The following is a 72,089-nucleotide window of genomic DNA, read 5'->3' on the forward strand; positions in this document are numbered from 1 at the left end:
GTTATGCAAACATATTCTGATGCACAGGGTGGACAAGATAGTGAGAGGTGTATGTGATACCTGTGTCCGCATAGTACGCGATGTGTATGTTGCGGTGGTTGTGTATGGCAGGTGACAGGTGCGTATGTGACGTGGGTCGTGCACTGACATCATGCAGCAGACATACCATGTAGTGCAGGTGCAGCATTCATTGTTTTGTGTACACGGTATGCGTGGCGGTTACATGTGTAGCACCATGTTGGTTCAGTTAACCCGTATGCCAATTATGGTGTACTTGCATGTGCCTACTGGGAGCACTGTTATCAGTCCCCCACGTGTAGCTGTGGGGTACCCACAGGCACATCTGGCAATATCAGCATACCACAGGTACCCGCAACCTGCATGGACCCCTACATAGGTACATAGGCGCATGTACATACCAGGCTATGTGCCCTACGGCATGTGTAATCCTAGCCAGAGTGTGTGTGGCTGCTAACACCCCTTAGGATGAGGATACCACATCCATCGGTCTGCTGTCCCTCTGTCCAGCAGTGACACAGAGATGATGCCTGGCGCATACCTATGATCACACATCCACACGTCATGATTACTCTTGGACAAAGTCAGTCAGGGCCTCTGCTTCACATGGGCTGGCAATCCTCTCCATGTTGTAGGGGGTCTCTGGGCGTTGACCCTGTTCCCCCAGCACGTCCTATTCATGTTCGTGTTGAGGTTTCTGACAGTCGCTTCTGTGCCCGTGTTTGCCTGGAGCCTAGGAGGTGGAACATGTCCATGTCACCCAGGTCGGACATGGCCGTGTATGTCAGGCACAGATCACCACAGAGCAGACGTGCTGGGAAGGTATACAGCCGGAGTCCCCTTGGTCGGGCAGCGTGTGACACATGTCTCAGCACCTTTATCCCTGTGTTGTGGAACGTTTGTGGTCCTTCCGAGTGCTGCAGGTGTCAGGTTAGGTACAGCCCAGATGTGGCATTGTACGCAATCATTGGTCTGATGTGTGAAGTGTACAGGGGTACAATGAACTCCCCTGATGTGGATGTGATTCCTTCCTGACCAGGTGGCCACAGTGGAATGTCTTCCCAACCACATTGGCATTGTGTGTGTTGACAGAGGTTACCGACAGGTGTGGTACCCATGTCCCTGAACACGTCCACCATGTTGAATGGATTACCACCTACATGTTACGTCGGGGCGAACATGTCCTTCCCACTGGGTAGGTCTGCACCTTCCCTGGCATGTAGCAGCAGGCCATGGCTCTGGCACCAGTTATCCATGTCTATGAGGCCCCAGGTGGATGTCCGTGTCAGATGGGGTGTTGGGTATGGTGGCCGGTGTGCAGTCATCTGCATACCTTGTCTGCCACAATCCCCCTATGTTTGCATGCACATTGGAAGGTTGAATGCCGAACAGGAGGGTCCCAGGACTGAGCCCTGTGGGCCTCCACTCGAGACCAGCTTGGAGTCTGACATGGCACCAGGAACACAAACCCTGTGTGGTGTGACCTCCATCCATTTGGAAAACCATCGTGTGACATATGTCCCCACATGTACGCTGGCGAGCCTTTCCATGAGTCCCACGTGGAGTGTGGTTTGAACGCTCCCGCCAGGTCATGGTAGTCTGTGCAAACCGACGTACCCCCATCAATGGCCTTAGTGACCCCTCCAGACAGGCCGAGCAGGTTTGGGAGGCAGGATCTGCCCTTGACTAAGTCGTTGTGGGTATGTTCCGGTATTGGCTGTACACCACTGTCTGTATTCATGGGCCCCAGTATGGACCTCCCCGCAGCTTTGCAGACAAGGCTTGTCAAGCTGATAGGGCAGGAATGTCTACAGTCCATAAGAGCACTACCCTGGCGTAGTGGGACCACAGCTGCCGTATGCCATCCAGCGGGGACCTAGCCCGTAGTAAGGCTAAGATGACACAGCGGCCTTATGTGTGGGGCGAGGGCCTCAATGAGGTTGGGTAGCACACAGCCAGGGACACCATCTGGGCCCATTGGTGCTGTGTTCACCGCCTAACAGATATCAGATCACTCCTGGGCATACGAGATGTTTGGGAGGCTAGACTCTGGTGGGATGGATACGTCCCCTCTTGGGGGGGGGGGTGGATGTATGCATGGAACATGTCCGCTGGTTTGTTGACAATGTCTGTGGGTTCAGTGACCATTGTACCATTCTGGAGTAATTCCGGCATGACTGTGCGCTCCCACCCATGTCCCTACCACAGCTAAGGAAGGCCCTATGGTTGTCTCATGTGCCCTCTGCAGTACCACTCCCACAAGCGGCCTTGGATGATTGTATGTGTGACCGTATGTTAACGCCGGTATTAATGAGTGATGCCTTCCCTGGTACTGATATTGCTCTGTCATGTATTAGCTCCAACTGTTGTTGTACAGTTTGTCAGTGGCTGGGGTCCACCAGACCATGTGCCTGCCTTCGGTGGACAAGGTCCTGATGTTATCATGATCGCTTGGTGCAGACATCCCTGGGGGTGCTCAGAGAAGGCATTTGTAAGGGTTTCAGCAGTGTGGCCTGTGTTTACCACTGGCATGGAGGCCTTGTAGGGTACCACACCGGTCGTATGACGTGTGTGGTTTGCTGTGGAGAGGTCGTCACTTAGGTCTCCCATGCCGGTGTTGGGTGCAGGATGTGGATTACCAGTGGATCCACTATACGGTCTGACATCACCATTGAGGGATGTACATCCTGTGTGGAGCATATCCTCCCCATGTGTGATGATCAGAACTGGTATACGTCCCCTAGTGGGTATGGTGCATGGGTGTTCCACAGCAGTCAGGTGTATGAACACCTGGGACCTGTGGCGTAGGGTGTTGTGTCTTGGGTAATGTTCTCGGTCTATGTATGGGTGGTTGATGTCACCCAATACGGCGGTGTTGTGAGAGCATGCACACTCACCAGTGTCCTCAGGACGGCTGTGCAGGTATCCTGGGTTTGGGAGGGTGGTCTGTAGCATGCAACAAACTGTAGGGCAGTCCTAACCATGGTTAATTGCACCTGGATATTCCCCGCTGCTACGTGCATCTCTGCCAACATGGAGGTGTGTGTATCCGTCATAGAAATGGGGACTCCACCTCCTTCTGTGTTATGTCCGGGTTATGGTCCTGAACGCGTGATATAGGGTATGACCCTACAGTGCTGGGGTGCTCTCAGCAGCCCTGACCAATGTTCCAGTCACTGCACTGACATCGATGTCCTCCATACTGAGGAGGGCATTTGAGGGTGTGCAGCTTGGCTGTAGACCACTGGCAGTGAGCTGCATTATCCTGTGTGTTCTCCAGGCTTGTAGTGTGGGGTGGTAGGTGTATCATTCCAGCCGTGCCTGCGGTGAGCACTGTGGGGGTGGCAGGTGCCTTTGCCAAACCCTTGTAGACCAGGGGCGACAGCTGCCAGCCATACCATGCGAAGGGGCGTGGCGTGCCAAGCATGTCATCCCAGGTAAATGGAATCCGGATCCCCTCAGACTGACACCGGTAACCAGGACATTATCAAGGGTGACCACATTGAGCCAGTGTAGTGGCATCATACTTGATGAGGGTGGGATACTGCCCAGGGTCAGGGACATGCCGGCCTGGGCTACACAATCTGAGTGGCCCTCTATGTGTCCTGTAATGTATCCCAGGGTGGTATGCCACCAGACGTAGACACCAGCATGGGCAATGACCGCGTCATACCTGCACATGCTGCGGAGTGACCTGAGTGCGTGTGTTATGTGGCGTATTCCAGCGCCCGGCAGGCAGCCTACTGTGATCATTCCCTTGTTCAGTATGGTGGGTGGGACGTCGGTGTGTCTGGCAGTGGCGTCACCCATTACAGGTGTGTCTGGCAGTGTGTGCGTCGCCTTTGGGTCTCTGCCGGGTTAGTACACTGACGTTGAGAACTATGTGTTGCATGTCCTATGTCTTGTGGAGGCAGTAGCTTGTGTGTCTGCTTCAGAGGGCTCGTTAGGTTCGCGACATGTCCTACAGTGCCCCAGGTATGTCGTACTGTGTTCATGTGTTTGATTAGCATTTGCGATGGTCACATGTGACACTGGGTATGTGGTGTGCATTGTGTCCTTCCCCTCCCGCGTGGTCTTGCCGGTCATGGTTGGAGAGAGCACAGCACCCTGTCTGGCTATATAGTTGCGTCTGTCACATGTATTATGGTCATTGGGGGAGGTGCGGCTTGTCCGTGTCCATGAGGCACCTGTAACAGTGGCCAGGACGCCCAGATTCACCATCTGAACAGGAGAGGTCGCTAGCAATTGACCCGTCGACATGCCAGAGGATGTGAATGCATCTGCTGTGTAGCCGGGTCAGAAGGCACCTATAGGGAATTGGGCACACAAGGGGATTCTAGGACAGTGTAGTACTCCATTTAGTATACATGTACTTTATCTATGTGGGAATACTATGGGAGCAGGTGCAATGCTTTTGTGATGTACAGAACAGACAGTCGGGATTGCAAGAAGAGAGGTCATACACATAGACCTGCGGAGCACGGAGCGGGATACAGTGTAACGTTGCTTACACGGTACATGACGCACATGTCCACACATATACTGCACCTGACGCCTGTGGTCGGTGCCACAGGCTACGGTGGACAGAGACATCACATACATGGCATGACACAGTACAGGTATGGTGACATTCTGCAGGTGTCGTACGCAGTGTGCTGGCTACTGACCGAAGGTGTCACATGTCAGCTGTGGTGCACAGTGTTCGACAGTCGGATGCTGTACCGGTATAGGAATATACCCGCATTCGCAGGGCGTACACCTCTATGGCACACACACCATTGTGTGCAGATGGGGACACCTGTCTGTGTGGTCGGCACCCTCACAAGACAATGCAGCGATGCGCCATGTCACAGGGGTGGTCTTGCACAGGTGGCCAGTAAGGCTCACAGGTGTGGGAATGACAGGGCTGTACAATGCAGCACCACTACGGGATGGTCACCCTGTGTGGTCAGTGTCCGGGCACAACACGATATCTGCATACACCCTCTCAACAAGCAGCAGACATACACACATGTCGACACACTGACATGGTGGTGGCCACACATGTCTACACGGAGGGATGACGTGTTGCATGTACCACACCATCCACATCGGTGCACCCCACACTGAGGTAGGTACAGAGCTCTACCATGGTGTACAGTGATGTGTGGCACGTGGCACATAGTTCCCCTGATCTGTGGCATACATGGGCACACATTCCTGCACACATGTTGGTGCTAGGAATGCCACACCCGCTACATGTGTTTGTGCAGGCGTGCAGCGGTATGTGGTGCATCCTGCGTACTACCACTGTATCCGGCAGCTGTGCCAATATCTGCACTTGGGTGGTGGTAGGGGTTAGAGTGGCAATGTGACATATGGTCGAACCCGCATGGCCGATGGGTATGCATCATGGCAGCGCTGTCATGTAAAGGCGACATAGCGGACTGTATGCACATGTCAGGGTAGGACGGTGTGTGACACACCTGTGACCAGCACCTGCACACATGCATGTGGACAGGTGTTTAAACAATTGGTGTACACACAGACTGCCATGCGTGCTGTTACTATGCCACCAAATGACGGCCCCATGATGGGTATGCATGTGGGAGGGGGTTGTAACTGTCTTACGGACACCAGACACCGCCCTGCATGGCTGCACCGTGCACAGTACACGTGTCACATGTATCCCCTGTTGCCATGTGTGTATGCATTGCTACGTTGTGACATGTGTGTCAACATGCATGGAACATGGACTGTGGTTTGGTATCACAGCTGTCACAGGCAAACTGTACAAGGGTATGTGTCCCTGTGAACACCGCCACACCCTGTAGGGGGTGCATACCACAAACATGTGTCCGCCCTCCCTCCGTGTGTGTATTACCGCGTACGCCTGTGTCATGCATGTGGTCCATCACAGGCCTCGTATGTGTCCTGCGTGCAGTCCATGCACACAGCCTGGAAACCACATATGTGACATATCCGGACAGTGTTTCACTGTGGTACAGCTGCAGTCATGTGTCATACCTGTGTCAGGCCCGTGGCATGTGTGGATCACGCCTGTCCGTGTATACCGGTACGGGTGGACTACATCACACCTGTGGGATCATTGATAGTACATGTGTACTCTGCACGACGGACGTACACCGCCACATAGTCCTCTGGACATATGTCACATGCAGTTTCGGGACCGTGAGGCATACTGCTGCACCGATAACAAGGTGCTGGCATGGCAGCTACAGTGTTCACTTCGGTGTGTACATGTTCAGCCTGCACCCATGGCGCCTGTGCTGTCATCTGTGTGTGTACGTGTGACTGCATGTGTGTCCACCCTGCGCGTGTGTACGGGTTTGCCTGTCCGTGACTTGCGGTGTGTGCACTCCGTCTGCATGCCGGACGGCGCGTAGCACATACCACGTGTGTGAGCATGGCCAGTCGCTGTTGTGTGGCCGGACACACACGACGGTCCACAGTCTGCCACCCATGCCGTTGCACCATGTGTATGCATGTCTGCTCTGTGCCGAGTCTAAGTGTCTGAGCATGCCCAGTAAGCAGCTGTGTAGATGGACACACAGTACAGTGCACACCGCGCCCGACTGCATTGATACCCCGGTGCATGCCTGTTTCCCTTCGCAACTGCCACGTCTGTGGCATGGCCGGGTTGCTGTTGTGTGGCTGGACACACACGACGGTCCACAGTCTGCCACCCATGCCGTCGCACCATGTGTATGCATGTCTGCTCTGTGCCGAGTCTAAGTGTCTGAGCATGCCCAGTAAGCAGCTGTGTAGATGGACACACAGTACAGTGCACACCGCGCCCGACTGCATTGATACCCCGGGTGCATGCCTGTTTCCATTCGCAACTGCCACGTCTGTGGCATGGCCCGGTTGCTGTTGTGTGGCTGGACACACACGACGGTCCACAGTCTGCCACCCATGCCGTCGCACCATGTGTATGCATGTCTGCTCTGTGCCGAGTCTAAGTGTCTGAGCATGCCCAGTAAGCAGCTGTGTAGATGGACACACAGTACAGTGCACACCGCGCCCGACTGCATTGATACCCCGGGTGCATGCCTGTTTCCCCTTCGCAACTGCCACGTCTGTGGCATGGCCCGGTTGCTGTTGTGTGGCTGGACACACACGACGGTCCACAGTCTGCCACCCATGCCGCCGCACCATGTGTATGCATGTCTGCTCTGTGCCGAGTCTAAGTGTCTGAGCATGCCCAGTAAGCAGCTGTGTAGATGGACACACAGTACAGTGCACACCGCCCGACTGCGTTGATACCCGTGAGCATGTCTGTCTCCCTTTGCAACCGCTAGGTGTGAGAGGCATGGCCAGTACACCTGCCGGGGGTACACACGACAGTCGGCACCGATGTCTGCTACTAGGCGTGTAGCCATGGCCAATGACATCCTGCATAGCCATGGTGACCATCCAGGTGACTCATATGTGGCTGTCATGCCACATTGGCTGCCTACATCCTGCACGCCGGATGCCCTCTCATAGGGTATACTGTCATGTGGTGCATCCCGTATTCATGTCGTGATGTACTGCTCAGTAGTTATTTGGTATTCCCGACTGCAGCACTACCGTGTTACTGTACGGCCACCTTGGGATGGTAACAGGCTGTGTGACTGCGCACTCTGTCTTCATTCCCTATCGGACGCATTGCCTCTGCAGATGATACCACCCACCTAGGGGTATGCCTCCTGACAGTGCTGTGCTCAGTAATCCCGGTAGCGCGTTCTGTAAATGCTTCATGCTGTAGTGAGTTCATGTAGGTAGGCGTAGGTTCGACTCTCGGCCCTTCCCTGTGTGTGTGTGTGTGTGTGTGTGTGTGTGTGTGTGTGTTTCCAGCTGCCTCTGCAGATGAACATGCTTTTAGACGCTTCGCAACACATACCTTGGCTATTGCCAGCTATTCTCTTACGGGTGATGTCACCCGCCTAGAAGTATGCCTCTGACAGCGTTGTGCTCAGTAATCTCGGTAGCGCGTTCTGTAAATGCTTCATGCTGTAGTGAGTTCATGTAGGTAGGCGTAGGTTCGACTCTCGGCCCTTCCCTGTGTGTGTGTGTGTGTGTGTGTGTTTCCAGCTGCCTCTGCAGATGAACATGCTTTTAGACGCTTCACAACACATACCTTGGCTATTGCCAGCTATTCTCTTACGGGTGATGTCACCCGCCTAGAAGTATGCCTCTGACAGCGTTGTGCTCAGTAATCTCGGTAGCGCGTTCTGTAAATGCTTCATGCTGTAGTGAGTTCATGTAGGTAGGCGTAGGTTCGACTCTCGGCCCTTCCCTGTGTGTGTGTGTGTGTGTTTCCAGCTGCCTCTGCAGATGAACATGCTTTTAGACGCTTCGCAACACATACCTTGGCTATTGCCAGCTATTCTCTTACGGGTGATGTCACCCGCCTAGAAGTATGCCTCTGACAGCGTTGTGCTCAGTAATCTCGGTAGCGCATTCTGTAAATGCTTCATGCTGTAGTGAGTTCATGTAGGTAGGCGTAGGTTCGACTCTCGGCCCTTCCCTGTGTGTGTGTGTGTGTGTGTTTCCAGCTGCCTCTGCAGATGAACATGCTTTTAGACGCTTCGCAACACATACCTTGGCTATTGCCAGCTATTCTCTTACGGGTGATGTCACCCGCCTAGAAGTATGCCTCTGACAGCGTTGTGCTCAGTAATCTCGGTAGCGCGTTCTGTAAATGCTTCATGCTGTAGTGAGTTCATGTAGATAGGCGTAGGTTCGACTCTCGGCCCTTCCCTGTGTGTGTGTGTGTGTGTGTGTGTGTGTGTGTTTCCAGCTGCCTCTGCAGATGAACATGCTTTTAGACGCTTCGCAACACATACCTTGGCTATTGCCAGCTATTCTCTTACGGGTGATGTCACCCGCCTAGAAGTATGCCTCTGACAGCGCTGTGCTCAGTAATCTCGGTAGCGTTCTGTAAATGCTTCATGCTGTAGTGAGTTCATGTAGATAGGCGTAGGTTCGACTCTCGGCCCTTCCCTGTGTGTGTGTGTGTGTGTGTGTGTGTGTTTCCAGCTGCCTCTGCAGATGAACATGCTTTTAGACGCTTCGCAACACATACCTTGGCTATTGCCAGCTATTCTCTTACGGGTGATGTCACCCGCCTAGAAGTATGCCTCTGACAGCGCTGTGCTCAGTAATCTCGGTAGCGCATTCTGTAAATGCTTCATGCTGTAGTGAGTTCATGTAGGTAGGCGTAGGTTCGACTCTTGGCCCTTCCCTGTGTGTGTGTGTGTGTGTGTGTGTGTGTTTCCAGCTGCCTCTGCAGATGAACAAGCTTTTAGACGCTTCGCAACACATACCTTGGCTATCAGCGGCCATTCCTTTACGGATGTTGTCACCCACCTGTACATGTGCCTCTGATGGTGGTGTGTTCGGTGGTCCACGTAGCGCATTCCATACCTGTGTCATACGTTTGTGCGGTTGGGTATGTGGGGGTGTGGTCAATCACCATGCCTGCCACATGTGTGTGTGTGTCCATGCTCCCAGCTGCATGGGTTCATAGGGTATGGCTTTGAGGTTTACGCAGAACACTCATATCCTGCCGCCATCCCTGTGTTTGTGGATGGTGGGACGCAGCTCGTGTACTGCTTGTGTGCCTGTTGTGGTCGGCGACCTCCGTAGCGTGTTCTCCACGTGCACCCTGCTATGGTGTGGTGGGGTGGTGCTGTGTACATTACACTCACGGGCCTGCCACATGTGTCCGTCTGTATCTCTGTCATTGTATATCTACGCACCTATGTTGTGCCCGTACTGCTGCTCTAGCATGGACAGCTGTCTTTCCCATGTATCGCATATTTGCACGGCTGACACATATAACTGTGGTACGTTGCATATCCACTCATTGTCCATGCACCGTCCGTATTCCAGAACACCCTAATGACATCTGCTGGATATCGTGGCAGACAGCTATCCTTGCTGTCCTGACACTGTACCCGTACACGCCATACACCTTGTGTGTACTTGCCTATTTATGGTGTGTGTATGTCTACCTGTGCTGTATGCATGGCCGTGTGTGTGTCCCGCTATAGCCATCTGTGCAGGTGTCGCCACTATGGGTAATCCTTGTGGACCGCTGTTTCATGTGCACGTCTGCACATACCTGCAGACCGTACTACCCTCCCACGGCAGCGGCCTTAGATCGACTGCTGCCCTAGGCTGTAGGGCTCCATGGCGCCCACCACCACAGCACATGGTGCCCCCATCTTGGTATACCTACATGACACACCTACTAGACAGGTGGCCCTACTAGTGCGGCGCCTGGGCAGCCGCAGGATTGGCGTATGCCTACGGCCGGATATGGGCACATCACAAGGCATACGTCTACATTCGGTGTTTTACGACGTCTAGGTTATAATACCAGAGGGGGGACCTCATCAGCTATGCTATAGAATGCGGATTTAGATGGATTAGTAGGTGGAGGGTTGGCCACACACCAGGGCTGACCGATGGAACACTGATGAGGCCTCTTTTGAGAAGCAGGTGGAGCAAACCCCCGTAACGGGAATGTAGTTTAGGTACAGATGTAGAGTTAACACACATTTGTCCACTCTTTCAGTTCTGTACCGCTGTATTACAGTGATATGCTATGCATATCTTCCATATACATTGTTAAATCTTTGATTGATGAGTATTCGGCATAGTACAATATCATATAATACATGTGTTAATAGGATGCTTTCTGAGATGTTAACATATGTGTGTGTGGTTAACATTGCGTCTGTGCTTTCTATGCTGTGGTTACATGTTCATTGTTTGCATAGAAAGTAACAAATGGAAGTGTAGGGGGGATATTTAAAGCCTGGATGCTTCTATGTTATGTGTAAGTCTCACGGAGCCTACGGGTGATAGCTTACATGTCTATGAAGTAACCTTTGGATACCATATGTGACCTGTCGTGGACAAAATGTCTACGTTGACTGTTTCATCTACCTATGTGTGACTTGGTTTGTGTGCCATAAGGTGCCAGCAGGTCTTTGATGTTGATTAGGTGTATTCCATGGTCAATTGACATTAATCCTATTAATTCACTGAAGGATGTTCTTCATTGGTGGGAACGCCATAGTTTGACCATCGTATGGCTTTCCTAGCTGACGTTGATATTGTGCCATTGGTATGTGTTCCACAGGTCACCCATTTGTTCCGCGGTATGGAAGCGTGTGATCCCCATTTTGGTGCTGGCAGATTGAGTGCTGTGTACGCCGGTATTCGCACAGCGGTCTGGCTTTGTATGGGGAGTGTCTACTGTTGTCCCTATCTGTATTTCCTGTGTTATGCCTCACTGCAGCTGTGTGGTTACACCAGGTTCGCAGTTATGGGTGCCATCTTGGTCCTACGCTTGTCCATCCCTAGCGATTGTCTACTGGACACTGGTATGGAGCAGTACACATTTCACACCTGCATTTAGCATTAGCCGGTGGATGCTTTGCACTATCAGTGGGGAGTAAGGCACGCTACTCCCACATCCCTCCCACGGTGCGGGACAACGTATTATCTGCCAAACAACACCGAGCCCCATTTCTGCATACCCAGGATCCCATGGCTGCAACCCTCGACGGTACCCATTACACATCCGCATGTGTGCGGAATGGGATGTGGACGCACCTCTATGGACTCTACAATCTGGGAATATCTGTTCATATGTCCTGCATTCCGTGGACAGTTGTCATCAACCCTGAACACGCTGGGGGTGCATATGTCTGGCTGTACCGTAGTCACGGCTGTCAGTTCTTCTGGGTCTCTCGATCGTAGCTGGTTGACATTGCGTACGGATGAATCTCTGGGGTCCTACTATGAACACCATTGTGCATATGTACAGTGTAGACCTTGTTGGACTGTGTCCATCTGGCTAGTGGGTTTGACTGCTGCTGTATGTTCCCCAATCGCGGATGTCTGCTTGCTACCCATATTATGTAGTGCTACGTTAACCAGGGTATTCTAAACTGAAACCGGATGGTGTAAATCCAATGATGCAGGCTAGGAGATGCTTTAAGTAATCCTCAAATGTCCCATTAGGATATGTCCGCCACTGTATTGTCAAACTGACACAACCAAAACATGTAGATCCTATTAATTCATTGAAGGATGTTCTTTATAAGCGTGAACGCCATAGTTTAAGGATCCTATGACTTTCCTAGTTGACGTTGTTGGTGTGCCATTAGTATGTGTTCCGCAGGTCGCCCATTTGTTCCGCGGTATGGAAGCGAGTGATCCCCATTCTCTTTCTGGCAGATTGAGTGCTGTGTACGCCGGTATTCGCACGGCGGTCTGACTTTGTATGTGGAGTCTCTACTGTAGTCCCTATCTGTATTCCCTGTGTTTTGCCTTACTACAGCTGTGTGATTCCACCAGGTTTGCAGTTATGGGTGCCATCTTGGCCGTACGTTTGTCCATCCATGGGAACTGCCTAATGGACACTGGTATAGGGCTGTACACATTTCACAGCTGCATTTAGCATTCTCCGGTGGATGATTTGCATTATTAGTGCGGAGTAACGATATGCCATACCCACATCCCTCACACGGGGCGGGACAACGGATCATCTGCCAATCAACACCGAGACCCATTTCTGCATACCCACGATCCCATGGCTGCAACCCTCGACAGTACCCATTGCACATCCTCCATGTGTGGGAATGGGATGTGGACGCACTTCTATGGACTGGACAATCTGGGGATTTCTGTGCATATCACCTGCATTTCATGGACAGTTGTCATCAACCTTGAACACGCTGGTGGTGCATATATGTAGCTGTGCCGTAGTCACGGCTGTCACTTCATCTGGGTCTCCCGATCGCAGCAGGTTGACATTGCGCACGGATAAATTTTTGGGTCCTACAATGGACACCAATGTGCATATGTAAAGTGTAGAACTTATTGGACTGTGTCCATCTGGCCAGTGGGTTTGACTGCTGCTGTATGTTCAGCAATCACGGATGTCTGTTTGAGTACCCATATTATGTAGTGCTACGTAAACCGGGTTTTCCGCCACTGAACCCAAATGGTGTAATTCCAATGATGCAGGCTAACAATTGCTTTAACTAATCCGCAGATATCCCATTGGGACATTCCCGCCTCTGTATTGTCAAATTAACACGAACAAAACATGTAGATCCTATTAATTCATTGAAGGATGTTCTTTATATGTGTACGCCATAGCTTAACCATCCTATAACCTTCCTAGTTGACGTTGTTGGTGTGCCATTAGTATGTGTTCCGCAGGTCGCCCATTTGTTCCGCGGTATGGAAGCGAGTGATCACCATTCTCTTGCTGGCAGATTGAGTGCTGTGTACGCCGGTATTCACGGCGGTCTGACTTTGTATGTGGAGTCTCTACTGTAGTCCCTATCTGTATTCCCTGTGTTTTGCCTTACTACAGCTGTGTGATTCCACCAGGTTTGCAGTTATGGGTGCCATCTTGGCCGTACGTTTGTCCATCCTTGGGAAATGCCTACTGGACACTGGTGTAGGGCTGTACCCATTTCACAGCTGCATGTAGCATTCTCCGGTGGATGATTGTCATTATTGGTGGGGGGTAAGGCATGTTCTATACCCACATCCCTCCCACGGGCGGGACAACGGATTATCTGCCAAACAACACCGAGCCCCATTTCTGCATACCCACGATCCCATGGCTGCAGCCCTCGACGGTACCCATTATACATTCTTCATGTGTGCGGGACTGAGATGTGGACGCACATCTATGGACACGGCCATATGGGTATTTCTGCTCATATGTTCTGCATTTCATGGACACCTGTCATCAACCTTAAACACGCTGGTGGTGCATATGTCTAACAGTGCCGTAGTCATGGCTGTTACGCCTTCAGCGTCGCTTCCTCCATCACGTTTATCTTGCTTAGGGCTAAATTTTTGGGTCCTACAATGGACACCAATGTGCATATGTAAAGTGTAGAACCTGTTGGACTGTGTCCATCTGGCCAGTGGGTTTGACTGCTGCTGTATGTTCCCCAATCGCGGGTGTGTGTTTGACTACACATATTATGTAGTGCTACGACATCCAGGTCTTTCAAACCTGACACCGAATGGTGTACATCCAAAGATGCAGGTTAGCAACTGCTTTACATAATCCTCTGAAGTCACAATACGAAATATCCGCCACTGTATTGTCAAAATAACACCACCATGACATGTGGATCCTATTAATTCATTGAAGGATGTTCTTTATATGTGGGTACGCCATAGCTTGACCATCCTATAACCTTCCTAGTTGACGTTGGTGGTGTGCCATTACTATGTGTTCCTCAGATCGCCCATTTGTTCCGCAGTATGGAAGCGAGTGAACCCCATTTTCTTGCTGGCAGATTGAGTGCTGTCTACGCCGGTATTCGCACGCCGGTCTGGCTTTGTATGGGGGGTGTGTACTGTGGTCCCTATCTGTATTTTCTGTGTTATGCCTTACTGCAGCTGTGGAATTACACCAGGTTTGCAGTTATGGGTGACCATCTTGGTCGTACGTTTGTCCGTCCATGGGAAATGCCTACTGGACACTGGTATAGGGCTGTACACATTTCACAGCTGCATTTAGCATTCTCCAGTGGATGATTTGCATTATTAGTGGGGAGTAACGCATGTGCTATACCCACATACCTCCCACAGGGCGGTACGACGGATTATCTGCCAATCAACACCGAGCCCCATTTCTGCATACCCACGATCCCATGTCTGCAACCCTCGACGGTACCCATTGCACATCCTTCATGTGTGCGGGAATGGGATGTGGACGCACGCCTATGGACTCGGCAACCTGGGGAGTCCTATTCATATGTCCTGCATTTCATGGACACTTGTCATCAACCTTGAACACGCTGGTGGTGCACATATCTAGCTGTGCCGTAGTCACGGCTATCAGTTCTTCTGGGTCTCTAGATCGCTGCCTGTTCACATTGCATACGGATAAATTTTTGGTCCTACAATGGACACCAATGTGCATATGTAAAGTGTAGAACTTATTGGACTGTGTCCATCTGGCCAGTGGGTTTGACTGCTGCTGTATGTTCAGCAATCACGGATGTCTGTTTGAGTACCCATATTATGTAGTGCTACGTAAACCGGGTTTTCCGCCACTGAACCCAAATGTTGTAATTCCAATGATGCAGGCTAACAATTGCTTTAACTAATCCGCAGATATCCCATTGGGACATTCCCGCCTCTGTATTGTCAAATTAACACGAACGAAACATGTAGATCCTATTAATTCATTGAAGGATGTTCTTTATATGTGGGTACGCCATAGCTTAACCATCCTATAACCTTCCTAGTTGACGTTGTTGGTGTGCCATTAGTATGTGTTCCGCAGGTCGCCCATTTGTTCCGCGGTATGGAAGCGAGTGATCCCCATTCACTTGCTGGCAGATTGAGTGCTGTGTACGCCGGTATTCGCACGGCGGTCTGACTTTGTATGTGGAGTCTCTACTGTAGTCCCTATCTGTATTCCCTGTGTTTTGCCTTACTACAGCTGTGTGATTCCACCAGGTTTGCAGTTATGGGTGCCATCTTGGCCGCACGTTTGTCCATCCATGGGAACTGCCTAATGGACACTGGTATAGGGCTGTACACATTTCACAGCTGCATTTAGCATTCTCCGTGGATGATTTGCATTATTAGTGCGGAGTAACGCATATGCCATACCCACATCCCTCACACGGGCGGACAACGGATCATCTGCCAATCAACTCCGACACCCATTTCTGCATACCCACGATCCCATGGCTGCAACCCTCGACAGTACCCATTGCACATCCTCCATGTGTGCGGAGATGGGATGTGGACGCACATCTATGGACTCGACAATCTGGGGATTTCTGTGCATATGTCCTGCATTTCATGGACAGTTGTCATCAACCTTGAACACGCTGGTGGTGCATATATGTAGCTGTGCCGTAGTCACGGCTGTCACTTCATCTGGGTCTCCCGATCGCAGCCGGTTGACATTGCAAATGGATAAATTTTTGGGTCCTACAATGGACACCAATGTGCATATGTAAAGTGTAGAACATGTTGGACTGTGTCCATCTGGCCAGTGGTTGTGACCGCTGCTGTATGTTCCCCAATCGCGGATGTGTGTTTGACTACACATATTATGTTGTGCTACGAAACCCATGTTCTACTACGATTAACCCAAATGGTATTAATGTAATGCTGCAGGTTGGCAACTGCTTTAAGTAATCCTCAGAAGGCCCAGTAGGACATATACGCCACTGTATTGTCAATATAACACAGCCAGAACATGTAGACCCTATTGATTCATTGAAGGATGTTCTTTATAAGCGGGAACGCCAGTGTTTAAACATCCTATGACCTTCCTAGTTGACGTTGTTGGTGTGCCATTGGTATGTGTTCCACTGGTCGCCCATTTGTTCCGCAGTATGGCAGCGAGTAATCCCCATGTTGTTGCTGGCAGATTGAGTGCTGTGTACGCCGGTATTCGCACGGCGGTCTGGATTTCTATGGGGAGTGTCTACTGTAGTTGCCATCTGCATTTCCTGTGTTATGCCTTACTGCAGCTGTGTAATTCCACCGGGCTTGCAGGTATGGGTGCCATCCTGGTCGTAGGCTTGTCCATCCATGGGGATTGCCTACTGGACACTGTTATGGCCTGTACACATTCCACACCTGCATTTAGCATTATCCGGTGGATGCTTTGCATTATTAGTGGGGAGTAGGTCATGTGCTACACCCACATCCCTCCCACGGGCGGGACAACGGATTATCTGCCAAACAACACCGAGCCCCATTTCTGCATACCCAAGATCCCATGGCTGCAACCCTCGACAGTACCCATTACACATCCTTCATGTGTGCGGGACTGGGATGTGGACGCACATGTATGGACACGCCGATCTGGGGATTTCTGTTCATATGTCCTGCATTTCATGGACACCTGTCATCAACCTTAAACACGCTGGTGGTGCATATGTCTAACTGTGCCGTAGTCACGGCTATCGCATCATCTGGTGGTCGGAAACGGCTGGATGGAGTTCTGTTAGAAGGTATTTTTGGGTCCTACAATGGACACAAATGTGCATATGTAAAGTTAGATGTTGCTGGACTGTGTCCAACTGGCCAGTGGTTTTGACTGCTGCTGTATGTTCCCCAATCGCGGATGTCTGTTTGACTACCCATTCTACGTGGTGCTACGTAAACCAGGTGTTTTAGAACTGTGAACAAATGGTGTACATCCAGAGATGCAGGTTAGCAACTGCTTTAAATAAACCTCAGACGTCCCAATAGGACATATCCGTCACTGTATTTTCAACATAACACCACCGGAACATGTTGATCCCTATGTATTCATTGAAGCATGTTTTCTTTATAGGTGGGAACGCCATAGTTTACATATCCTAGTTGACGTTGTTGGTGTGCCATTAGTATGTGTTCCACAGGTCGCCCATCTGTTCCGCAGTATGGTAGCGAGTGCTCCCCATTTTGTTGCTGGCAGATTGAGTGCTGTGTACGCCGGTGTTCGCACGGCGGTCCAACTTTGTATGGGGAATGTCAACTGTAGTCCCTATGTGTATTTCCTGTGTTATGCCTTACTGCGGCAGTGTAATTCCACCGGGTTTGCAGTTATGGGTGCCATCTTGGTCGTACGCTTGTCCATCCATGAGAATTGCCTACTGGACACTGGTATAGGGCTGTACACATTTCACACCTGCATTTAGCATTCTCCGGTGGATGCTTTGCATTATTAGTGGGGAGTAAGGCAGGTGCTACGCCCACATCCCTCCCACGGGGCGGGACAACGGATTATCTGCCAAACAACACCGAGCCCCATTTCTGCATACCCAAGATCCCATGGCTGCAACCCTCGACAGTACCCATTACACATCCTTCATGTGACTGGGATGTGGACGCACATGTATGGACACGTCGATCTGGGGATTTCTGTTCATATGTCCTGCATTTCATGGACACCTGTCATCAACCTTAAACACGCTGGTGGTGCATATGTCTAACTGTGCCGTAGTCACGGCTATCGCATCATCTGTTGTTCGGAAACGGCTGGAGGGAGTTCTGTTAGAAGGTATTTTGGGTCCTACAATGGACACCAATGTGCATATGTAAAGTTAGATGTTGCTGGACTGTGTCCAACTGGCCAGTGGTTTTGACTGCTGCTGTATGTTCCCCAATCGCGGATGTCTGTTTGACTACCCATTCTACGTGGTGCTACGTAACCAGGTGTTTTAGAACTGTGAACAAATGGTGTACATCCAAAGATGCAGGTTAGCAACTGCTTTAAATAAACCTCAGACGTCCCAATAGGACATATCCGTCACTGTATTTTCAACATAACACCACCAGAACATGTTGATCCCCTATGTATTCATTGAAGCATGTTTTCTTTATAGGTGGGAACGCCATAGTTTACATATCCTAGTTGACGTTGTTGGTGTGCCATTAGTATGTGTTCCACAGGTCGCCCATCTGTTCCGCAGTATGGTAGCGAGTGCTCCCCATTTTGTTGCTGGCAGATTGAGTGCTGTGTACGCCGGTGTTCGCACGGCGGTCCAACTTTGTATGGGGAATGTCAACTGTAGTCCCTATGTGTATTTCCTGTGTTATGCCTTACTGCGGCTGTGTAATTCCACCGGGTTTGCAGTTATGGGTGCCATCTTGGTCGTACGCTTGTCCATCCATGAGAATTGCCTACTGGACACTGGTATAGGGCTGTACACATTTCACACCTGCATTTAGCATTCTCCGTGGATGCTTTGCATTATTAGTGGGGAGTAAGGCAGGTGCTACGCCCACATCCCTCCCACGGGGCGGGACAACGGATTATCTGCCAAACGACACCGAGCCCTGTTTCTACATACCCAGGATCCCTTGGCTGCAACAGTCGACAGTACCCATTACACATCCTTCATGTGTGCGGGACTGGGATGTGGACGCACTTCTATGGACTCAGAACTCTGGGGATTTCTGTGCATATGTGCTGCATTTCATGGACAGCTATCATCAACATTGAACACGCTTGCGGTGCATATGTCTAGCTGTGCCGTGGTCACGACTATCGGTTCTCATGGTTGGACGATGAAGGCTGGCACGCATTCCGTACGGGAAAATTTTTGGGTCCTACAATGGACACCAATGTGCATATGTAAAGTGTAGAGCTTGTCGGACTGTGTCCATGTGGCCAGTGGTTTTGACTGCTGCTGTGTGTTCACCAATCGCGGATGTCTGCTTGACTACCCATAGTGTGTAGTGCTACGGAAACCATGTTTTCCAAAACCGAACCAAATGGTGTACATCCAATGATGCAGGTTAACAACCGCTTTAATTAATCCCCAGAGGTCCCAGTAGGGAAGTATCGCCACTTTATTGTCGGAATGACACCTCCATACCAGGTAAATCACGGGCACTTTGGCCCGGTCTTACCGGCCATTTGCAAGTGTAATTAGCAGACACGTGTCAATACATGTATAATAATACATATTGTAATACCGACGTTAATCTATGTTATTTGGACAATGGCTTCTGCTATTGACATACGTTGCTGTGGGTGTTGCCGGTTACCATACACATGGCTTTCTCAAAGGCCGAATTCACAATTCTGAACACTACTGTGGTCTCCTTTAAGGACCCTGAGCCAGTGGTCAACAGTACTGCAGCCACTGCATCACTTACATATGCCTTCTACCGGTACCTACAGGACTGCATGGATCAGGCATTCCCTTACCCAACTGTGGTTCATTGTACCAATGCCAAGCATCCAGTGTGGTGTACCCCAGCCATACACAAGCTGTACAACGAGAGGAGGTGGCTACTACAAGGCAGAGCAGACACCTTGTGAGGTATGACACCCTTGCTCATTATATGTGTAGAGCTACAGGCTGTCATGACATGGTCCGGGCAGGTTCCACAGATATATCTCCATGGACCTGGCAGACAATCATACAGCCTTCATTTGCTATGCTGGACACCTGGGAGGTAACTCACACATATGCTCTGACTGGGTTCACAATGATGTGGAGTTTACTGAACATACACACATTGCCAACATACGGGCTGACAGGTTCGGTGAAGACATCTCCACCCCCCCCCACATGGAGAGATGTCTGTACCAGCGGTTTGTGGTCCCCGAATGTTCTGTGACGCACGGGTGGGACATGCTCTCTCCAGGGTAGTGAACATAGCATCCATGGGACCAGCTGGTGTCCCGACTGTGTACTCCGCGATCTCATTGAGGAATTAGACCCACAGTTAGGACAGCTGTTTATTCTTAGCCTCACCTCGGGTAACGCACTCCAAGTTGTGTCGCACGGCGACTGTAGTCCCACTTCACAGGGCCAGTGCCTCCACTGACCCTGGTTATTACTGTCCCATTACCATGAGGAGACCTATCTGCAAAGACATGGGGAGGGATCATACTGCGGCTCGTAGATGACGACATAGGGGACCTGCATACTTTGCATCCAACCCAGTTTGGCTTGGTCAGGGGCGGTTCATGCGTTTAAATCCTGGTTGACGTTTTAGGGACAGTCACCGAGGCCATTGATGGGGGCTTGCAGTCCATACAGCCTACCTCGACCTGGCAAAGGCCTTCAACACAATACCCCCCTCGGGTATCATTGATAAACCCATCGGCTTGGATGTGAACACGTACATCGCAGGATGGGTTGCAAACTGGCTAGGTGACACGACCCACGCGGTCATAGTTGCTGGCAGCATGTCGGACCTACTGCCTGTCACAGGCGGTGTCCCACGGGGCTCTGCCCTGGGTCCACTCTTTTTCTACATCTACATTTCCACAGTACAGGCACACACAGGGGTGTTATGGCTGACATTGTTTGTAGATGACTGCGAACCGGGTGCCATAGTGGGACGGACATCTGACACAGATATCCTTCAAAGGGGCCTCCCAGATATGTATATCTGCTGTCAGGGACATGGCCTACAGCTAAATGCCAGGTAATGCAAAGTCATACCCGTCGAGGAGAACGAGGTCACCCCTGTCCGGCATATGGGTGGCAGTCCACTGAGCACGGGGGTAATTACCAGGGATCTGGGGACCCAGGTTGTCGGTCACCATTCGTTCAACACACACGTTGCTATCGTGGTTCGGTAGAACTTCTACATTGCCCACCTGTTCGTGCAGGGATTCACATCTAGATCAGGGTAGGTCATTGTCTCCTTGTACTCATTACGTGTTACACCTATGATTGAGTACATTGCCCCATTCGGAGGGTATCTGACCCGACACCTACAGCAGCTGGGAAGGCCCCATAGGTTAATCGTCAGACAGATGCAGGGTGTCAGGGATTTGTGTTATGCTGCCCCACTGTTAGGACTCCTGCTCCATTCAGTCACATACCTCTTGTTCGGTGTTGACCTGTGCCTGACATACGAGGCCATGTCGACCCATATTTGATGACTATGCTTCACCTACTGGATCTACATCCCTCGGAACCACAAGGGCAGGTGACGTGAACCTTGACACGGTCATTAATAGGATGTGTTGGAGTGACACATACGTCACCCAGACACTCACTATGCTGTGGATCTACATCACAGTACATGTGAGGCAGAGATCCTTGCTAGCCTTGTTCGAGGGGGATCTTGTCCGTTGGATGGGGGATTGCAGATATACCCCAGGGATTACATCATTGTCACTGCTTGACAGAGGTACAGCAATATAATAGGCATTTTATCTCCGGACCGGAAGGTTGGCAAAGGAATCCTAACTATGGCCTAGGGTTATGGCTGACCTTGGGTAGATAGCCTACCCTGTACCTATGGACCTATGAACCTATGTTCATAGTTTGTCCCATTTACACTTGTCTATCCCCTATCCTCTTTCTCATGTGTATATTTCTGTGGCACGTGATTGACCTCTGTATTACCTGCAGGTATGCTGTCTACAGTGCACATACGTCACGGTTGATTACAGTGTATCTGTGTCCCTACCACTGTGATACTGAGGACTACCACACATCCTTCACAGCATTACATGCATATGTCCATTCTATTATTCTTTGGCCTATGGGGGTGTTAAGGCAACGGTTACACGTGTCCCTGTTTGTGCGCGTCATGGTGGTCTTTGACCAGCCTCCGCTATGGTCGTGGGATGGACGGTAGTGTTGGTGTGTGTTTGGCATGTGTTTTCACTGCCGGTACATCTGTGGGAGGTGGGGTTGGCACATGTTCCTCTTTGCAGGGGGCCCCATCCTGGAGTTTTGTGTCATGCATCTACACTTGGCACGTGCCATATGTCCTGTGCTATTCCCACAGTCGTGTATGCCTTCATGCATTACTACTGCGTGTTACTGGCTGTTTGTATGTGGTACACATGGCGATTGTGGTGGTTGGCTTGGCCTATTCCCATGCTATGACATACACATCTGTCAAATAAGTTGTTAAAATCAGACTGTAACACTCATTAGGCTTTTCAAAATGACAGTCAATAACACAGGAAGCTCAGTTTCAAAACGTTTTACTAGTGTACACCAGGAGGCAAATAACTATGCAGTACAAGTATAGAGTTTTGTCTGACTCTATACAGGAAGCAGCTTTGTTTATATTGTGTTTACAATCAGCTTTTGCCCACCTTAATGACGTGGTCAGTCACAGGGCATTTACATCACTATAGTCCACAATATTCTATTCATAAGAAGGTGCTGAGGTAATGCTTATTAAAAGTTTTCCCATGAGAATAACACAGCCTTGCAAGGCACCTGGTCAATTACAATGTCCTTCTGTAAATGTTGCTCTTTCAAGGTTCCAAGCCTGTTCGGATACAATAGTCAGTTCATTTCTTAATACGTTCCTTTGTCTCTCTGGTGAGCAGCTGTACTCTATCTTCGATAGAGCTCACAAGGCCATCCTCCTCAGTGGAAGGAAGAAAGATATACATGTACATACATTTATTATTCTCTAACCCAGCAGATAATTAATGCTGAATGACATAAGCCTGCTGAACTGGTTACTGCCAGGGTCAGAGTTCAATCACACTGCAGCTAAGCTTCAGGCAATTACATGCAAGATCATTTCTACTGCCATATTGTAAAATAGAATAAAATGCATTATATACTATTTGCTTCTAAACTAGCACTTCATATATGTTTAGATATATATTTTTCTAACATTCTCCCTCCTTTTAATGCTTTTTATTCTATCCAGAAACATAAACAACATTATTTCATTCCCTAGCCTCTTCCTTTCTGGAACTTTTAACTAGGCAAGTCATTTGTTTTACATTTCAGAAAGAATTTCATTTGGTATTAACAGATTCAAATCCAGGTCTTGATACCTAGTCTCGGTTACAGATACGTCAACAAAGTCCCTAACTAATCCTTTCATACAGGGTATCCCGCAACAGACACATGCTCCCAATATGAGCAAAACAACACAAATGGCAATCAAGATATTCATTAGGATTGAACCCCATCCACAAAATGGATTCTGGAAAAAGTTCGTCAGTGGGTTTGGGCCTGGTTCCGCCATGGCTGATACCTGCTGTATTACCTCTAGGTGGTCGTTGATCTCGTGCTTATTATCTGGTATTTACGCACAGCATTCTTCTTTGATAAGTGCGTGTACCACCTCTCGCCAGGGTGCAGTCAAGAGCCATTCGATTTTGTAGCACAACAGTTCTCATTGCATTCAGTTCATCAGTCACAAGTTCGAGAGCGGAAAGGTCGCATTGCTCATTACTTCGAGAGGTTTTGACAACTTCCTCAGTTCCCAGATTGATTTGACTGCTCCATAGGCTGTGATTATTCCAGCCCAGGATATAACACTGTCACTCAAGTCCATATGAGTCAATTTTCCTTTATCTCTTACGGATGAATGATCTTTCCAACCAGCTTCGATTTTACCCACTGGATTAGTAGGTTTCTCGACTGAGTTCCCAGTTCTTCGAGCTATATCTCTTACATTTCGTATCTTACCCAGAGGCAATTCTGCAGTATGTCTTATGGCTGGAACCAGATAACCCAAAAAACAACTGCCGGACCAATTCTCAGGTAACCATTGATATGCTTTTTTCCCACAAACAAAATAACAATTTTCTACTTTAGTACTGATGCGGGTTAACTCTGAATGAAACATTTTCCTGTCTATAACAGACAACTGTTTATACAATTCAGGATTTTTCTGCACATCTTTCAACGTTGTTCTCATTAAGCTTACATACGACTCATATATCGTGCTACAACTAGTACTCTGATCTTTGGCTTTTATATAACATTTGTAAGACACAGTTATGTTACAATCACTCCAACCAACTTGGAGTGTATCATTTTTATAGAAACAAACAATTCCTTTTTGTGTAACAGGTAAGTACAGTGCCACTTTGTCCTGTGATCTCACAGAACCTGTATCAAAAAGTAGATTTTCACAGGTCTCATTTATCCCCAAGGGGACAGCAGACATCAAATGTCCTCCATATGCTGTAGGTATGGCAGTACAAACCCAGCAATTTGAAATGTTCATAGTCTCTACATACACACGCTTCATGGCTAGGTATGTGTTAAAGTTGGGATGCCAATCTGTGGCCAGTTCATCACGTTTCATCATTTATATCTGTGTAGTTATATGCAGGAAAGATCCCAGCAAAAGAAAAGTCACCACAAACATGGTTAATAGGTGTATGATCAGTAGGACAGTAAACCAATGTCTTTGGGGTTGCTTTGTATTTTTATACACTCTGGCCCTGGTCATTCTGTCTCTGTGGTATATCGGCTACGAAATGTTTCTAAAACTGAATATTCTTCACCGGTTTGCAATGGGTCAGGTGAACCCAGGACGACCTCTCCGCAACCTTTACTGCAGTAGGCGTTGCCAACAGTACCTGGTACGGACCTTCCCACTTTGGACTCGTCCAGTTATTTCTTTGGATAACTTTCAACCACACCCAGGATCCTGGAGTCAGCACTGCGTCCGGCTTCGTTTGTTCTTTATCTGAAAAGAGTTTAACTGCAAAACAATCTTATTGGTTAACAATCCTTTCATATAACTGGCTAATGAGCCATCGACCTCCAGCTCTGCAGGCATGAGAGCTTTCCACTGTGGCACATAATATGCCCTTCCAAATACTACTTCAAAGGGGGTCAAACCCTTTACATTTGGAACTGTTCTCATGCTCAGCAATGCTAGAGGTAGACAGCAAATCCAATTCGTCTGAGTCTCACTCATCAACTTCCTCAACTTATTTTACAAAATCCCATTGTACCTCTCCACCAGTCCTGCTGACTGTGGGTGGTAAGCGCAATGAGTCTTCAAGGATATCCCAAAGAATCTCCCAGGTTGCTGGATTGTCTGGTTCACAAAATGCGTTCCATTATCACTATAGATTCTTTCCGGTATGCCAGATCTAGGAATTATTTCTTTTACTAGGGCCTTTGCCGCTGTTGCTGCATCCGGATTCCTGGTTGGGAAAGCTTCTACCCATTTTGAAAACATATCTATAATCACTAAACAGTATTTCTTCCCTTCACATTTATTCAGCTCTATAAAATCCATACAAATAGTATGGAACGGATATGGTGGTGTAGGGAAACCCCCTCGCTTCGGTTGGAATGCTCCCTGTGCATGATGTTTACTGCAAATATGACACGCTGCACAAAATGTTTGTGTGTAGTTCGTAATTCCGTATGGTGGGAATATTCTGTTAACTTACTGTACCATCCCCCCTGTTGAGACATGGCTCTGCCCATGGCTCAACAAAGCCGCATATCTAATTAAATTAGACGGTAATATTGGCTTTTTCTCTTTGGAGATGTACAGTCCGTCTTCAAGGATTGCTCCTCGACTTACCCACTTCTGTTTTTCTGCTTTTGTAGTTAATGTTTGCATTGTTTTAAACATTTCTAAATCTAACATCTCTGAGGGTTGTAATTCCTCATTCAAAAAGAAAGTTTCTGAGTGTGAGGCTGCTTGTTTTGCAGCTGCATCAGCTCGTGCATTACCTTTCGAAATCTTATCCTGTTGCTTTGTATGAGCTGCACATTTACAAATAGCTACTTTAGTAGGTAACTGAATGGAATCTAATAAATTCAAGATTAATTGCGCATGATTAATCGGTTTACCAGTGGATGTTATCATTTCCCTATTCTTCCACTGCTGCGCAAAAACATGCACTGTAGAGAAAGCATACTGACTATCAGTATATATGTCCACACATCTGTTTTTCGCTAGAGTGCAAGCACGTGTTAAAGCTATCAATTCTGCTGCTTGAGCAGACAAGTTATGCTGCAGGGGTTGGGCTTCTACAATCTCAATATCAGTAACTACTGCATAACCTACTAGATTCTTTCCTGTAGGACCCTTTCTACATGATCCGTCCACATAAAATGTCACCTCTGCATCATCTAAGGGTATATCAGTAAGATCCTGTCTGGGTAAAGTTATTTGCTCCATTTCCTGTAGGCAACTGTGTGGTGTGCCATCCACAGGAGTCGGAAGTAACGTTGATGGATTTAATGTTGTACAACGTTCAATCACCATATGAGGTTGACTCAGGAGTATGGTCATACAAGACAGATGTCTAGCACGGGACAGGAATGCTATTTTCTCTTGCAGCTAAATTATCGCAACTGCATGAGGCACTCTCAAAGTGAGAGGGTGGAATAATACCATTGATGCCGAAGCCTGTACTGCCATAGCAGCTGCAACAACTGCCTGTACACAATGTGGCAATGACCGTGCCACTGGGTCCAACTGCGATGAGTAGTAAGCTATGGGGCGTTGCTTACTTCCATGCTGTTGCGTCAAGACTGACGTCATATATCCCTGCTTACAATCTACAGTCTGAAAACATCTCTTATGATAATTCGGGAGCCCTAAAACTGATGATGAAGCTATCAATCGTTTTAGTCTGCAGAAAGCTGTTTCTGCTACTGGAGTCCAATGTAGTATATCATGTGCTGCCATAGGTGTATTAAAGATTAAAGCAGCCAATACAGCCGATTCCAAAGCATAGTTTGGTATCCAGCTTCGACAAAAGTTAGTCGTCCCCAGGAAGGACATCATTTCCTTCTTGGTAGTTGGCTTGGGTGCTTGTAAAATTGCTGCCTTCCTATCTTCATCTAATGTTCTACCCTCCTTGGATACCACATATCCCAGGTACTTGACCTGTATTCTCCAAAGTTGCAATTTATGCTTGTTTACTTTATGTCCCTGTTCTGCTAAATATTTCAATAATGCTATTGTAGCTTCCCTACATTGCTGCTGGGTAGGGGCCGCAAGCAGGATGTCATCCACATAAAGTAGAACTTGACTGCCCCCGGGTGGAGTAAACCCCGCCAGGTTGCTAGCCATCTCCTGTGCAAATATTGTTGGACTTTCACAGTATCCCTGCGGTAGCCGAGTATAGGTGTATCTGTTACCCTGAATGTAAAAGCAAACCAATACTGACTATCTGGATGTATAGGTATTGAAAAGAAAGCATTGCTTATATCTACCACGGTAAAATACTTCTGTTGCGGCTTCAAATCATTCAATATAGTGTGTGGGTCTGGCACCATCGGTGCCCTAGGTATTATTGCATGATTTACAGCTTGTAAATCCTGTACCATCCGCCATTCCCCGTTTGCTTTTCTAACAGGAGATAGAGGGGTATTGCATGGTGAATCTAAAGATTCTACCAGTATCCCTTTCTTGAGTTGTGCCGCTATGATAGGCTTGATTCCCTGCTCTGCATCCTTCCTCAAAGGGTATTGTTTCTTTTGCGGTCTAAATGCTGACTTCGGTGTAATGGTTACTGGACCTGCTGTCCGAATAAGCCCTACATCTGATTTCCCTGTTGACCAAAGAGTGCTTGGTATGTCACACAAGGCTCTCTCTTCTTCTTTTAACAGGAACACCAATCAGCTGTCCTCACTCTGCTGTAAGTGTACAGCTGGACGTGCTTGCATTAGCCAATTTAATTTTTGCTTCTGTATTCCCTGTTCTGACAATTCTAAGTCGATTTGCCTTTCCCATCTTGTCACTTTTTCACCCAGGTCCACCCATCTGACATTTTTATGTTTGGTTACACTGACATGCGGTGGCCTGTTGGACTTATATAATCCCATGAATTCCTGAGGTAATGAACAACTCAGCACACTATTACCCTCAGTATCCCAGTACAAGGTTCGTAACACTAGTCTATTGGCAGGATTTCTGCACAATGTTTGCTCATATTCCTTATCAGGCCCTGGTGTGCTACAATAGTACAGAGTACAATGTAACAAATGCTGCTGATCAATGTGAAGGGAGCGTACCTTACTGATGGCTACGTTCATCAGTTCCTCGGTTACTGCCCCTGGACCAGTCGTGACGAGGTCCTGGCTGTACCAATAATAGGATTCACCCTCCGATCGCACCACAAAAGTATCCATTTGCCTTTGTGCCTCCATACCCTTCATGGTAGGAACTACTGCTATGCCAAAGAGCTGCATAAGGTCTCTCCCCAGTAAATTTACTGGACATTTTGCAGAAAGTACTATTTTACTTCTCTGGGTCATACCTGAAACAGGGTCAGTTATTGCTATATCATGGGAAAGTGGTTCCCTGTATAGCTGCCCGTTTGCTGCTTTCACTAATATGTAGTCAGGTGATTCTGAGTGTTCCGGTAACTTTGAAGGGTGTATCAAAGTTCGTGATGCTCCTGAATCACACAGAAATCTCACTTCCTTCCCTCCACCAGAAGTGTAACTTCCGGTTTTGTGTCCGCCAAATAGAGCTCCAAGCTCAACAAGGCTAATTCTAAAACTTCGTTTTCCTCATTTTCTACATCTGTTTGCACTTCCTTTATTCCTTCTACTGCGTTTACATTTTCTCCCTGCCCATTAGTCTCTCCTGATGACTGTTGAACGTTATGACTGTCATATAGTCAATCCTCATCACTCCTATCCTTCCCTTCCGTAGACTTTTTTTATTCAACCTGCAATCCCTTGCTAAATGTCCCCTCTTCCCGCAGTTAAAGCACTCACCTTTTCTCTTTCTTTCCTCAAACACCTCCGAGTCTCTGTCAGAGCATTTATTGCCCTGAGTGTTTCTCTTACCCTTTTTACCTGACTGTACTACAAAGACTTCTGCTCCGTCTTCAGCTGTGAAGACCTGCGTCTTCTTTTTCTTCTTACTGTTAAGATGTCTTTCAGCATGCCTAGCATACTCCAGTAAGGCTTGTAGCCTACTGCTCGGTGATCTATCATATGCTTTGTAATAAAGCTACTGATAGGGCAATGCAACCTTTCAAAAATGCATTTTTCAACTGTTGTTCATATGAACTATCATTTTTCTGATTTTCAGGAATAGGCATACCACTATGGTTATTGAAACATTCTAATAATCTACCATAGTATCCATCTACAGTTTCATTATCTTGTTGTATGCACTGATTAATACAGGTCCAATCTGCTCTAGGTTTCCATTTTTCAGTAATTCGGTCCGTAAGACCCTTCAACGTGGTGTCTAATTCTGCGTCACTATGTGGGAGTGGTTTAAGTTGCGCGTCACGAGCATTCCAGACGCCACAAACCATGTGCCAGTCTGGACCTATAATTTGTCTAATCACCTTCTCTACTTCTTCCCCATTTAAGTGGTAACTCATTCGCATACCTTGTAAATGTTGTATAAACTTTTCATGATTACTTTGTGGATGGGGAATTCCCTCTGTAGCTTTCCGGATATCTTCCAGTGTCCACGGTCTATACACTAGGAGAGTTGGGTCCTGGCCTTCCTGTCCTGCCTGAGGGTTCGGTACTTCAATTAATTGACAGATTTCCTCACTCTCTTCTAGTGACTCTCTTCTTAGTTGAGTGTCCCTAGGTGTTTTACGTGTTCGGGATCTAGTTTCAATAGCTTCTCTTACAAATGGTTGTTGTAATACCTCTGTTGCCACAGGATAACGTGGGGGGGGGACCAGCCTGCCCTCCCGCTTCATATCCTGGATGAGGTATCGGAGGGGTGGAGGGGGAGGGGCCGCTACTACTGTATTATTATCTTCTTTGTCTAAGAATGATGCTTTCGCATTTTTAGTCTTCTGTTCCCTTCGGTTCACTTCCTCAATCCACCTATGTGCTTGAGGAATACCCAACTGTCGCTGTTTTTTCGCCTGACCATCTGCGTCAGATTTTAACTGTTTCAAAAGTTTCACTAACGATATTTTGTCTAATATACCATCAAAGTCATATTTATTAACCCATTTTGCAAAATATCTCACATTATCTGCTCTCTGCAATTGCATATACTTCGCATCATCCGTCAAGGGCGGATCTCGCGATCTCTTAGTGCACTGATTTCCCATGTCTTCAAAAAGACTGTTACGTAACCCTTCTCTCGTACCACGTGGTATCTCCTTCCCTGTATCCACTGTAGTGTCTAGAATGACTGTTTACTCTGCTCTGTGTTCCCCTGATCTATGACCAAATGTAACAGTACTTCAATTCGTTCTCGACCTGCTATCACAAATCTTAACAACAACACAATGTAACCTGGTCCCTGATCTAAAACAGAGACAAAGAGGGAAACTCTCCTTACCTGAGCCTCCCGTTTATGACTGCACGTTTTCTTCTTGGGATCCAGTTTTCCGCTTTTCAGCCACAGATCAGAAAGTGGACAGCCTCTTTACACACAACAATTCAGTCGGAGGTCTTTTCACTCAAGAAGAACCATTTAGGCAACTTCTCCTGCGCAGATTTATTACCACCCATGCACTCTGACCTGTAGCTTACCAAGGGAATTCCGCTAAGAAGGACCACAATGTCAAATAAGTTGTTAAAATCAGACTGTAAAAATCAGTAGGCTTTTCTAAATGACAGTCAATAACACAGGAAGCTCAGGTTCACAACGTTTTACTAGTGTACACCAGGAGGCAAAAAACTATACAGTACAAGTATAAGAGTTTTGTCTGACTCTATACAGGAAGCAATTTGTTTATATAGTGTTTACAATCAGCTTTTGCCCACCTTACTGACGTGGTCAGTCACAGGGCATTTCCATCACTATAGTCCACAATATTCTATTCATACGAAGGTGCTGAGGTAATGCTTTTAAAATGTTTTCCCATGAGAATAACACAGCCTTGCAAGGCACCTGGTCAATTACAGTGTCCTTCTGTAAATGTTGCTCTTTCAAGGTTCCTGGCCTGTTCGAATACAATAGTCAGTTCATTTCTTAATACGTTCCTTTGTCTCTCTGGTAAGGAGTTGTACTCTATCTTCGATAGAGCTCACAAGGCCATCCTCCTCAGTGGAAGGAAGAAAGATATACATGTACATACATTTATTTTTCTCTAACCCAGCAGATAATTAATGCTGAAAGACATAAGCCTGCTGAACTGGTTACTGCCAGGGTCAGAGTTCAATCACACTGCAGCTAAGCTTCAGGCAATTACATGCAAGATCATTTCTACTGCCATATTGTAAAATAGAATAAAATGCATTATATACTATTTGCTTCTAAACTGGCACTTCATATGTGTTTATATATATATTTTTCTAACAACATCCATCCGGGCATATGCATGTTATTCCGTCCTTTGCGTTGGCCGTGGGTGTTTGGCCATCCGGCAACGCTACTCTCAACATGTGATGTCCCACCTTCCCCTTCTGTGCCTGTGGCACCCTGTTAGGGCGTCCTGTTTGGTAGGCAGATGTTCCGCTATATGTGTTGTGTTTGACATGTCTGCATAGCTAATCATCGGTACGGTGGTTGAACATCCCGCCTTGTCCAGATGTGTACAGTTATGTGCACCGTGGCGTGCACGCCTATGGGGTTTGGACGGGTCCATACCACATGCGGATGTACACATTCTGCCGACACATTCACATGCAGCCATTTGCATATCTGTACCTGAGGTGGGTTGTTAACATGTGGGGTACATATTTGCCCGCGTGGCACTGCCTAAGACAATACTTCTTACCACATTTCAGGTATGCCCATTGTGTGTAGGTGTGTAGCTGCAAGGCTGCTAGCTGGGTTGGGTGCACGGTCGTACATGGGTGCGGGATACATGCTATGATGGGGCTATTGTGTATTACATTTGCATGCATGAGTTCTGCTTCTGGATATTACGCTTAGACATACGCCGTCCTGTGTATGCGAGCACGTTGTTGGGTGTGGTACATGTTGCTATGCACATGTTTGCCTGTGTTTAGGTACCTTGTTTCCTTCTTGTTGTTATATCGACACGGCTACCCGGCTGTGTACTCTCACTACTGCTGGTGACCATTAGGGTTGCCACCTTTTCCAATGCCCAAAGTGGGACATCTTTTGTAGAAACATCGGATTTTGCAGGACAAAACATACCCACAGCAAGTAGAGATGAAAGAACTTCACTTTTTTGCCAAAATAAACGCTTATTCTTATAGCATTTGAGTTGCTTATTCTGTTTCTTATAACATGTATGTGTTTCAAATACAAAATAATTGTTTTATGCTACTATTAAGGTATATAGAGGAAATATTTTTGTCCTAAAATCTCAGGACATTTGCCATTTTTCGATTTTTTTTGCGGGACACAACTGTCAAAAGAGGGACTGTCCCTAGCAAAGTGGGACAGTTGGTAACCCTGGTGACCATGCCCATGTCGCTACTTCTATGTCGGTGCGGCGCGCTGACATGCTGCGGTACACCTTCACTGGGTATGCCCACTGACAGTGCATTGCGGGACGGACACGGTATTACGCGTATCCTTTGTTCCTTGGACGGGTACACTTAGGGCTTCGTGGGTTGTGTTTGGTTCTCCGTTTTGTTGGGACGGGTACTATGTTGCATACTCTGCGTACGTTTCATTCTCCACGGGCCCTGGCTGGTGCGGTTACTATTACGGGCGGCCTGTGGAAGTCAGCACTTTAGGTTGCTCATCGCCTGCCGGCTTAGCCACGCCTCCGGACGCATCCTACTTGGGCTCGCTCACGTGCCCTACGCACGTGTCTGTGGTTGCGGCGCGCACTCATTACTATGCATATGGTGCTGCTATGCCGACTATTCACTGCACCGCCGGCGCAAGCCTTACACCGGCCTTGCGCCAAGCTTCATGAATCCCGGGGATGGTGTGGAAGCAGTACGTAAATTTTTGAATGAGGAAATAAAAATGGGTGGAAGGGAAATAGAAAATATCTGTATACTTCTTGAGATAGTGTTATCACACAATGTATTTATATTTGATGGAGAACCATATTTGCAGCTAACAGGGGTAGCGATGGGTACCCCAGTTGCTAACACATATGCAAACCTAGTTTTGTATGAATGGGAGAAGGAGGCAATATTAAATAAAGATTTTCAATTAAATGAGAAAATACTTCTCTATAAAAGGTTTGTAGATGATTGTTTTTTGTTGTGGGGTGGCTCACAATCAGAGTTAAATGAATATTTACAATATTTAAATACATCAACAAATTTTCTGAAATTTAAAATGGAGGCATCAAATACTAATATAAATTATTTGGATGTATGTTTATTTAAAAATGAAGGTATATTAGAATCTACAGTACATAGGAAGGAAGTAGACGCCTCAAGGTATATATATAGAAGTAGTATGCATGCCCCCCACACTTTTAAGGGAATAATTAAGGTGCAATTTATAAGAATAAGCAAATTGAATATGGTAGAGAGTTACTTTAGAGAACAGGTAAATAGTATGAAGCAGGAATTTTATAATAATGGATATTCTGAACGAATTATAAATATGGTACATGAAGAGGTGTTAAAAGAAAGGGCTGATAGATATAGGCCAATATTAAGAGGGGGACTTATAAAAAATCAGGACAATATAAACAAGGGTAATAACGTGGTTAGATACCTTACCACTTTTAATCTGAATACTCATAATGTTTGTAAAATAATAGAAAGACATTGGCCTATATTGATGGCTATGCCAGAAATAGTTAGAATAGTGGGAGAAAGGCCAAGATATGCATACAGGAATTCACAAACATTAAAACAAAAATTATGTTACAAAGATTTTAAATTAAATACAGTTAAATTAGAGACAACAGCAGGAACAAGAAAATGTTATAATTGCTCCTGTTGTAATGACTTATATGAAGGTACAGATTATTTTAAACATCCCACCACGGGAGAAGTATTTACAGTGAAAGCACTGACAAATTGCAATATGGTACAAGTGGTATATTTGGCAACCTGCACAGTATGTTCATCGTTCTATGTTGGTAAGACAACTAGGAAGCTTAAGGAAATGATTATAGAACATAAATCTGACATAAGAAGATGTGTTATAGCAAATGCATTAAGTAAACATGTTCAAGATAAGGGAGAGCAGCATACTTTTAAATTTAGAATATTGGATATAGTACAAACAGGTCTGAGAAAAGGGGATATGAATAATTTTCTAGAACTTAAAGAGTTTGAATGGATAGTTAGATTGCAGGCAGACTGTTTTCCTGGTTTGAATAATGCCATTAGTTTAAAGCCAGTTTTGATTAAAAGATGTAGAGAGAAGTTATGAATTGTTATAGAATATAAATACAATATTTATTTGATCTGCTGTAAAAGTGAACTGATATTAGAAATGTTTAATAAGTGATTATTTCATTTTTGTATTTTTAAATGTGTTTTAAAAGTTTTTTATGTATGTCTTTTTAAGAATTGATTGCTGAATGAGTAAAGGGGTGGGCTGAAGCATGTGACTTGATTTTAATCTCCTATTTAAATGCTGAATGTGCTCATTTTATTTGTGCTGATGAAGGGTGTGAGACCCGAAAGCTTTATAATAAACTTTTTGGTGTGTTTATAATCAGTTTGGAATATTTTGACAGTGACACCATTATTGTCTATCTATACCTTGCATTAAATGCCATAATACCCCTAGGAATCAATGACTGAATTTCAGTTATAAGTCTGTTGAAATCAAGATAATAGCACCAGTGTTTGCCCTGACTTATTGGCTGTTTAAGATGACAGTACACTAATGAGCAGTTTAAATCACAGACATATTTTAATGTTCTGAATAAGTCTTGTGTTCTTATAAATTACACAGTGCAACATTCAACAGTTTTGAATAAAAAAGAGTTCCATAAGGTTAATTATCAGTGGAGTATGTTGTTTCATGGCAGAGCAGCATTGATACTTTTAGAAAGGTTTGATTTAAATAAAGTAAAACCCAAGCACAGTTTAAGCATTTATACCAACCTAGACATAATATGAAAACATTAGTTAGAATATATACAAGTTATATGACAATGATTTAATAGCCAGAGACATTTTAGCCAATTTATAGAGAAATTAAAGGTTAGTTAGTATAAAACAAACAAGAATTGCAATATGAAGTGAGAGAAAATCAGGCTTATGGTATATTTAGAGAGAAAGCCAGGCAAAAGAAAATGGTAGAAGTAAGGAAGTGAGTAAAGAATGAAGAGTAATGAAATGTAAGGTATGACTAGGTATTTGTTCACATTTAAGGATATAGTTTATATAGTTTATTTTTATGTATGTATTTATTTATTTATGCTCTGTTCATCAGGTTAGGCCCTCTAGACTTATGGCCTATTTTCTGTGGAGACCAGAAATGGTATTCATACTAACTATTGGAATGCCGGCTTGGAATTTGACAAATTCTACTATTCTTTGTTCAAGTGAAGTATTAAAAAAATAAGTTTTGATAATGGTAAAAATATCTGGGTGAATAAAAAAATAAAGTTTTGTTTTTGATGATGTAAGCATGTATATATATATATATATATATATATATATATATATATATATATATAGATATAGATATACACAAATGTGTTTTCATTTGATTTTATTGTTTTTATTCTATTCACTTGATTTTTGTGAATATGTAAAGTACTCCTATTCTTTATTCAGTAAATGTTATGAGATATTTTACATCCTCTTGAGCTGTTAACGACCCAAGCAGATGGGATCTTGATTTAACATGTTATCCAAAGGAAGACATAACAGGAGTGTGGCACTCTCTAATTATTGCATTGTAGTGTCAGTGCAATACAGACTGCATTTAACACCTGCTGTGGAAAAGAACCTTACAATGTTCTGGTCTTCCAGCATGAAACCAGAGTGTGCTACCTTTTGAACGTTTAAAGTACTTTAAAACAAATCACATGAACTCTAAATTTAAAGTCATGTAAAAAACATGGGTCTGAAAAATGTTTATGCAGTGCATTTTGGATATTGCCCTTTTTCAGATCTATCAAATATTCTAGAATTCTAGAATGTGAAATGCTCACCATTTTCCCTAAAAAGAAAGCATTATTATTTATTTATTACATTTGTTAACTGGGTAGTGTCCAACTAGGCAAGTAGCCCATTTTCATTGGAGACCCAGGGAGAAAAGCTCCCGTACAGTAACAATTAGTTAAGAGACTAAGTAGTCATGAACACAAATATTAGCAAAAAATGCAATAACAGTTACATAAGCAACAAATGGACATTAAAGCGTGTAGTACTGTATCATAAAGAGATAAATTATATATTTTTTTCTTTAAATATTGTTATATACTTCTCAAGTATCAGAGTGCTATGACTGTTTGGTATCTGTCCTATAGTTTAATATAGTCCTCTAGTATAATATTTGTAATTTTCCAGCACATTATAAGTTCTCTGAAGACTAGCAATGGGCCTTGTGAAGGCTTCCTGCATTTTCCAAGCCAGTCTATTGGTGCATTTTTGTTACTTACTCCATCTTGGCTACTGGAGCATTAAACAATAGAAGATGTGATGTAGGGAAATATTGCCAGCCCAGCTATCTGGAATTTTGTAAATAATTCTATGTCATTTATAAATATTGATTATATAGAACTGCATGTTATGTACTGAGCTAAAATGTAACAACAGCATGCTCTGTTGACTTAGAAAATAAATATATATATATATATATATATAAACTATATACCTGTGCAAATGTATATTTTAACAGTAGAAACTAGATCATAAATGGGTTAACTTGCAAAATTTCAAGAAAATAAGTTGAAATAAAATTGCTTTACGATTGTGCTATAAAAGTTCTCTCTCGGTTTCAGTGTAGCAGACACAATGTCTAGAGCTAGAAGTTTTTGCATTGTCTAGAGAGAGAAGTAATTACTAGGTTTAAAATGTAAAAGTATTTTATTGTTTTATGACTTCCAAGATCTGCAAACAGTGGAGAGATATGTATTTTTCAAACAGAGATGTTAAATTCTGTTAGTTCTGTTTAGCCTGGGAACTGAAGTCAGGTGACAAAAAATGATGTCATCCAAGCTAACCCAACAGTAATATTCAATATTAATTTCAGAACTCTCTCAGAGATAGATTGGGCATTTTGTATTTTTGTATTTGACCTGGAAACATGCAGTCATCATCAACATCTGCACTTGCCTGTTTGTAAGTAAGTTTTTTAGGGTATAGTAACTCTTTTAGATATAGTAGGGATATAGTAAATACTAGTTTAGATGTTTTCTGTATTTATTTGAGACTGTCACGCATTGTTGTTTTAAATACTTCCTGTGATTTTGAACTCTGAAGTGATTGTGTTGATTTACTGAGTATTGTCTTGTTTTTTTTATTATTTATATTAAATTTATATTAAACTATCTTTATGGTTGATATTTGTCAGACATATTTAAACTCTTAGAGTACTTGCATATCTGTTTGGTGACACTGTACAGGCCACTCCAATAGCCTTGCTTGGTCAGACTACCATTTAGATTAATAGTAACATTATGCAGTAGGATTGGACACCCTTTGTAAGAGCCTTATAGCAGCTGATAAGTAGGGGCTGTGGTGGCAGTGATAACTGCCTTATTGTCTGGGCAGAAGAGGGCATAGCTAGTAAACTTGTGCCAGCCTTCCCAGGTGTGTGTGTGTGTGTGCGTGTGTGTGTGTGTGTGTGTGTGTGTGTGTGTGTGTGTGTGTGTGTGTGTGTGTGTGTGTGTAAGACAAACCTCAAAGTGTGTGTGTCAGCTACTTTGGCAGGGACACAAAGCACTGATTGGGCAGAGAGAGAGTGCTATGAGGACTTGGCTTGGAACCCTGGCTAAGGTCTCAACTCTATAGCTGTGACAGTGGGGAACTGTCTTCAGAGAAGAGTGGAGTGTTTTTCGGTTACTGTAGGGGGTGATTATAGTTTTGAGTATATACGTGCTTTCTGGCTGGTAGAGGACTTTGTGAGCAACTATTAATTGGTTATACTGAAGTTGACTGTGTCTACTATTCTTAATCATACATCTTCTTTAAAATAATGTTTTGAAAGCAGGAGGCAAAATGCTGACATATTTTAAGTCACCAGCATCCTTTCACTAAAGTTCCCATAAGATGGTCTACATTGCCAGTTTCTGCCCCAAATATAACTCAATCAGTTTTTAACATCTAAGAAGCCAGATTTAAATACCTTGCCACAAATAGTTGTTTATTTTCATTAAATTCTTATATAATTTCTTTGCTGCCAAGTGGTTCTTTATACCTCTTTTTAAATTACCTCTTGAGTACAGTCTGATGATGAGCTTAAGACGACATCTATTGGTTTCTGCTATCACCTTCATGTAGATTTTACAAGTTGATTATTCCATTATAAATAAAAGAATCCTAAACTAGTTATTGATACTGACTTCAGAATTTAGCAGGTAACAGCAAGCTTTTGGCACTTCCAAAAAAGGTAAGATGCCCATACTTCCATTCTAACACTTGATATTTAAAAACATATTTATTACAGCTAGAAAATGTAATGGTTTGAGATTTGTTACCAAACACAATCCAGTGTGTGAATCGCTTAAATGATTTTAGGATTCAAATTTTGAAGTAAAATATCTTTAGGGAGATATTTCAGTAGCAGGCTGTTTGAAATAGAAACAAGTCTATTTCATAGTCTGGAGACTCCAAGCATGATCCGAATTTTGCAATGTTTTCTGCTGAAGGTTGTTAGTCACTCAAAACTTGGACTGGTTTACATAATACAGAAAGCTCACTGTGCCTTTTGTCATATGTCACCATGCCATTTCAGTGTGAATCAAGGTTTTAAATTAACTTAAGAAAATGGGCATTCTTCAAGATAAATTCATTATTTTTTTATTTTATTTTATTTTTATTTATCTTACATTTGTTAACCTGGAAAGTCCGACTGGATACAGGTCCATTTTCATTGGAGGCCTGGGGAGGAAAGCTCCACATATACATAGATACAGAATACTTACCAGTTATAGTTTTTTTATACAATTATATATAGATGCATAGGTTCATAGGTTCATACTAGGCTATCTGCCCTAGGGCATTTATAATCCTAGCCAGAGTGTGTGTGGCTTTTGCCACCCCTTGGAATTAAAATACTATGCCCATTTAGGGTTTAGTTTACTGTGCCTCTGTCTAGTAGTGACACAGAGATAACCCCCGGGGTAAACCTACGATCTCTCATCCACTCGTCAAGATTTCTCTTGAAGAGAGTCAGTGAGGGGCTCTGCCTAACATGGACTGGGATTCTGTTCCAGATTGTAGGGAGCCTCTGAGTTATGAATCTGTCCCTCCAGCACGTCCTATTTATTTCTGTGTTGAGGTTCAAATCTCTCACTCTCGTGGCTCTGGTGGATTTGGATTTTCTGAGGTGGAGCATGTCCGTTAATTCCGAATTGGACATGGCCTTGTACGTTAGGCATAGAACGCCTCTGAGTAGGCGGTATGCGACTGAATAGAGCTGGAGTTTCTTCAGCCGGGCAGCATATGACATATGTTTGAGACCCTTGATCCTCTTGATGAGGTACTTTTGGGGTCTTTCTAACTGCTGCAGGTGTCGTGTAAGGTACATCCCAAATGGGGCATTGTACTCAATTATGGGCCTGATAAGGGAAGAGTATAGGGGCACAATGACCTCTCTTGATCTAGATGTGAATCCTTTCATGATAAGGTGGGTAATATAGAAGGTCTTCCTAACCACCTTGGCAATGTGAGTGTCAAATGAGAGGTTGCTGTCAACTTGGGTCCCTAGGTCCCCGATTACGTCTTCCGTACTTAATGGATCACCAACTATGTGATAATTTGTGGGTACGTTGTTTTTCCCAAAGGGTATGACTATACATTTTTTGGCATTCAGTTTAAGGCCATGGTTCGGGCACCAGTTATCTGTTTCTATGAGGCCTTTCTGAAGGATGCTTGTGTCCGCTGGAGTATCAATTATGGCTCCCAGTTTACAGTCATCTGCAAACTTTGTCAGCCACAATCCTCCTATGTTTGCTTGCACCTCGGAAAAATAAATGCCGAACAAGAGGGGTCCCAGTACCGAACACTGTGGGACACCGCTTGTGACTGGCTTAGAGTCTGACATGGCTTCAGCAATTCTGACCTTGTAGGTTCTGTCCTTGAGCCAGTTTGCAACCCATCTTATGACATATGGGTTTACATTTAAGCTGGCGAGCTTGTCTATGATGTCCAAGTGGGGTATTGTGTCGAAGGCTTTTGCAACATCAAGGTAGGCTGTGTGAACTGCCTTACCCTCATCAATGGCCTTAGTGACTGTTTCAAAAAAGTCAACCAGGTTCAAAAGGCAGGATCTGCCCTTGACAAAGCCGAATTGGGTAGGATCCAGTGTCTGTAGGTCCCCAATGTCTTTGTTTATGAGTTCCATAATGATCCTCTCCATAACTTTGCAGACCAGGCTTATCAAGCTTATGGGGTGGTAATTTCCAGGGTCCGTAGAAGCACCTCCTTTGTGGAGTGGGACCACTGCTGCTGTATGCCATTCTTTGGGTATGTATCCTGTAGTAAGGCTAAGATTAAACAGCAGCCTTATGTGCGGGTTTAGTTCCTCTTGGAGTTCATGTAGCACACAACCCGGGACACCGTCTGGTCCCATCGATGCTGTGTTTTTAGCTTTGGAGAGGGCGGCTCTCACCTGGGCGTCTGAGATGTCAGGGAGGCTACACTATGCTGGGATAGATATTTCTCCTTTTGGGGGGGGGGTGGAATTTGCACTGAACCTGTCTGCCAGTATGTTGGCAATGTCTGTGAGTTCAGTGTATTTTTTGTCATTTTGGACTAACTCTGAGCATATCTGGGAGTTTCCACCCAGGTTTCTAACATAACTAAAGAAGGCCTTGTGATTGTTTTTTGTGTCTTTTGCGATTTTTCTCTCAAAGTTGGCCTTGGATGATTTTATGAGTGATCGTAGTTTTTTGCTAGTACTGATCAGGGATGCCTTCCCTTTTGAGGATTTTGCTCTGTCATGTAGTAGCTTCCTCCTCCTGTTGAAAAGCTTGTTAATGGCTGGGATCCACCAGACAGGATGCCTCCCTTTGGGGGAATGGGTCTTGGTTTTATTTGGGATTGCATGATCCATGCATTCTTGAAGGTGTCCATAGAAAGCGTTTATAAAGGATTCAGCGGTGTGGGCTGTGGTTTCCACTGGCCCAGGGGCCTTGAAGGATACCACTTCAGTCTTAAGAAGTGTGAAGTCAGCTTTTGAGAAATTCTTCACTGTGGTCTTTTGTGCTGGGGGTGGGGGCGGAATGTGGATTTCCAGTGAGATTAATTTATGGTCTGATCTCATCAATGAGGTGTATACTTCCGGTGTGGAGCATTGTGTCCCCATGTTTGTGATGATCAGGTCTAGTATATTATCTCCTCTTGTGGGAGTGGTGACTAGTTGTTCCATCGCATTTGAGTTTAGGAACCTTTGGGCTAGGGTGTTGGGGCTTGAGTAATGCTCCCAGTCTATGTTTGGGTAGTTGAAGTCTCCCAATATGATGGTATTTGGAGAGACATTCATACTCTCCAGTGTCTTCAGGAAGGCTGAGTGGGGTTCCTGAGTTTGATAGGGTGGTCTGTAGCATGCTACAAACTGTAGGGCAGTTTTGCCTATGGTTAGTTGCACCTGGATGGTCTCTGATGCTTCGTGCGTTGCCACTAACCTGGAGGTGTGGGTATCTTTGATGAATATGGATACTCCCCCTCCTTTTGTGGTTCGGTCCAAGTTTTGAGGCCAAAAAGCAAGATATGAGGTATAATCTTGTAGTGCTGGGGTGCTCTCAGGAGCCGTGAACCAGGTTTCAGTCACTGCACAGACATCGATGTTCTCCATACTGAGGAGGGCTTCGAGAGCGTGCATCTTGAGGTTTAGACTTCTGGCGTTGAGCAGCATTACCCTTAGTTTTTTTCCACGTGTTTTCTAGGGAGGTGGGTTTGTCTTTTTAGCCTTGCCTAAAAAAGGCACTATGGGGGTGGCGAGAGCCTTGGCCAATATCCGGAAGCCCAGGGGTGACAGGTGCAAGCCGTCCCTTGTGAAGCAGCGTGGCTTGTCAAGCATGTCATCCCAAGCAGACAGACATTGGATCCCCTTAGAATGACACCAGTAATTGAGCCAATTGTTAAAGCTGATCATTTTGTCTTTGTACTGTGGCATCATTCTTGGTGAGGGTAAGATGCTGCTCAGGGTCAGGGTCATACCGGCCTGGGCTACATAATCAGAGAGCTCCTTTATGTCTCTTTTCATGTAGTCCAGGGAGGTACATCTCAGGTCATTCACACCAGCATGGACAATGACTGAGTCATATTTGTACTTGCTTTGGAGTGACCTGAGGGCTTGTGTTATGTGGTGGATTCTAGCGCCCGACAGACAGCTTACTGTAACCTTTTCCTGGTTCAATCTGGTGATCGGGACGTCAGTGTGTCTGACTATGGAGTCACCTATTACAAGTGTATCAGGCATGTTGTTTGGCCTTAAGGGCTGTGACTGCTTGCCACACTGACTTTGTGAACTATGTGTTGCATGTGCTATGTTTTGAGGTAGTGGTTGCTTGGATGTCTGCTTTGGAGGCCTCTGTTGTTTTGGTAGATTTTTAATTAGAGCCTCCAAGTATGTTTTTGTGTGTTTATGTGTTTGGTTTGTAGTTGTGATAGGTCTATGTGAGACTGGGTTTGTGGTGTGTGTGGTTACCTTCTCCTCCTGACTGATTTTGCCAGTATTGAGTCGAGGGAGCTTAGCCTCCAGTTTGGCTATATAGTTGCATCTCTCACATATATTTGTATTTGTTGGGAGGAGGAGAGGGTTGTCTGTGTACATGAGGCAGTTGTAACATTGCCTCAAGATTCCCAGATTCACCAGCTGAACTGGAGAGGACGCCAGTAATTGACTCTTCGACATGCTAGAATAGTGTAAGGGATTGCTGTGTAACTGAGTCAGAAAGGACCTATAGGGAAATGGGTACTCAAGGGGATTGTAGGTGGATGTAGTGCTTTCTTTTTGTTTAAGAGTGCTTTACCTGTGTAAAAATGCTTTAGGAGCAAGTGCTGGGCTTTTCAGATAGAGAATAGACTGTTTAGATTGAAAGTAGAGCAGTTCTAGATTGAAAGTAGAGCAGCATGTTCCAGATTTGTTGGAATACATACATAAAAACTTTGCAATTATTAATTCTCATACTAGAACACATACATTTTTAGTAGTACAAAGTTGAGAAAAGTAGCATATCATTCAGTAGTACAATACATTAGAAGTGAGACAACTGATGTTTCAGACTTATAATGACAGTTTCTACAAGTAGCCAGGGAATATAATAATACAAAGTGAATAGTGAGTAGGTTAGTCTGGATTTGTACAGAGGCACAACCAGTGAATTTTTAGGTGTGTTATGAGAGACGTTTTAAATTGGGTTATGGAGTGGACTGCTGTAAGTTCAGTGGGGAGTAGGTTCTAGATTTTGCCAAAAGAGTTGGAAAATAATGACTCACCAGCTAAATTATTAGATTAAACAGGTTGTACTAGCATTTTATTAGAAGAGCGGAGTGTTTTTCGGTTACTGTAGGGGGTGATTATATGTTTGAGTATATACGTGCTTTCTGGCTGGTAGAGGACTTTGTGAGCAACTATTAACTGGTTATACTGAAGTTGAGAGGTTAACGCTAGCCAGCCTAAGGATTATAGGTTAAGACAGTGGTGTGTTCTATATGCTGAACCTATGGCAAATCTGGCAATATTATTATAGCAGCTGTTGAGTTTATTGAGGTTATTGAGGTCAGATTTACATAGGTTTGTATAAATCGGGGAGACATAAAAAAGGGTTGATAGTAAATGTGTACGAGCAATCACTGTTTTAGCAGTTGGAGTTAGGAATGGCTTCATCCTATATAAAGAGATGAGTTTTTTATTGACTGGTTTAATGGTTTGATCAATGTGGGCATCAAACTTAAGGTTATTGTCGACTATTACACCTAATAGTTTAGTTGTAGGTTCTAGGGAAATTATGGTGCCATTGTTAGATGTTATGGTAAATGATGGCAAAGGAAATTTCTGAGTGAAGGTGAAAAGTAACAGTTTTGTTTTATTTGGATTTAATAGAAGACACTGATCAGTGAGCCAGATTTCAACTTTGTTAAAGGTATTTTGGGATAGAGTCTGTAAGTCTATCGGGGAGGTGACAGAACAGATTAGGGTAGAGTCATCTGCATATTGAATGCAGGTTGCTTTGGTGATGACTGTGTAGAGATCATTAATGAAGATGGAAAATAGGAGAGGTCCTAGTATAGACCTTTGAGGCACTCCAAGGGTGATTGGCAATAGGGAGGATAGGCTATCTTTCCATAGTACGGCTTGCTGTCTGCCACTTAAATAAGAATGAAACCAGTGAATTGCCAGGTTATCTATGGCGAGAGTTTTTAGTGTCCATAGGAGTGGCTGATAATTTACCATGTCAGATGCCTTGGATAGGTCAAGAAAGAGGGCAGAAGAGAGCTTGTTATTATTATGATTTTGATTAATTGTATGAGAGAAGGAAATAAGGGCTGAGGTTGTACTATGGTGGGGTCTAACTCCATGCTGAGAGGGGGCTGGGAGATTGTTCAGAATGAGGTAGTGCAAAAGTTGCTTATGGATACATTTTTCCATAATTTTAGCCAGAGGTGACAGAATAGCAATATGCCAGTAATTTGATAGTTCAGTGGAATTACCCCCTTTATGGAGAGGAATAACATGGGAAATTTTCCAAATGGAGGGGATATATGCTTCCAAGATGGTTCTGTTGATTAATATTGAAATGGGATATCTAATATGTCTGCAGCTTTTTGAATATATTCAGCTGAGAGTAGGTCTGCTGATAGTGTGGTGGGTTTCAGTTTCATGATTTATGATCTGATAAGTGATGTTGGTACTAGTTGAAAGTTAAAGGAGGGGTGAGTATTGGATGTGGGGTCAATTAGGTTTGGGTTATTGGAAGCTAGTTGTTTGGCAAAAGATTGAATAATTTCTGCAAAGAAAGTGTTAAAGGTGTTGGCAATATTTTCTGGAGGTTTTTAGAGGGAAGTTGAGGGGGTAGGGGTAGTAGAATGTCCTGGGTGGAGAAGATTGTTTATACTAGACCAAAATTTTTCTGGTCGATTTTGGTGTTTTTGTTGCAGGTTACAGTAATATTTTTTTTATTTGTCTATGACAATAGACTTTTTTGTATCATTCCTTAGCTGTTTATATATAAGTTGGTCCATTGGGGATTTAGTGGTTCTCCAAGAGGTCCAGGCTTTATTTCTACTTATGATTTGTTTTTGTCTGGTTTCTTTAGACAGCCACGGTGCTACTTTTTTATTGGTTCTGATGGTCCGAGTAGGTGCATGTTTATCAAGAATAGTAAGAAATGTAGAGATAAAGTACAAAACTGCTTTGTATAGTGGGAGTAGTTTTAGACAAGACCAGTTACATGACTGAAGTTCTTTTCGGAATTCAGTTTTATGAAAGTTCTTATTGCTCCTAATAGTTCTGAAGCTAGGCATTTGAGGGATATCATTTTTTTGCCTGAGTGTATAAGTGAGGAAGTGATCACTTATTTCCTCAGGTTGGGTGCCTGTGTTATACATTTGGGGGTGGTTATTTATGAGAATCCAGTCTATTATACTTTTTTTGATGTTGGGCTTACTAATTCTAGTGGTAGAGGATATGACCTGGGTGAAGCCATATAAATGTATGTGGGTGGTAGGGAAGTCTGAGGAACAGATGTTCTAGTCAATATTAAAATCTACGAAAACAATGGTTTCTTGTGGGCAGTTTATGGACAGCCATTGTAGGATGTCCTCAAGGGTATTTGCATTGTTACTTGGTAGAATATAAATGCAGCCAATGTGTATAGATTTGTGTTTGCTGATTTGTAGCTTCATAATAAGTATTTCTGCATTTTCATTTCGAGGAGCTTGTGGAGAACTGGAAATAGTTACATTAAGTGCAGATTTATATAAAACAGCTACCCCCCCCCTCCCTTCCTAGAGGTGTGATCCAGTCTTAAAATATTGTAACCTGGAGATATAACTTCATTGTCAGTGGTGGACAGCTTAAGCCAGTTTTCAGTAAGGCATAGTATATCTGGGGAATGTACAGCCAAGAGTCCATGCAAGTAATTGATTTTATTATTTAGGCTTCTAATATTTAAGTGACAGATCAGGAGAGAGTTGGAGGTTTTGTTTAAGTTTTGCAGGCTAGTGGTGGTATTATTTATAGGGCCGGTTGCATCATGTGGAGTTGGACCTGGGTTGGGGTGAATGTCCCCATCAACTATGAGGCTAGTTTGTGAATTGATTATGAGTTTCTGGAGTTTGAATAAGAGTTTGTAATAGTATTTAGTTCTAGGGTTAACATAGCTAGCTCGAATGGGATGTTGTGTTTTGTAGTAAGGAATCTAGATGAGAGGGGGAGAAGTGGGTGATTAAAGTTGTTTGATAGATCAGGTGTATTGGTCTGGGATCTGGGGTAGTGAGAGCCTGCGAGGGTAAGATATTCATAGGCTGTGAGAAGATAGGTAATTATCAGCAGGGGTATAAGCCAATAGGAAGGCTTTCATTTGAAAGGTGAGGTTAAGGTTTGTAGAGGTATTGTAGAGGCATTTAACAATTGTTTAAAAATGGTGATGGGAGGGCAATAGACAAGGGTATAGTAAAGAAATAGGGAGGGTTTTGTATTTAGGGCTAGGTCCTATGACTAACTAAGGAAATGCTGATTGGTTCTATGGATAGGGGTGTGGCAGAATAGCTATAAATTTAGCAGCACCAGGGGCTGGTGAGATTTGGGGGTAGGGTGGAGCACTGAGTGAGCCCAAGCACAGAAAGGGTGAGCACAGTGGGGCTAATCCAGACCACAGGATTCTTAAGGTCTGTAAGTATACAGAATGCTTTAACCTTTAATTCTAGGCTTATGCTGTAATTTAACCTTTAATTCTATGTTTTTATGCTGTAAGCTCTATTTTGATGTTTGATAAAAATAGACAGGCAGTCAATAAAAATAGAGCTAAACTGGTAAAATGAAGCTAATGGTATACATAGTTTTGTTTCTGTAGCCTAGTCATCTTAATAATTGGTGTTTGTCCAAATTAAAGAGCTGTTTATGTTTGTGGGCTTCTAGGCTATAGAAACATGCTGTAGACCCAGTTCAGCTATAAGGTATTAACTTTTTAAAAGAATGGGCAGGATTCATGAAGGCTTGCACGGAGTGTAAGAGACGTGCAACACTCCATGCAAGCCTCGCGATCCAAGAACAGCCCTAAGCTCCGTGTAAGAGACCAGCTAAAATGTCTCTTACACGGACTGGGCGTGGACATGCTAAATACCTCACTTGCATCTGAAAGGTATGCAAATGAGGTATATTAGCGATCCACGAAGCAGAAACCAGTCCGTGTAGGAGACATGAGTTGCAGAAATGTACTCAGTTGACAACTGAGTACATTTCTGCAAATTCCACAACGGAGCCATGTCAGCTCCAAAAAAAGGTTGCATATGACACAGGCAGCATGCCAATGGCCAAATATGTGGCCATTGGCAATATAACCCGATGCCAAAATAATAAAATTATAATTACCCCGCGCAGCCCGACGCAAACGGGCTGCGCTGTATAAAAACATAAAAAAGAAGGTTATAAACCCACAAATGTGGGTTTCATGCAATACATGGAATGACAATGCAGGGACCAGCAGACCAAAAACAACATGGCCACCGTGTAGGGGTTGCTAAGGGGGGAAGCTGAGTCTAAGACATGTAACTAAGCATTAGTAGGCAATCTCATGTAAATGAGGGTACAGATACTGAATCTCACAGTCACATAGCAAATGAGCACAGTCTGAGTAGTGTAAGAGATACATAAGGGGGAGGAATAGAGTAGGAGATAGGTGACATCACAGGGGGGAATGGTAGAAAGAAATGCAGTTCATTGGAGGCCAGTGTAACATGACAGATGACAGGCACAGATCATGGAAAGAGGTGTGCCACTAGATAAGTCATGGAAAGTCAAGAAATGGAAGGTGTACACTGTTACTTACACCAAAGTTTCTTGCTGGGCGTGCATGCGCACGTGTGCGTGTCATCAAGTGCGAGTAGGACAGTGTGCGCTCGTATAAGGCAGTCTGAGCATGTGGGAGTGTGTTGGGAGATGTTTAACACTGTTTGCGCAGGTGTGCACGCGTTTTAACCCAAGTAAGTAGATTCTGAACCGTGTAAGCACGTGTGCGCATGTGTAAGCCACTGTGAGCATGTTTCTGATGGTATGCACGTTGCTCCCCCCAGAGGAAACAGAGAGGAAAAAGGAAGCAACAGAATTAATAGGAAGCTAGCAGGAATAACTGCTGAAGCTAGCAGGTGAAAACAATTAGAAGCAGGCAATTACACAGGCAGAATAGTAGCCCGGCCCAGCACTTAAAACTCTGCAAACAGTAGTGCAGGATGTTTCCCTTAAGAGACACTTGCAAGACAGGAGTAAGCTAATAGAAGTGAAAACTGAAAAAGCTTCACTCAGAGCAGAAATGTTAGGGGCTGCCATAGCTGTCATAATGAGACATAGGCGACTTGCTGAGGGTGGTGACAATGCAGATGGTGCCAGACAACCCACAGTGAGGAGACAGAGAAGAGTATACAGGCCCAGGGTCACATACCAAGGGTTACATGAGCTGGAGATAGTAGAGCGCTATAGAGTGGACAGAGAGCTCCTGCAGCAAATTGTTGAGCTGTGCAGGCCACGCCTCACACACAGAACCAACAGAGGGGAACTCATCCCAGTGGAAACCAAGGTATGTGTTGGCCTAAGAATACTAGCAACAGGTACATTCCAGAGACCAACTGGCAATATGATGGGGATATCACAGGCATCAGCCTCCAGGGTACTGCACCAGTTCCTGGATGCCATGTCAGCACATGTCGGTGATCATGTATATTTCCCCAATGCCAGTGAGGTATTGGCCAGCAATATGCATCTCTTCCATCAAATAGTGGAATAACCTGAGGTACTGGGTGCAATAGACTGCACGCACATACGCATCAAAGGACCAGCCGGTGAGCGGGGTAGGGCCTACATTAACCGCAAGGGCTTCCCCTCCATCAACTGCCAGGTCATATGTGATGCCCAGGGCATAATAATGAATGTGTGTGCTGGCTGCCCTGGGAGTTACCACGATTCCCACATCTGGCATTTGACGCAGCTGTACCAGACATTTGCCAATGAGGACATCCCACATGGACACCTAGTGGGGGATGCAGGTTATGCACTGGAGCCATGGCTGATGACACCCATCAGAAATGCACACACACCTGAACAGGAACACCATAATGAGGCACACGCACAAACACGTAATGTAATAGAGCGTGTGTTTGGGCTGCTCAAGTCACGGTTCCGGTGTCTGGACACATCTGGTGGAGCCTTGCAGTACACACCAACTACATGTACCCAAATTGTCATGTTATGTGCTATGCTACATAATATGATCTTGTAAAAACAGCTGCAGCAGGACCAGCATAGGGCCGGGCCAAACAGCCCCCCACCATTGCCAAGGCCATCACAGGCAGAGCGTGACTCCAAGGAGGAACAACCTGAGCCTGCCCCAGTAGGCAGAAGGAGGCGTGCCCAGTATGCCCTGGCCTTGGCAAAGAGGCAACGCATAGCACATACACTGGCTCAGTAGGAACCCTGGGAATGATACCCCCTCTGACTCACTCAAATAATAACATGGATGCCTAAAATGACATGACCTGCTCATAAACATGTACAGGGAAGTGTAATATGCGCATCCGACAGAGGCAGCCCTGCAGCACCACCTGAGGCATGAATGCTATGTGTTAAGTAATGTAACACCATGTACTATATGCACACCTGAGCATCCTGACTAACATCCACCCTCACCAAGCATGAAGCCACAAAATGACGATGGGATGATCAAGTGCAATAACTGGCTGAAGTAATGCAGTCAGTCAAAGGGGAGCCAATGTGTTTCAGGCTGGGAAGACATGCGGAGCTTGACATGATGCACCACCTGCTAGGGGTGGCGTGCACCTATCATGCCATGCCCCATGGATACCGGCAAAGGCTGTCAGTACCCACAGCATGCCCTGAATAGGTAAGTCTCAAAACACAAACCCACCTTCATAGGTTCTACAAGGGATAGGAACCTAGATGTAATGCTACCCAATGACAGATGTATAAACAGCAAGATGTGTGCAGTGTAAATGCACACAATATGGAGAATGTAGATACCAGTCCTGTAATAGAGAACTGGGCAAGGCTCACATCAGCACCCTAACACTACCAGGTCACACCTCATACTGTGCTGTACAGTCACAAAACATGGAACAAGCTACAAAAGGAGGGTGACTAGCAAGAAATGGCAAGGATAACCACACCCCCATGTTGGTACCACAACAAGAAGCAGCATGGAATAGCCATGGTCAAATACCAATGGCTATAACTGCCTCGCAGTATATAGCCTGCTGCAGACTACTGTCCTAATACCAGGAACAGCACCTGGCTTATGTCGGAATACATGAATATATCAAGCCCCCCAAACCACATTATATTGCTTGACTGAAAATACCCAGACATACACCGGTAGCATTGTACTAGCACCAACACAGTAGGAGAAAATTACCCAGATTCCATAAACCAAAATGCCCAGGAACAATGTACCACTCCCACAAGAGGGGTAAGCATACTGGATGTGATAATCAGCAACATGTGTACTGGATGGCAAGATGAGAAGTGTACCCCTCACTGGTAAGACCAGACCATTGAGTAATCACACTGGATATACACATCCTGACCCGTCTCTGGCCAGAATACCACAGTGAAAAACATGTGTAAAGTATAGGTTGCAGCCCTCAAAACCGAAGTTGAATCCACAAAAGGCCCTGTGCAAGTGCAGAATATGGGACACACCACAGAACATGTTATACAGGCATTCCATGAACACAGCCAGGAATGCTTGGAGTATGCAATCACAAATAACAACAACACACAATGCTATACACGCAGGCATCTGGCATGCTGGCCTCCAGCCATTACCAAACCATGCAAGAGAATGAGGAAGCTACCACATGATAGAGCAAACATAAAAAGGGAAGTAATCACTGACCAGTAGTATGGCAACAACATATGTCCACACATACAATCCACTAAGTCCAGCCACAACAAGTAGAATCTGTGAATCCAGAGGCAATGTGATGCCAGTACCAAGTACACAGACAACCACAACACCCCCCCAATAAATACAAATATATGTGATAGATGCATCCATGTATCCAAACCAGAGGTTGAGCTTCAACAACTCAGTAATGTCAAAACTAGTCAGGAGGAGAAGGTAACCACATACAACACAAACCCAGTCCCACATAGACCTACCACAACTGTAAACCAAACACATAAACACAGACAAATATTCCCGGAGGCCTTAATTACAAACACACCACACCAACAGAAGCCTCCAAAGTAGATCACAAGCAACCACAACCTTCAAACATAGCACGTGCAACGAATAGTATGCAAAGCGGGTGTGCCAAACAGTCACAGGCCAGAAGGAGAAACAACATGCCTGATACAGTCGTAATAGGTGTCTGTATAAGCAGACACACTGCTGTCCCACTCACCAGACTGAACAAGGGAAAGGGTAGAGTAAACTGCTTGTAGGCTGCCACAAAATGCCACATAACACAAGTACGCAGGTCACCCCAAAGCAAGCAGAAATATGATGCACTCAATGTCCATGCTGGTGTGAATTACCTGAGATGTACCTCCCTGGTCATCATCAAAAGAGACATGGATGGTCCCTCTGAGTATGTACCCCAGGGCGGGATGACACTGGCTGTGTGCAGTATCCAACCCTCACCAAGAATGATGCCACAGTACAAACACAGAATGCTCATGTTTAACAGCTGGCACAGTTACAGCTGTCAGTCCAAGAGGGTCTAATGTGTGTCTGCTTGAGATGTCAAGCATGACAAGCCATGCTACTGTTCCAGGGATGGCTGTCAGCTGTTACCCATGTGCATCTGGATACTGGATAAGGCCTTTGCCGCCTCCATAGTGCCGTATGTAGGCAAGGCCAAAAAGACTACCCACCACCCTAGAAAACATAAGTGGTAGGAAACATAAGGGTAATGCTGACCAATGCCAGATGTGTAAACTGCAATATGCATGCCCCTGAGGCACTTCCCATTATGGAGAACATTGATGTCTGTGCAGTGACAGAAGCCTGCTGCAAGCTTAGTGATAGCACACCAGCACTACTAGGTTATACCACATATCATGTGTTATGGCCCCAACACCTGCAGCAAAACATCAAAGGAGGGGGAGTATCTGTATGCAGCACAGACACCCATATTGCCAGGTAACTGACAATGCACAAAGTAGCGGACACCACCCATGTGCACATAACTGTAGTCAAAACTGCTGTACAGTCTGTAGCATGTGACAGACCACACTCTCACACACAAGAACTCCACCCAGACATCCGAAGACACTGGACAGTATGAATGTCCCACCAAATACCAGACAAGGTACACACAAATTACCACATAGGTGTCAAACCATTATGTATGCAAGGAGTAATCAGGGACCTAGGGACACAGGTCGACATTAATCTGTCATGTGACACCCACAATGCCAATGTGGCTATGAAGACTGTTGATACTGGACACCGTATCATGAAAGGATTCACATCAACATCAACAGAGGTCACTGTGCTGCTGTACTGTTCCCTTATCAGTCCCATAATCTAGTACAATGACTCATATGGGATGTACCGTACGTGACACCTGCAGTGGTTCGGAAGACCACATAGTTACCCCACCAACAGGATAAAGTGTGTGAAATATATGTCATATGCTGCCTGGCTGTAGACACCCCAGCTGACTGCAGTCACACACTGCCTACACAGAGGCATTGTATGTCTGTTGTACAAGGCCATGTCCAACACAGGAATAATGGACATGCTACACCACAGGAAATCAAAGCCATTGGAGCTGTGAGAGTCACAGATGTCAGCCTCAACACATAATGAAATAAGATGTGCTGGAGGGACAGATACATAACCCATAGGCTCGCCACACCCAGAAACAGGATCCCAATCCATGGTAGGCAGAGCCCCTCACTGACACCCCTCAACAGGAATATTGCCAAGTGGATGGATGACCGTACATATACTGGGGTCCCCACTGTGTCACAACCAGACAGAGGCACAGTGAAGAACCTCATAAATGGCCATAATTGAACATAGCAAGGGGTGGCGAAAGACACACACACTCTAGCTAGGCTTACTAATGGCCTAGGGTGTCTAGCCTAGTATGAACCCATGAACCTATGAAGATACAAAACGTACAGGACACTAAGGATAATCACAAGGCTTACCCAACTGATGGTAGGAACCATGTTGGGCATCCACAGATATGCTCCGAATCACACAGATATTACAAACAACATACCAAACACACACACATATTGCTAACATGCAACCTGTCAGGTGTAGTGCAAACACCCCCCCCCGAGTGCAAAATACCTATCCCAGCAGACTGATGGTCCCCTGACATTGCAGATGCTGAGGTAACAGCCATCATCTGCAAAGCAGAACACACAGCAGCAAAGGTATGTGATGGTGTCCTGTGCTGAGGCCAACATGGACTCCAAGAATAATGGAATGCCAAATCACACTACTGCCCAATGTCAGCCTTACCACAGGATATGTACCCAAAGAGCAGTGTACAACAACAGTGGACCATCACAACAAAGGTGTTGCCTGAATGGATACTCCAAACTACCACCCCAGGATCTTGACAAGCTTGTTCTGCACAGCTATGGAAAGGATCAGTATGTACAGCAGACAGAAGGCTATTGTGGACCTACTGATACTGGACCCTACACACTGTGGCTGTTGTAACTGCAGAACCGGCCCCTAAACATGTCTGACCCATTTGAAGCAGTCATTAAGGTCATTGATGAGGGCAATGTGGTCCACACAGCGTAGCTGGACCGTGCACATGCTTCTAGACAATACCGTACGAGTTCAGTATGGATATGTTCACCAGCTTAAATATACACCCCTATGTCAGTAGAGGGGTTGCAAACCAGACCAAGGACAGAACTGACATGGTCAGACATGCCGCATCCATGTCAGACTACAAAGCGGATATGAGTGGCATCCCACAAGGCCTGGTCTTGGCCACCCCCACCCCCATTCTGTATATATGTCCCATAGGTCTAGGCCAACATGGAAGGACTGTGACTGAGCATGTATGCAGAGGAGTACAAACAGCCCACCATATCCGACCCCCAGCTGACACAAGCAACCCACAAAAGGGCCACTTACAAACAGACAACTGTAGCCATAGCCATGTCAGCAAGCTAATTGCAGAACTGTGTATAGACAACCACCGTGGATATACAGTAAGTGCCCACAAATTACCACACAGGTTTTAACCCATGAGGTACCTAACATGTAATGTGAGACCTGGGTACAAATATGATAAATATCCTGCACTGGACAAACATGTGGCTGTCGTGTTCGCAGAAACATGTACCATATACCCACCCAGACATGAAGGTTGGCAGATATAGATAAGGGGAACTCACTGTGGCTCTGCACCCATCCTCCATCAGCGCCACAACTGACTACAACAGCCCCTGTGGGATATACCGCAGCAGACACCTCCATCAACTGTAACGTCCACAACAGTACCCCACCAGGGGTAGCAAAGAGCATGAACAGATGCCATGTGTTGCCTAAGTAAACAAACTGCAGCCCCACACACCACCATCCTTCCCAGCTACAGGAAAGCTGTGCCTGATGTATGAAGCCATGTCCAACCTGGAATGAATGAACATGGTCCACCTTGTACAATCTGAAAGGCAGTGAGCTATGCACATGAAAGACCTGAACCCCAGCACTGACATACATAGGACAAGCTGTACAGAATGATCCATAACACAGAAGGCACCCCCACACTTCAGTAAACTCCTGGTACAGGTCAGCCAGAGAGCCACATATTGACACCCCTCAAGAGGCATCCTGATGAGTGTATGGGAGATGGTAGGCTACCCTGGGTATCACTGTTATGTCAGAGGTAAATGGAGGCACAGTATACTAACCATGACATATGTCATGGCAAACTCCAGTTACAATGTGTGTCGAAGGACAAACACACCCTGTGACTAGCATCAGAAATGGCCTAGGGAACATTGCTAGTGTTTGCCAATGTCCACCCATGTTGTGGAATACGCTAGCAATGTTGGATGAGCCTGGTGTAGGTAGTCCATATCTGAACATATTGCAACATGGTCATATGTGCACAACTGGCCCCTACACAGTCTGTTGTGCTCACAATGAAGATGTCAAGCAGTCATAGGACTAAAGCCCAGGATACTGTCCACCACAGTGAAAGTACCGAACCAGTACACTATACGGTACTACAGTGTTAGGTCATTATGAAAGTATGTTGAGAACTGTCTGCAAAATATCCCATGCAATCCCTGCAGGCACAGTATAATCCCTGTTGTGGCAGACACTAAGCAGTTGGCCAGTTAGTACACAACATGACACCCAACACACAATCATAAACGAGCGATATTGTCGAAGTTCACACACACCCAAATATGTGGTGGACTTCAGAGTGCAACATATGGAAAGCTCACACTGGGCATGCTCGCACACTTTGATAAATGAGGCATATGTCAGACAACATGCCATGGAAAGGCTGAACTGGGCATGCTCAGACACTTAGGCCATATCTCCATTTAGCAGTTGGCCACACATATCTGGTATTTGTACGTGTCAGTCCAGGAATCAACCACAACACAGCAATCAGCCCAGTGCAAACAGTAAATGACCACAGAGACATAAGTGATATAGTGGATCGCTGTCATATGCAAACATCTTCCACAGATACACAAGTTGGTCATAGGAACAGGGAATGCTATGGCAATAAAGACCTGCAAACAGTAGAACAGCACAACAAATATTGTGCATCCAACAATTGAACATATGGGTGTAGAGGTCAATACTAGGCTTCTTGCCCCAGGGAATGACAGCTCAGCCAGAGTGTGCTTGGCATCTGCATCCCCAGGATAGTAGGCTACTGTGCCACTGTAAAGTAGTTCACAGAAGGCAACATGTGAGGCTAGTGAGCTGTGCCTCTATCAAGCAGGGGCACCGTGGAGGTCTCAGAGATTGAATGTGCTAAGCCACAGCCATGTTGTCTGTGTGTGCTGTGAGAGGGTTGCTGAGGATCTCTGACAGTAGGTGTGCATCAATAACAGACTGAGGGGAGCCCTATCTGCATTCTCTGGACAATTCCACTGTCAACCCTGTGTTGTAATGAGTATGTGTGAATGAAGTGCCATGCCAGAACTGTCCACAGATGTCCTCCCTCTGTGGGCTACAGCTCTGCAATGTATTAGGTCACTCTGTCTGTTGTACGGCGCATATATGGCTGGTGTACAGCTGACAGGTGTCTTGTTGTGGATCAGTCATGGGTATATGTGGGATAGCATGACCATTGCAAACTGTACACATGCTCATAGAATGCAATTGTCAAGGATTATGCTGAGTGGCCAGTATAGTCCTCCAGCATGGGTCCTCTGAAGTCATCCACCCCAGTCTACAAAAGTGTAGAGCCTGCTTGTGCTAAATACAGTTTGTGTGCAGTGACAACCTTGCCTGGGGGTGGAGATGAGATATGGATGTCCAGGGAAAGGTGGGTATGGTCAGATATTAACAATGGTGGTCTACCTCTGTTGTGGAACAGTGAATACCCACGTTGCAGATGGACAGGTGCAATATGTATTCACCCATGTGGCTGTGTTGTGTGGTTCTGCCATAGCACATGGACCCACAAATTGTAGTGGCTGTAGGGTAAAGTGGTAGAGGCCTGAGTAGTTCTCACACACAATATGCCTGTACCTGATGTTAACAACTGGAATGGTGTATGTGAATACCTGCATATCTTGGTACTGTTCCCAGGGAAGCTAAGTGTGTGTCCTGGATGTGGGTGTGGTGTTCTGTACTGGTTGTGTTGTGTGTTACAGGTCCAGTGGTCCCAAAGCATGGTATAGAACATAACCTGCCAGTGCGATGTGCATATCTGACCCTGACGTAGCTGGCTGCAAATGCATATATATGCTATCCCCCACCTGACAGGTAGTACTACATCTACATACCTCTGTAGAAATAAAGATGTCAGCACCCTATAAATACTACAGGTGCAGAATAGATGCCCAGTAATTCGGATAGTGCTCTCTGCTAATGCGTCTCTCTCAAGTGTCATAATATAGTTAGGTAGGGGTTCGAATCCTGCAAATGCTCAGTGTGTGTGGGTGAGTGGGGTTTGTGTGTGTGAGAGGGAAACGTCCCTTTTGGCAACTGGGAAAACACACTACAGGATGCACATTCCCCTTTCTAAACACTGATGATGTCAGCACCCTATAAGTACAGCAGGTGAAGTGAAACCACCCAGTAATGCAAATTGCGCGCTCCGCTAATGCGTCCATCTTGAGTGTCATAACATAGTTAGGTAGCTGTTTAAATCATGTATATGCTCAGTGTGTGTGGAGGGGGTTAGTGTGTGTTCAAGACTGTTTGAAAGAAGTATCCCTTTTGCCAACTAGGAGAATACACTACAGGATGCACATTCCCCTTTCTAAACACAGATGATGTCAGCATCCTATAAGTACAGCAGGAGAAAGAATGCCTCCCAGTTATGCAAATAGCGTGCTCTTCTAATGCGTCCATCTCGAGTGTCATAACATAGTTAGGTAGTGGTTTGAATCCGGCAAGTGTGTGTGTTTGGATGAGTAGGGTTAGTGTGTGTGCAATTATGCGTGAGGGAACTGTCCCTTTTGGCAACTGGGAGAACACACTACAGGATGCACACTCCCCTTTCTAAACACAGATGATGTCAGCACCCTATAAGTACAGCAGGAGAAGGGAAGCCTCCCAGTAATGCGAATAGCGCGCTCTGCTAATGCGTCCGTCTCGAGTGTCATAACATAGTTAGATAGTGATTTGAATCCTTCAAATGGCAAGTGTGTGTGTTTGGATGAGGGGGTTAGTGTGTGTGCAATTTTGTGTGAGGGAAATGTCCCTTTTGGCAACTGGGAGAACACACTACAGGATGCACACTCCCCTTTCTAAACACAGATGATGTCAGCACTCTATAAGTACAGCAGGAGAAGGTAAGCCTCTTAGTAATGCGAATAGTGTGCTCCACTAATGTGTTTGTCTCGAGTGTCATAACATAGTTAGGTAGTGGTTTGAATCCTGCAAATAGCAAGTGTGTGTGTATGTGTGGATGAGGGGGGTTAGTGTGTGTGCAGTTTTGTGTGAGGGAAATGTCCCTTTTGGCCACTGGGAGAACACACTACAGGATGCACACTCTCCCTTCTAAACACAGATGATGTCAGCACCCTATAAGTACAGCAGGAGAAGGTAAGCCTCCCAGTAATGTAAATAGCGCACTCTGCTAATCTGTCCATCTCGAATGTCATAACATCGTTAGGTAGTGGTTTGAATCCTGCAAGTGTGTGTGTTTGGATGAGGAGGGTTAGTGTGTGTGCAGTTTTGTGTGAGGGAAATGTTCCTTTTGGCAACTGGGAGAACACACTACAGGATGCACACTCCCCTTTCTAAACACAGATGATGTCAGCACCCACTAAGTACAGCAGGAGAAGGGAAGCCTCCCAGTAATGTGAATAGCGCACTCTGCTAATGCGTCTCTCCCGAATATCGTAATGTAGTTAGGTAGGAGTTTGAAGCCTGTAAATGGCCTGTGTGTGTGTTTGGATGTGGGGAGTTTGTGTGTGTGCATTTCCGTATGAAAAACATGTTAGTTTTGACAAACAGGAGATCACACTACCTGATGCACATTACCCTTTCAAAATACTGATTTGTCAGCACCCTATAAGTACAGCCAGAGAAGAGGAACTATCTAGTAAACCAAATAGTGTGCTTTGCTAATGTGTCTCTCTTACGTGTCATGACTTAGTTAGGTAGGGGAATGAATCCTGCAAATGGCAAGTGTGTGTGTGTGGGGGGGTAGTAGGGTGTGTGTAAATGCAAGTGTGAGAGAACAGATCCTTTTGGCAAATACTACAATACACCAGATGCTGCATACTCCCCCAGTAAACACAGGGGATGTCAGCACAGCCAAACAGGGCTAGTTGGCTAGTAATGCCAATAGTGTGCTCTGCTACTGTGTCTATTACCATTGTCAGAGTACAGATAGGTATGTTTTGATAACCCACAACTGCCACGTGTGGTTGTGTCACACAGTATGACCTTGTGTGGGTCTTTGTACATAACAATGCATGCCATTGCCTAAACCAGCAATGGCATTGCACACATGATGTATGTGTGTGACACATACACATAAATACCTGTGACCTGCAGTAGTTACCATGTCTGACACATGCCTCGAGTGGATAAATGGTATTTGCAATGTATACCAATATGACTGTGTCTTACTGTGCAGGGTACGCACATGGTATGTCTCTCTACAGTGTGTGTGTATATGGTGAAATACCTACAGCAGGGGATACACATCTGGTCTGGGCCATATAGTGTACATGTAGTCGATGTACAGGTGCTGCATGTTCCCACCTGTTGTGGTAGTGGTAACATGTCATTCCACTGCAATTCAGTGACCACATGATGTGAACCCTTCAACTAGTGTGTTGTAGCTACAGTAATGCTCACGCACAATGTTTGGCTGGATGCAGTCCAGCCATATAAACACAGTTCTTGAGACTGTCATATTGCCAGTGTTGTTATGGAGGATAGGTGGTCTTCCTGTGTATGGGAGGGTTGTGTGTGCCAGGCTATGAACCAGATGGCAGTCCGACACACTGTTAGCTGCACATGATTAGGCCCTGATGCTTTGTGCTGTGCCAACAACCTGGAGGTGTGTGTATCTGTGGTACCTTGGGATACCACCCCCCTATCCATGTGTGTTACATGTGTAGGGGACGACAGGCATGGTATGGGGCATAACCTGTCAGTGATGAGTAACACCTGTGAACCATGTATCATGAATCTGGTACTGCACAGACATTGCAATTCACCATGCTGAGGACAGTGTCTGGTGCATGCATCTTCCGGTGTACACTGCTGTTGTTGTGTAGCAGCACTGTTAGTGTCCTAACCTGTGTGATACCCACGGAGGTGGCTATGTAAACCATGTCCTGCAGCATAAGGTAGTATGTGTGTACCAAGGAGCTTTGCCATTATACATCAGGCCATGGGTGTCACGTGCAAGATGACCCTTGCACATCATTGTGGCTTCCCTAGCATGTAAGCACATGTTTGACAGCCAGCGGATACCCTATGAATGACAGTGGAGACTGAGCATAATGTAGACATACAACACCCTTCCCACATATAGTGGTAGCATACCTGGTGAGGGTATGTTGGCAACCAACATCAGGCTCATACTGGCCTGTGCCACATGCTGAGAGATCCATTCTATGTTCCCTATCATGTAGTCCAGGGAGGTATGTTTCAGGCAGCCATACTGGCATGGTCAATGAGTGAGTCATATGTGTCCATGCCTCTGACTGACCTGTATGCATGTGTTCTGTGGTGGACCATAGTGCCCCTGAGGCATATCACTGTGACCTTCACCAGATACAGCCTGTTGAGGGGGACCCCAGTGCAGCACACAAGACAGGTACCTTACACATCTGTAACAGGTGTGTTGTGTAGCCCTACAGTCTGTGAGTGTGTGGCACAGGGGAAGTGTGTGCCATGTGTGGCATGTGCTCTGTTCTGACGGAAAATATGCCTGTGTGCCAGCTGCGGAGGTGTGTGATGCTCATGCAGGCTGCTATTCTGAGTCCCCACGTATGCCCCAGTGTGTTCAGCATGCTGTCAGTGCATGTCAATGTCTGATTTGTATTGTAGTCACTGTAATATATTTTATTTATTTATTTATTTATCCTACATTTGTTGACTGGGATAGTCCGACTGGATGCATGTCCATTTCCAGGGGAGGCCCGGGGAGACAAGCTACGAGGGTAGCAGATAGAGCATTACATAATACCAGCATTACATATTACAAACAGATTATTTACAGAGATTACATAAGTAAGCAAGTTAAACATGTTCCACAGGTTAATGTTAGTCCTGAGCACAAGTCAGAATTAAATTAAATTACACAGTAAAGTGGTTCACAGATTTTACACCTTCGAGTTAGCCAGGCTTGATACATTGACATAGCCAGTTAAGTGACAAATGTTGTTTGAGTCTAGTGTTAAATTGACCTAAGGTGGACAGTAGGGTAATATCAGCTGGAAGTGAGTTCCAGGATCTACTTACAGAGTTTGCAAAGAGAGAATCACCGGCTGTGTTATTAAATTTGTTAGTCTGAATCAGTAGTTTGTTAGAGGATCAAAGCGGTCTAGGATTGTTATAGTGGGTGATAATATTTGAAGTGCAGGAGTATTGTCTGGATTATAGAGGATTTTATAGGCCATTATCAGTTGGTTATACTGTATTAGGCTGGGTATTGCAAGCCATCCAAGCTGATTTAGATTGATGCAATGATGTGTCCTAAAAGGCAGCCCAGTGGCAAACCTGGCAATGCGGTTGTAGCAAATTGAGTGTTTGTTAAGGACAGTCTTGTTCATATTCGAGAGTAGAGGGGATGCATACAGAAGGGTTGAAACAAGGTGTGAGCGAGCTATGGCACCTTTAGCTGGAGGGGATAGGAAGGCTTTAATTCTGTAAAGTGACCCTAGTTTTCTATTGATGGCTTTGATAATTTGGTTAACATGTAGGTCACATTTGAGATTATTGTCTATGATGACACCTAATAGTTTAGTAGATGGGTCAGGGGAAATTATTGTGCCATCAGTTGATGTTATGGTAACGGTGAAAGCGGTAGACCTACATGTTGGTGAAATAACAGCAGTTTAGTTTATTTGGGATTTAGGATCAGACGATGTTCAGAAAGCCAGTTTTCTATTGTATTAAAGGTGGTCTGGGTAGCTGACCATAACTCTACTGGAGATGTGGCTGAGCAGATCAGAGTAGAGTCTTCAGCATATTGGATACAGCTGACTTTTGGGATGACAGTATAAAGGTCGTTAATGAAGATGGAGAACAGCAAGGGCCCTAGTATCGAGCCTTGTGGTACTCTGAGGGTGTTAGTTAGAAGGTTGGAGTTTGTTCTGCCAGAGGCCAGCCTGCTGTCGACCATGCAGGTAGGATTGAAACCATTGAAAGGCTCCAGTATCTAGACAGAATGTTTGCAGGGTGTGGATTACAAGTTGGTGATCAACCATATCGTATGCCTTGGAAAGATCCAAAAAGAGGGCTGAGGATATATAATTAGTGTTGCAAGTATGGTTTATGGTGTTAGTAAAGGCTAGGAGGCCTGAAGTAGTGCTGTGATGAGGACAGAAGCCATGCTGAGTGTCTGCCATAAGGCGATTTTGGATTAGGTGGTGCATGAATTGCCTATGACTAAAGTTTCTTTAATATTTGCAAGTGGAGAGAGTATAGCTATTGGCCTATAATTGGAGAATTCAGTAGAGCTGCCTCCTTTGTGAAGTGGGATTACATATGACATTTTCCAGATGGTGGGAAATTTAGATTCTACCATGGTTCGTTTGATTACCTTTGAGACGGGGTAAGCAATAGCATCATCTGATTTTGATAGGTACTCGGTAGGGAGTTGATCAGCAGAAAGTGTAGTGGGTTTCACTGTTTCAATCAAGGTACGGAGAAGTGAAGTGGTGACTGGTTGGCAGCTGAACGCAAGTAGGTTTCTAGGGGTGCTACTTTCAGGACCAGGGGAGCTTGGAGGTAGATGGCTAGCTAGGGCCAGAAATGTCTCAGTAAAGAATTGGTCAAAACTATCAGGAACATCTTCAGGGATATTATCAATAGTAGCAGCAGGGATTGGGGTTGACGTTTGTCCAGGATGTAGTATATATGACATGCCACCTGACAGGGTATGGCATTACTGGGTTCAGAGAGCCCAGTCCCCAGATTGGCTGTGTGGTGGCATCCCACACATGTGTTGTACGTTCCTGGCCAAGGGTGATGGTTGACTGCATACATGTGGCAGCTGTGACATTGACACATGACTCACATAAACCACAACTGGACCATAGAGGCGATTCACAGGTTACCTTGGCACATGCTACCCTAGTAGTGTGATTGCCATGGTGAGTACCAACACATAGGGCCAATGGGGAACAACATACTGAAGGTGTGTATGTATGGGTGTACCGCTACTGTTTCATAGCACTGACATATATGACTGCACACGTGGGTAAATGCCAGGTAAGACATGTGCAATGTGTCACAGGCAACGTACATGCGTACAAGACAGACAGTGACGTTCTGTCATGTGGAAAGTTGACATACGTATCGTACGCTATGCAGATGACACTAGAAGTCTACAGAAGCACTGTAACTCTGCATTGCAGGTGTAAGCAGTATTCCAGGGAACCCCAAGCGAACATGCATGCAAACAAAGCTACAGTAAACAGGGCTGGAAGTAGTGCATTGTACAACAAAGAAGGGGTAACAATAACAGTAAGTAACAATGCAAATATGTAGGCACTATCAACATGTACCCAGGAATACACAGTGCAGATGTCCATGGTAGAACTGATATTATGTCATAGTTATTTGTGATTTGGATTACATTGGTACTGCACACATATCTACATGCGCGAACATCCACATGGCTTAGTCGTTGTGGGCAACTTGACACCATTACTGTACATGTCCACCATTGCATATCACTACTTGCGTTAGCTTTCCCCCTGTGCTACCCATGTATCCGGCTATCTGTTGACAACCTTACCACCGGCATGCAATTATGTGCAGCTGTTATACTTTGATATGTACTATGGGTGCAGATAACAATTCAGGACATTCATACAGTTACTGCAGCAGGCATGCTGGGATAAACACACAGTCATAGCAGCACACTGTACTGTTACCAACATGATACTACTAATACACTTCTATGTAGTCACCTTGTGCATCAGCAATGTGTTTACCTGTTCCCGCAATGATGCTGGAGATTGCAGGAGGTGGCACAGTGTCATCATATGCACAGGGTGTGGATTAGGTATGCTTGAGTCAGCCACTGATACCACCAATTGACATGTGTGTGTATGTGTGTTGGTGAGGGGCAGCAGTACAGGGTGGGGCAGTGTTGGTGCAGTGTGTGCGTGTATGTGGTCACCCTAGGTGTTAACATTTTGCATGTGTGTATGCACGCACACAGTTCCACCTCATGGCTGCCATATATAGGGGTTTGTGGACAGCCACAGACTGCACCTGGCAGGTCATACAGATCAGTGTCTGTGTGCAGGGACACGGTACCTGTGCATGGCAGGGGTGCTACGGACCGTATCCAGTACTAAGCCAGACTGGGTACTGTCATCAGACGTGGGAGTGTGTTGACTGGACACAAGTCCCTGTTGGGACTGTCCAGAGCCATGTGCACGTGGTCTCCTGGGGTGTTCCGATGACAGCACAGACCTAGCATTGCTGGGGCTGCTGCTGGCACTGTGGGGGTGTGCGCGAGCCTGTTGTCGTCCGCGCCGACTGCCAGCTGCTGCTGCTGCCGGCATACAGCCACGTCGATGCCGCAAACGCCCATCATTGCCCTGGCTCATGGACATCTGGTTGTGGAGATGCTGTAATATATCCCCACAACGTCTATCTATGACATCGGTGAAGTTACGGATAGCATCCGCAATGTCACGCATACTGTCTGTCATGGCTGTGCCACATGCTCTCAGCTCCCTCAGACCCTGTCTGGTGTACCTTTCCATACGTGTCTGTGCCTGCATGACAGTCCGAAACATAGCTGAGGTTGACAGACCTCTTTGGGCACGTCGGCTAGAGGGAGTACGCCCATGGATGCTCCCACGAGAACCCATGGGCAACTGTCTGTGTGGCACCATCGGAGGACCCTGCCCATGGCTGCTGTGTGGGGACGCATGTGCCACAGGTACCACATTACTCTGGTCTATGCCCACTGTATCCTGTCCATCACCTAGGGACAATGGTCTATGCCCACTGTATCCTGTCCATCACCTAGGGACAATGGTGACAAAGGATGTACTGGCAGGATGACTGTGCGCAATGATGGGGTTGACAGCTGTGTACTGTCAATTGGCTGACCAATGGCGGACCCTGACACACCTTCCTGTACCATTACACAAATATCATCATTACTAGTACCCGTGGCACAGGATTCAGGTTCCCTGCTGCAGGTCACCAGAGCAGCCCCAGAACCTGTGGGAGGAAGACAGGAAACACAGCTTACAGTCTCCAGACATTGTTACCAGTGATGCACTTCTACACACATGCACACATGCACACATGGACACATGCACACATGGACACAGGCACACATGCACACATGGACACAGGCACACATGCAGACATGCACACGTGGACACATGCACACAGGCACACATGCACACATGCACACAGGCACACATGCACACATGCAGACATGCACACGTGGACACATGCACACGTGGACACATGCACACGTGGTCACATGCACACATGGGCACATGCACACATGCACACGTGGTCACGTGTACACATGCACACATGCACACGTGGACACAGGCACACATGCACATGTGGACACAGGCATACCTGCACACATGCACACTTGCACACATGGGCACAGGCACACCTGCACACATGCACACCCCGCAGTATACACACAGAGCACTACTGAGTTACACTACTGTTACTAGCATTATCAGGACTATTATAGGTTATGTTAAACACACTCACCAGCATGGATGGCCTGCCTTGCTGTAACCCCGGAGAGACCTGCAGAAATGATGAGATTAATGTCAGTGGGCACAACTGTGCCATTGATATTGCATATGATACAGTGTACAGAACAGTCAAGTGTACATATGGCATATTACCTGCACACTCCATGTCGTGCTGCTGTGTGGAACCAACCTCCATCATAATGCAGGTGTACTCCTGTTGGTGTTCCGGGGCTGGAGCCACAACACTTAGGAGTAGCCCCTCCAGTCTGGTGAGGGGGGGGATGTGTGGCCACCCCACCTCCTGTGGCAACCTGTTGCCTGTGGATATCTGATGCACACTGACGGACACTTCGGATTAAATCACTGCAGTGATGTCATACCTGCTCATATGTCCTGTTATGTGTGCCAATATCATTTACCCTACGGACAAGGTCTTGCCACAGTGCAGCCCTCTCCTGCTGATTCTGACTGGTGTGGGAAAACAGGATGTCATACTCCCACACCAGGCTCTGGTGGATCTCCTCGTCTTCCAACACAGAGTAGGCGGGGTTACGCTGACGCACCATCTCCCTGGAAGAGAACACAAACAGGACATCAGTAGACCATGTCAGCAATATATGGCACACATACTATACATGATACTCATGTGTAGTGATATACTACTACTCCCATATGTTGCATGTGTGTGTGTCGTGCTGGATACACAGGTACATGGCCAGATATCAGTGCTCAGCCAACACCTGTGCAACAATACCTGCCACATTCCACACAACATAGTAGCATGCCCCATCGGTCAGCACACACTGACAGGTGCAATGCACAACCTCACTCTGGGGGTTCATCCCAAGGTACTGTATGTGGGACGCCGTCCACTACTGTGATGTGGAAAGAAGTCACTCGGCCTGGATATACATATCCCACCACCACCACCAGCACAGTAGACTACTTTGATATGTATGTGATTAGACAGTTATTCACTTGCTGGGACTGAGATGGTATCCATGCAGCACACTGGGCCAGTGGAAGCCACAAGCCACACTGCTGACCCCTTTGCAAATGCTTACCACGGACATGCCACAGATTGCATGGAACTTGCACATACATTTCTAACCCAGACCCTATGCACAAAGGTTAGGCATCCTGTCTGGTGGACCCCAGACAGAGGCAGATTGTATAACAATAGCAGGAGGCTACTGCAGGACAGAGCACATTCACATTAAGGGAAGACATCTGTGGTCAGCACTGGTACTACGCTACGGTCTGTCATAACAATGGCCACGGCCTACTCTGGGAGGGAAATGGCCACAAACACTATGGATGACCACAAGACCTTCTTCAGTTATGTTACACATATGGACCACATGCCTCAGATATGCTCTGTGTTAATACACACCTACTTAACATTCACCAAACACACGGATATTGGCAACAATCTTGCAGACATGTTCGGTGCACGTATCCCCCCTCCTTCTCCCCCACCAGATGAAATATTTATCACAGCTGGATGTAACCTCCCTATCATCTCACATATCCAGGTGAGGGCCGCCCTCAGCAGAGAAGAACACACAGCATCACTGTGACCTCATGGTATCCCTGGATGTGTGCTACCTGCACTCCGAGAGGACATACAACCACATATAACACTGATAATTTATCTTGGCCGTACTACAGGATATGTACCTGGACAGTGGCATACAGCGACAGTGGTCCCACACCGCTAGGGAGGCACCTCGACTGACCCTGGAAACTACCACATTATATGCATAACCGGCCTGGTCTGCTAAGCTATGGAATTATGCAGTATGGGATGCATACGCAGTGATATCGGGTACCTGCAGACACTTGTTCCTAGCCAGTGTGCCTTTCTGATGGGCTGATCCTGCCTTTTGAACCTGGCTGACCTTTCAAAGCAGTCACTACAGCCATTGCTGGGGCAACGCACAGACAACTGCTGCCAGGATCATGGCCTAAGACTGATTGACATGTAATGTATGGTCATCCCCCTTTGGTGGAACTACGTACACACAACATATCACATGGACATACCTATAGATACAGACCTATGACATATTTGGAGGGTTCACAGTATGCACACTATTAACCTGCTACTTTGCATTACCTGTGTTTTTCACAGCTGGTTGTGTTACCACTGCTTCTGCTTTCTGCTGCTACTGTCACTGCTGACAGCTTCAGGTGACAGAGTCACAGTGTATATATTTTTTTGTTCTCTCTCTCTCTCTCCCTCTCTCACTTTTCTCTCTCCCTCTGTCTGCTTCCAGACAGTGCAATGAATGTATTGCATGTGTGGAGTGTTAGTACTGGATGCTTTTGTAGGTATCTGCATAGGTCCATGTGATGGCCTCTGCACCAATTGTAAGCCAGCATTTGCTAATTGCATACAGCCAGTTGTGTACTGATTGCAGTTCTCACTGTGATTTCAGGTCAGTGCTATAAAAGGGTATGTGGGACAGGCATTGCCCTTTCAGATTGTAAGGGCAGGGACCATGCTGGTATGCTGTGGACAGTGTTCTGTGAGTGTAAAGGTTAGTATCTCTCTCATGATTCAGGCTGTGTTGTATATTCACATTTCTCCATTCCTCTCTCATGTTCCCTGTAGCAAGTGTATATGCACAATGACTCCTACAACTATATATATATATATATATATATATATATATATATATATATATATATATATATATATATATGTACATATACATACATTTATATATGTACTTTAACTGACATTATTATCTACAAGCTACCAACTAGCATGGTTGTTTCTGTTCACACACTACTATTATGGAAATCCAGTAGTTTTGACAGTAATTCTAAATGACATGCTTTGTGTACTACACATCCTATATTCCCTTTACATTCATCCCTACTATTACATGTTATATTTATTTTAGCACAATGCTCTTATATAAGAGTCATGGTTAGTGGTAGGTCATATAGACTAGTGTTTCCAAGGTCCTGGGTTTGGGAATGACAGTGGGATTTTATTTTGCTTTTGAACTGAGTACAGGACCTGTCAATCAAAGTGACTAAGGCACATTTAAGCAGTTGTAACCGGGTTAGCGCTGGTTTACGTGGAGCTCACGTATGAGCACTGGCAGTTAGCTCTGCGCACACACGTGCACACCCGCTTACAACCGCTTAACGGTGCTTACTCTGGCGCACACCCGCGCTATTTTCTTTGAAAGAAAAGAAAATGGGGAGACAGGAAAGTGGTGAAAAAGGGGTCACAAAGAGGGTAAGACAGTAGGGAAACAAGCTTGGGATTTGCAGGAGGGATGTAGGTAAGGCCCATAGCTGCCCATTTCTTCATCAGCAACAGCTGTGCATATGTATGTAATTTGGTGTGACATTTGAAACCTTCCACCCCTGAGAGAGGTCAGGACAACAATAATACTTGTTGTACAGCCAATTGTAATTGATAGATTCCATGTCCAGCAGACATGTGTGCGGAATGGGCAGCTATGTATGGGGTGTAATTTTTTTGTGGGTACAGAGTGCCCTTTTTTTTTTTTTTTTTTTCAGGTGAGAGTGGTATGTCAGGTGAAGGAAGTTGGTACAGCTGGGGAGGTAGGTTGGGTAGGTAAACAGACAAGACAAACAAGACGCATACAGGGGCGGTGTATGACATGTGTGGGGGGGTTACACAATTGACGGGGATGGAGGTTTGGATATCCAGAGCCCATGAGCCCACAGATGGCAACAGTGGAACTGATATCCCCACCCATAGGCAGTTGCCACTGTTCCTTCACTGCCCAGGACGGGGCTGTGCTGGGGGCTGTGTAGGCCGGGCAACAGGCATGCCCATTAGTTGCGCCACCCATGCCTCAAGCTGGCGTAGGGGCTCGAGAACAGAGTCCCAAATCTCCCTACGCACCACAGACCGGACGCTACGGAGGGTGAGTGGTGGTTCTACTCCAGCCACACTTGCAGAGGGGGGGGTGAGCCCCATCCCCTGCAGCGCTTCCACCCACAGGTGGCACAGGGCCACCGGAGGAGGGTCCAGACTCGGCACTAGTGCCAGGTGCACTCGCCAGCTGAGGTGGGAGAGGTGGGTCCGCTGGAACCCGCCTTCCCTGTCGTCCTATGTTTTGCATTATGTCATGACAGTTTGGGTTAGTGACATATAATACCATTCACAATTAGTTGTAACAGCATGCATTAGTATTCCCATTAACTAAACACCCAGATATTCACACCATTGAACAGCGTGCATAACACATGCATAATTTGAACAGAAATACACAGTCCAACAACATGCAGGGTTAATTGATGGCAACAGGCCATCAGGTTTGGATGTATGAACAGGGCAGATGCATCAACGGACATGCAATTATATATGATCCAACAGGACAAACGTCCAGGGGTGTTAATTGTGATTGCACATACCATTTTCACGTGGAATGGGTTATATGTGGTTATAGGGTGGGGTGAAGAAAATAATATTAACACCTTCAAATACCAATACATATGCTGTACATTTCTAATAGCTACAGTTATATACACACTACTGTTCTAACTACAGTTTCCTATATGATAACTATTTCAACTTGGTGATAGGACTGTTACTGCAACATCAATATACATTTTATTGTTCTTCATACACATTCATATCTAGCTTTGTTCAGCTACATCATCCTGCTACATTTGCTTTATATAGCTGTAGACAAGTGTGGATGTTTGGTATATCAGACAATCATCCTATCTGCATATTGCAGACTGAGCAACATATACAGATTTTGGGATACACATTCCAGATGCAGCAACACTTTGAACAGATTTCGCTGTTTGGTTTTGATTCTCACATGTATTTCATTCTGTCTTGACTGCAGTATACTTTATTCAGGGGTTATTACTACTGTATTGCTGGATTCATGACACTTTCTCACACTCTCTCACTTGCTTTCATTTTACTATTCAGGATGGTACTTACTTCTAGGCTTTATTGACATGTTTTACCTGTAGTTATTACAATCCTTTCCAGCAGTCTCACTTCTGTCATGTTTCAGTATTTCAACAGGGATATATTTCACACATGTGATTTCATCATCTTCTGCAGCTATACTTTTCAGCCTGCTGCAGGTTGTGTACTATTTTCTTACAGGTAGGGCATTTTTATTTCAGAATTTATGTCAGACAGTTTCATTTTTCGGTTTAACTTACAGGCTGAAACACACTTTTGTAATCAAGCAATACTTGCAGACACTTTCACACTGTTACTTGCACATTTTATTCCTTACTGAGTACACTACACTCTTTTGCTGACTGTCATACTTTTATATTTCTTTACAGTTACTGGTAGTGGATTACTGACCTGCCTGGTGGCGCAACCGCACCAGCCTATCGCCATAGGCTCTGCGGTTCACAGAATGGACACCTGCAGCTGTAATATAAATTAAGTAATATTGGAATACACATCTCCATAATATCAGCTAGTTTAATTTCTTACATACATAATTAAATATAACTTACTCAGTAGTGGGGCATTGGGTGTTTGCCGGGCCTCCTGGATCTAGAGGTTCAGTTGGTCCTGCTTGCATCTCTTCAGGTCTGCATGGTGGTGATGGACCTGCTCACCAGTTCTTGGAATCCCTGTGGCACTGGTGAGATCATGAGCCAACCAGTCCAACACCTCGGCCCTGTATGCTCCCCAGAGGACCTGACCCTGCATGAGTTGGGTCTCATGATTGTAGACTAGGAGCCAGACCATGTACCTGGACTCCTCAACACCCCACCTCTGTGCTCAAAAGCAACTACCCTCTCCTACTCCTGTCATTCTGTCTGCAGGTCAGTTCTACAATCGTTTATGCTGTGTATTCCCGCCTATGGGGCTTATATAGTCCATTTTTCCCGCACATATCTGTGATTGGCCATTTTGGAATTGTATCAACTTCAGTAAACTTGCATTGTCATGCTCCAGTTTGTATTCATTCCTATATATTAGCTATTATTGCATTTCTAGGTACTGCTGTCATGGCTTAGTGGTTTGGTACCTTGACTATGGTGTATAGTATCCTGGGTTTGAACTTTGCCACCGCTTTTTATTTTTCATGACTGTCTAGACATGCTGATGGGTGTGTCTGTGTAAAGGCAGTTTTGATACGGCTTGCTCAACGTTGCCCATT

Source organism: Protopterus annectens, chromosome 10.part0 (genome assembly GCF_019279795.1).
Source record: "Protopterus annectens isolate FY-2018-M chromosome 10.part0, PAN1.0, whole genome shotgun sequence".
In the NCBI taxonomy this organism is placed as follows: domain Eukaryota; kingdom Metazoa; phylum Chordata; order Ceratodontiformes; family Protopteridae; genus Protopterus; species Protopterus annectens.